The following is a 58,727-nucleotide window of genomic DNA, read 5'->3' on the forward strand; positions in this document are numbered from 1 at the left end:
AGGTTCCCGGTTGACCCCAGGCGGGGTAAACAGCTGTACAAAGGACCTGCCAACTGACGGCATTTTTGTCAGCCACTCTGCCCTCGGCCTAGCTGCAGGGGGAGACCCCACCGTGCAGCCCTGCAGCCGGTGGGAAGAACAGACGCTCAGGGTCAACAGAGGAGCGGCTCTCACACAAACACCGATTCAGAAGACGCGTTCTCAGCTAACGCGAAAGTAGGTCCCAGCCTCCCCGAGACAGAAAAACACTCTGCCTGCATATGCAATGGTCCGCAGACAAAGGGGCTGGAAGAAGCCACCAGCACTCTGCCCCTTAGAGTCACAAGCCACACTTGCTTTAAAACACATCAGGTTCACGGTGTTTTCTCACACAGTTTTATTCAGAAGTTTAAAATGTGGGCATTTTCCCCTAAAACAAACCATCCCCTGCCACTCCCCACACACCATCACCACTCCTGTTAACTTCTCTTGAGCGTGCTTACCACACATACTTGCAAAACACCTGGGGATCAAAACGTCAACTATTGGGTAATACAAAGGAACTACCAAGTTACACAAAAGAATCCCATTTACTTCCTTGTCACTAACAGACCACGAATGAAAGATTAAGGGGCAAACATTACCTTCATCCAAAGTTAATACTTCCCTATATTCCTTTTTTTTCTTCCTCTAAGACATTAAAACCCAAAGCAGTTTCATTTACTACTGTAACTCTGATATTACCCCATTTTTCTTTGCTGAATGGCTGAGCTAGGACACACTGTCAAGTTGATCCTAACCTCAAGCCTAGCAGAAAGCAGACTCCCAGTTGTAGCTTGGCCATGATGCTTTGCAACAGGCAAAATTACCACACAGGTGCAAATGATGCTTGAAGAGTCATCAAAAATTTTAAAATAATGCATTAAAATGGAGCCTCCACATTTTTCTGACGCAGCAAAATTCCTCTAAAGGTGGTGGCAGCTGTGAAAGAAAAGGCACTTTGTGCTAAAATTCAGAGGGTCTCTCGTGAGAATGCCACAGCGGAGAGGCCTGGTCAGCCAGAGCTGCAGGCTACCCTTTGGGTGGAGGCGCATCCCCCAGGAAGGCATCTGCAAAGGAAAAATTCGTAATCATGATTCCAAGGCAAAATGGTTACTTAAATCGGAGAGGAGAAATACCGAGAGAGAAGACAAAACACAGCTGCATCAAGGACTGAGGAGTGAACTTTACACGGATTCGTAGGCTGGCTCTGCACTTTCTAGGGGGCTGGTTCCTTCACTTCCAAGGAGGTTCCAGAGACCAAGCAGGAGCAGCACCTTAGCCAAGAGAGGTTCCAGGCTTCCTGCCTCTGCCCGGACTCTCCCTGCTGTGTTCCCAGGAAGGAACCGAGTTCCTGCTGGCAGCGCCTGCGGCTATCGCTGGTCCACAACAACGTCCGTCTTACGGATTTTCTGATACGGCCATGAAGAGACACTGAAGGTTTTCCCCGTGATCTGGGACTCCTTGGCAAGGCCCCGTGGCTTCTGGGCCTTCTGAAAGCAGTGAGAGATGGAGCTAGTATCCCCCATCAACACTCAGAAAAGCAGCTTGAGTATTTTAGATGGGCAGGAGGAGAGAAATCACTGGATTGCGGGTCTTTATGCTAGTACCATAAATAAAGTGCACCGTGAATGGTGGCTATCCAAGCCACTCGCCCGAGGCCGAGGTATGGGGAGAAGCCCCCCACCACCCCCTCAGAGGACGGTGGGGCATCTCCTTCAGCCAGAGTGCTGGCTGCTGAGGCTTTCGTTATTGCTTTATTTCCTTAGTACTATGGAGCTTTTAGCTGTAAAGGAAAAGAAATACTTGGTGGGCTTGGCAGAAAGCGTGTCTGTCACAAAAATCATAGAAATTGGCTGATATTCAGTAAGTACGTGTTACAATCTCAATAATGTTTGATGATGGCTGTTTTTTCTCCTTCATTCTGATGAACTTAGGAAAACGAGTTTTTTAAAACCTCTATCAAATTGGCTCACGATGCTTCTGAAGAAGCAGCACAGCTGTTTATGGCCGATGCAGTAGAAATGGTCGTCTTTGTTCTACAGGTTTTCGGATGCATTACGGAAGAGACTCCACTTACTATCGCATTTCAGGAGTTTACCATGACACACCGGTGGGTTCCGGAAACTTCTTGGAAACTCTTTCAAAAGAGCATGTGAGAGGAAAACCGCAATGTTGTACAAAGAACTCCGCTCCATTTAGGGTTCTAGTTCAAGGATACTATTTTGCTGCTTTCATGTAGGAAGGTATTGCCCCCCGAGCCGTGAGGCCCTCAAAGCGCTTGTATGTGTAATTGATGAAGACCCAGTCTTTGTTCTTGTAGTCAGTCTCAGGGTGATTACTTGTAGCCACTGGGAAAGAAATAGATGTGAGAATTGATTCACTGCCTCACCCGAATGGACTACTCAGTACTGAAGACATGACATTCTGAAGAAGATACCACAGTTTCTATTTGGGAAACATTGTTTTTCACTCTGCGAACTGCCTGCGTTTGCTTGCCTATGTTCTTTGAACCTCCTATTTTTCACGGATACTTTAAAAGTTGTATTTTCCCACTTCTGTCATTTCAGGTTATCTAACCTTTAATGTAACAAATAAAAACCAAAGAACAAACCTGTGTGATTTACCCATCCAGTTCAAACATGGGAGTTTGTATTCAGTCTCCATTCGACACGGTGTCACTGCTGCCCAGCATTAGCACTGGAAAACTACTCGCAAAGAACCGAAAGAACTGACGTTCCTCTACCTGACTTGTAAACACAACCCCAAAATGGGAGCGGAAATGATGTACCTATGAGGCAGCAGGAGGCAGTGTTGGTGATATTACCTGTTGGCTTAAGGATATCAGACTCCGGAAACTCATCGAAGTTTGAGGTATCATCGATGCTTTTGATTTCAATAGATATTGCAGCAGGTCTCTCTCTGCCAAGAACAGACATGTCAAAAATGACTGTGGTCAGTAATCACGCGCATCACTGCTGATTAAGTCTTTCTCCAAAAAAGCCCTCTGGTCGGGGCGCTGATAGCACAGAGCCTGCTTGGGATTCTCTCTCTTGCTGTCTGCCCCTCCCCGGCCTGTGCTCACTCACTCGCTCGCTCTCAAAATAAATAAACTTAAAAAGCCCCTGGGTCTGACGTGGGAGGACTATCCGTTGGCAGGCAGCATTTACTTTCTCTGAAAAGCTCGCGACACCGAGCGACCACGCCACCTGACCGCATCCAAACCAAATGAAAAAATACAAATAACAATTTTTCACAGCTGGGAAGAAAGACAAAAATAGTGAGAAAAACGAAAATCTAAACTTAATGCACTCCCCTCAAGGCCTGCCCTGTCTGTAAAAAGGGCAAGTAAACCTCTGGGTGCTCCCTCACGAAAGGCTCTGCGCCTCCTTCTACCAGAGGTTGTCAACAAAGAGAGTGGCTGAGGCGGAGGTAAAACTTACAGGAATGTAAGTCAGAACACAATCACGAGAGATGACGTCTTCGCCTTCTGTCTGGCAACCAACCAACCTGAGTAAGAAGGTCGGACGGCAGCAGGCGGTGCAGGCTGTTGCTGCCACTGGCTGCGCTCCGCAACCGCCACCGTGGCCCCGTCCACCTCCCTCCCCACCCCCATCCTTCTTCCACTTTCTTCCCTACCTCCCTGTGCGTGGGGACAGCCCTGCTGGTGGCCCCCTGGTATAGAGAAGCTGGTGTGTTCTAGGTGAAAGCAAGGGCAACGTGCTTCCTAGGTGCTCCCTTCACCACAGAACCCGAAGTTCACTTCACTCTGGAAATAACTGCTGGCTTCCCCATACCCCACGCCACACGGCTGACAGGAAGCCCCAACTCCCAATCCTCACCGCGAACAAAGACAAGAAAAGACCCTGAATCTCTGAGCAGCTCTCTTCCCTTACGTGACTTACCAATAACAGTGTTTCTAAATTACTATTAAACAAATTACAGACTTTCTAAAATAATCCCAAAAACTTTTATATGGCTATACCTGATATGTTCCCAGTCAACGCCTTCAAAAAAAGAGTTACTTTTGATTTCCTCAACTCCAGGGGCTCCAATTCTATGTTCCCACTCACAGCAGAATCTGGAAAACACAGAGGCCTTTCAGCATACCTCAAGTAATCTCTTTGGAAAAAGAAAAAGAACGCCCCCCTCCCCCCCTTTTTTAAACAGAGGGATGGGAGAGAGCAGGGGGCAGACCCAGGTAATAATTTAAGTTTAAAAATATGAATTCATTCATGTCAAAAAGCCTGGGTGGGAGGTGTTCTCTAATACCTCAAAATTAGATCCTTGGCTTTCTCAGAAATAGGAACTTCTGGAGGAAAAGTCAGAGTTTCTTTCCAGTTCATCACCTTCTTATATGTCTCTTGAGGGGTCTCAGAACAGAAAGGTGGGTAGCCTGTAATAAAAAAAGCACTTCAGAGCTTTTACATCCCAGAACTTTGAATCCGCCTGAAGTATTCTCCTTAAGATGATTCTATATATCTTCAACCCTCCATGACACGCACAAGATTTCCACTCATTCCAGAAAACATCTGAACTAATTTTTCATTCTCCCCCAAACTCCTAAACTCAAAGTGAGTTTGTGCTTCTGGTACCACAAAAGGAGCCGGCTCAGAGCTGAAGTTGGGAAAAGAAGGGAGGACACACAGAGGCTGCACACATGGAAACCACTGCGCCCAAAGAAGAAGGAAAGGGTGGAACATCATTAAGAAATGACTCCGTTCTAGGAATATCCTTACGCGGGTAAAGTGCCAAACAAGTTGGTAAGAAAAAAAACAGGGAGGCGCCTGGATGGCTCAATCCATTAAGCGTCCGACTTCGGCTCAGGTCGTGATCTCGCAGTTGGTGGGTTCGAGCCCCACGTCGGGCTCTGAGCTGACAGCTCAGAGCCTGGAGCCTGCTTTGGATTCTGTATTTCCCTCTCTCTCTCCCCTCCCCCGCTTGTGCTCTGTCTCTGTCTCAGAAATAAACAAACATAAAAAGAAAAAAAAAAAAAAAAACCACAGGCTTTAAAAGTGACCACCATGCCTCTTACTGAGAACTACAGGCAAGAGGATAAATACTCTCATACCATATTACTCCGCGTGCTCTCCACACAGATTACATCTGCCTCCACCGGCATCCATCCAGCGTCTCCAGAGACAATGCCGCCAGAGGCCACACTAGTCACCCACAGAATCACTCAGTGCAGCCACGATACACTTACTCTTCTAGTGCTCTCGGGCATATGACCACTCCACCCCCCGCCGACCAGAGTGTCCCCCAAATACCCAGACACACCATCCAAATAAGAGGGAGAGAGATCAGAGGATTCCATGCTTTGAAGGCTTAGAGAAAGGAAGGGGACAGCAAATAAGTGAAGAGTATGTGAGGCAATGCCCAGTTAAAGTTCCCTGCATACAACGAATGTTTAACAAATGTCAGTGACTGAAAGAGCTGCCAGATGGAGAGGATGAAAATGCAGAATGGATAAATGATCAGCAAAGCAACCGCAGGATGCCAGCAGGCCAGAGAATATACTTGGCTATTTGACGGCCAAGCTTTCTGCCTAGGAAACTTCACGTTGAAAGACAAGAGGGGAGAAGTGCTTAGACCACCCCTAATCGAAACAGTCTATTATCAGTATGCGACTCAACCCTGGCTGCACAGAGAAAGCCCCCTGAAAGCATGCAACTTACCGATAAGCATCTCGTACATGATCACGCCGAGCGACCACCAATCACAGAGCTTGTTGTACCCGGTCTGCATGAACACCTCAGGAGCAATGTAGTCAGGAGTGCCTACTGTGGAGAAAGCCTGAAACAGGTAGCACGCATCAGGGGGGCTCAGCAGGCAGGAGGGTGCCCAGAGTTCTGCTCCAGAGACCAAAGGTTTCAAGCACCATCTACGGCTACCCCCAAACTAACTGCACAGGATGGCCCAGGAGCTTCATGGCAAGTCTGATTTGCCAGAGCACTTCCAAAATGAACAGTGAGGCGAGAGACCATTCCCAAATACAGCCAAAGCCCACAGTCCACCAGGACACAGGATCCATGTTCACTAGTACCGTAAGTGACTGAATACCCAGAGAATGCCAGGCTCTGTACTTAAATGCTTATGAGCCTATTTAGTCCTGACACAACTCGGTAAAGAGGACTTTAGTAGTCCAACTTTGCAGATACAAAAAATCTAACTCCCAAAGCAGCTTTGTTCACAGGCTCAGAACTAGTTAAGTGGCAGAGCTCAGTGTGCAAATTTAGTACCTTGTCTAAATCCTCCCTCTTTCTACCACCAACATTCCTCGATTTGACAAAATCATAAAGGGAAGCTTTATTATCTATCACAAGCTAGTCATATCCTATAGGTTAGAGATTTACATCAATTTACCAAACTTATTTATGTAAATAGTTCTTAGGGGAAATTTTTCTAAATTCAAGTAATCTACTGTCATATACAAGGACTACAATACTAGGGGGAAGTACACTCAGAGCCTTCCACTGTGCTCAGAATTTGAGAGTTTACAACACAGAAGACTCAGATTTATCTAAGTGCTTCTGATATTATAGTACTTTTTTTTTTAACATTTATTTATTTTTGAGAGAGAGAGAGAGCACACGAGTGGAAGAGGGGCAGAGAGAGGAGGACACACAGAATCCGAAGAAGACTCCAGGCTCTGAGCTGTCAGCACAGGGCCCGACGCGGGGCCTGAACTCACAAACTGCGAGATCATGACCTGAGCTGAGGTCGGATGCCCGACCAACTGAGCCACCTAGGCGCCCTTGTAGAACTTCTAAAATAAAAAAAAGTATACCTGTGTTGTCTTTGGAAAATATTTACTAAGGAATACTGCAAACATACAGAAAAAAAAAAACAGGACAATACAACACACGTGTACCAACTGCCCATACTAACAAGATGAATAATCCGCCATATTTGTCTCAGATCAACTTTTTTAAACACAAAACTACACAATTAAAACCAGATCCTCCCTCCTCTCCTACTGAAGTCAAAACCACCCTAAAGTTGCAGTGCTATGCTTGTATGAATATTTGCATAACTGGCATGATATTACTTCCCGAACATTTCAACTTTTAATAAAAGGTTTCATCTGGTGCTTAATTATTCTACATAATGCTACAACTTGCTTATTTAACTTAACATTATGATTTTGAGATTTATTCACAGAGCTCTGGCTCACCCATTTCACTGCTGTACACCTGTCCATTATACAAATGTCATAATGTTTTTTTTATCCATTCTTCTGTTGCTTCTAATGTTTCACTATGACAACACCTGAGTAAACATTCCCGTGACACCTCCTAGGCACTACAGTGAGAATTTCTCTCGAGGATATACCAGAAACAGTATCACTGGGTCTTGCATTATGAACATCTCCAACTTAACCAGATGTCTTCCAACTAGCCTCCAAAGTGGTTATACCCATTTAAACACCCCCAGCGGGGATGAGCTCCTGGTATTCCATATCTCACCAACACTTGGTTTTGTCAGACTTTCTAATTTTTGCCAATCTGATGAACATGAAATGGGATCTTATGTTTTAATTTGCATTCCCTTTATTTCTAGTAAGCTTGAACATGTATTTATATATTAATTAGCCACTCAGGTCTTTTTTCTGTGAATTCCCATTCAGATCCTTTGCCCGTTTGTTTTTTTAGTTGCATTATCTTTTTTTTTTTTAATTGATTCATTGGAATTCTCTATGAATCACGGCATTAATCCTGGGATTCAGGAAATTAATCCTTTTTAGTTTTAGAAATTGAAAATATCTTCTCCCAGTGTGAGGATTATCATTTTTATTATCATTTTTAAGTGATGTGATAATTTATTATATACCCAAAAATGTGTGATTATCAAATTATGAGGCATGATAATAAAAATGAATAACTATAAGTTCAACTAAAGAACTGAATTATTCCCAATGTCATTAGACCTAAATTTGCACTCCTCTCCCTTCTGTCAGCCCACCTCTCCTAACCTCCTAATCTGACCTTACAGGTCAATTTTGTTTATCATTCCTAAAGAAATTTAATTTTGCCCACGTCTCTCTCTAAATGAGATCTTAGTTTTATTTTGGGGCTTTGTAAAAATGATGTCATTCTACATGCAGTCTTCTGCTATTTTTCTTCTCAATGTCTTGTTCCTAAAATTGGTCCATGATGTCACATGCAGCTGTAGTTCAACTATTTTCATGGTTGTAAAATATTCTATCCCACAGTGTAACCATTTTCCTGTCTATGGACACTGGGTTAGTTCCAGTTTTTTGCTATTGCAAAAATGCAGTGAACATTCTTATCCATGGCTCCTGGTTCCCAAGCACAAGATGCCCCAGACCATATGACTAGGGGCAGAAGTGCTGCTTGTAGGGCATGCACATGAATTATAAGATAATCCCAAAGCAGTGGGAGCATGTGGCTTATTTTTCATTTGTTTATGTCTTTCAATATACAGAAGGGTTTTTTTTCCTTTAAAGTAGTAAAATCAAGTTTTATGACCGGTACTTATCTTCATATTTAAAAAAAAAAAAAAAATCCTTCCTTACTCCAAGATCATGAATACACTGCCCTGTTCTTTCTTCTAAAATTTTTCAAGTTTTATTTTCCATCTACAATTTATTTTTGTGTATACTGTAAGGCAGGAATCCATTTTTTCCATATAGAATTGTACATTGTTTTTTCTTTTTTACATGGTTTTCTCTTAAATACAAATATTAAATAACAGAAATGCCAGTTGTTTCAAAGTCTGAGACATGGGGGCGCCTGGGTGACTCAGTTGTTTAGGCATCTGACTCTTGATTTCAGCTCAGGTCACGATCTCACAGTTCATGGGATAGATGGAGCCCGCTTGGGATTCTCTCTCTCCTTCTCCCTTCTCTCTGCCCCACCCCCTGCTCCAATGTGCACGCATGCTTGCTCTCTCTCAAAAAAAATAAATAACTTTAAATAAAGAAGTAAGTAAAAATAAAGTCTGAGACACGGACTGGACCCTCCCCAAGAAGTATTTTCATTCTAATTATAAAGGCGAAGAAACTACAGCAACCCTTCAATTCAGAAAGTAGATTTATTACAGCAAAGCCAAGCGCTAAGTAAATCTTATTTGTTAAAAGATTTGTATTATAAAACCAGGGATTGGGGTGCCTGGTGGCTCAGTTGGTAGAGCATGTAACTTCACCTCAAGGTTGTAAATTCGAGTCCCACGTTGGGCAGAGATTACTTAAAAAAACAAATATAAATATTTTAGCCCAGTGGCCAAAAGTTAAACCCTGGCTTGCTTTAAAAAAAAATAATAAAAAATCACAGAAGAGCCTTATCTTATGTTAGCTTCCAAAACACAGGTAAATATCAGTTTCCCAATAATGCAGGAGCTACTATTTAAGAAACGGTCTCTTTAGTGGAGGCCCTCAACCTTCACTATACAGTAAAATCACCCAGAGTCCTTTCAAAAAATCAAATACACAGATTATATGCCCCAAACCAACCGAATCAATCTCTGGGAGTGGGACCCAGACATCAATAGGTTCTGAAGTCCACAGGTGATTCTGATGTGCAGCCAAGGTTAAGATCTACTGCTCTATGGAGAGACACAATAGAAGCATCTGATCAAATTTGTTCCTGGCATTTCCTAACCCTCAACACGCTATGTAAACAGTTTTTCAACCACATATAGAATTCAAACACTTCAAGAGTATCAGAGTTCCTAAGGAAAGGAGACTATGATGTGACTGACTATACCAACCTTAAGTATCCCCAAGTTAACGTTAGAAAAAAGATAACAAAGATGAATTTCAGTTACCACATCTCCAGAAGTGTTTGGTTTAAGACCATGCCTCCTCCACGGCCCAGGTTTAACAAAAATATTCATTATGCTCATAGCATGGTCTGAGGCCTACCAGTGGGCCTCAAATCAAAAAATGCAAGCCTTTCTTTTGATGCTTTCTTAACCTTACAGGCATCCTTTTTCACCATGACAGCCAGCTACTACCAGCGACCTACTCAATGAGTTACTAAAGATACTACAGAGAACTCTGATTCAGCGTTTCACTAAGAATAAGAAGTCTGACCGAACACACTATTTGACAAACCTGCCAAGTCACTACCGTATACACCGACTAGCAGAGGTGCCGCCATTTCTAGATGATACATGTGCGTGGCCATCATTCCGAGTTAGTCATCATTTTCCCCAGCCGCTACTCTTGCTTCCTAAGACCAGTTGTTAGTTTAACTTTACCATCATTTACCTCATTTGCTATGGGCTTCTAACAAAGCCTAAGAATGTCGTGATACACATTTCTATGATGTCCGGTCAATAATTTTCCAAGAACTAGACACTGGACTGCACTTCAAATATAAATGAATGATTCGGAATAAAAGTTTGCCTAGACTGCAATATTTCACTGGTTAATCTATACTTATTTAAATAACTTCCAACATACTATCAATAGGTAAATGCAATAATGTTACTTATTTTTAAGCTTGTAGGACATAATTTCATGTGTATATACTTAAATACTTATAAAGTAAATTATAAGCACTTCCCTTAAACTGCTCTCCAATTTTTATCACTAAGTCCTCTTTTCCACCACAAGGTAGGAAAGGGTGGGGCAGGTGAATTGAAGAGTCTTGACTTGCCTAAGTGAATCAAAATTGTAAAAGTTTGAGACCCACTGCCTTAAAGTTCTGGGTAGGTATTTGTAACTTAGTTTCATCTTGAGAGACCTCCAGCTTAAAGATAACCCCTTTACCACCATAAAAACAGGCAACAAGGGGAGTAGGAAGGAAAGGGCTTGTCACGAACGTAAGAACTCAAAATGAAGTCCTCCACTGAAAATGTCACAACCTGAACAATACTATCTTCCCTCCTTCAAAAGATTACCTTTCGCTCCACGGACACAATGACAGCGTTCTATTAAGATAATCTTAAAAGCAAGGAACAGATGTGCTGTAAACATTTACTGAATGCAAATTTATGTACCTATTTTTAAAATTTGTTCATACTTGGTTTGTAGCATTTAAGAAGCCACAGATATTACTTACTAGCTGACGTCTATTTCTTTTCCAGGTTTCTGCTTTCCTTTTGGAATTCATGTTCTGGAAAGCTAAAAGTAGAGACGACAAGTTCTAATCAAAGTTCAAACAGGTATGTTTACTACTTTTTTGGGCTGGTTCAAGCCACATGAAGCCTTAAAGTTTTGCTTTTCTGCCCATACATTAGTAACTCTGAATAACACTTCCCAGCAAGTCTGTAAATCCAAATCAAAGGCACTGAAGCATTAGCTCAAAGAATCATACAGTCACGTGGATCATGTGGCCAGGCCTTCATCAGAATTACGGGGAATACAGTTTCATCAGAAGCAAAGGTCCCAAAGTGGACCTAGACATTGATAATTTCTCAAAGCTACCATCAAGTTTCCAAGAATAGTACTTGGTACATAATCAGAGACTTCTGAATTTATAGTACATTTTTGGCTTAAGTTCTCCAGGATAAACTGTAACTGTACCACACAGTTTCAATGGTTTGACAGGACTGGAGTGAAAGTAACACTCATAAAGATCAATGTCTTCCTGCCACAACAGAAAGAAGCACCTGGGATAAATCTAATCTGGAGCTGGTCCCAGGACATTTTCCTCTACTACTTTTGCTTGCCTGCCCCACATTCATCCCCAGTAACCTTCTCAGTAGAGCTCCAAAGAAGGCTCTTTGCAACATCAGCCTTAGTACATCTGGTAGCACTCATCTTGCCTCACATACAATAAAAACCACAGGCACACCTGAGAAGATATTTTTATTCTCTAGATTCATGCCAGGAGAATCTCCTAATCTGTCCTGCATATTTTGGTTACCAGGGTAACAGCTCTTCTATGCCCAGGTAAGGGATAAAAAGGCTAACATCATTGTTTACACTTACTGAAATCACTGGGGAGGCTGTGGTTCAGATTCCTATAAAATTCAGTCCTATGTGCTTTTTTCAGTCCTGTGCAAAGGCCAAAGTCAGAAAGCTTCACGTGGCCCTATGGGGAAGAAGAAACAAGGTAATGGATGAACATTCATGGATGTAGAACAAACATTCTGTTCTCTAGCTCCTTATAGTATCCAATACACCTCCACAAAGTATACTGTCTTTTTTTCTTTGATTATAGGGAAAAATAAATTAAAAATAAATTTTTAAAAGATCACCCCAAATCCTATTATTCGAATAAAAGTATTTCAATTCTTACATATTATCTTTTTGTCCAAACATAAAATTCCCAACATAGTTGAACTCTCCATGGCATCTAAAAATACTTTTACTACTTCTTGGGGCTCCTGGGTGGCTCAGTCGGTTAAGCGTCTGGCTCCTGGTTTCAGCTCAGGTTGTGATCTCGCAGTCTGTAAGTTTAAGCCCCAAGTCAGGCTCCGCGCTGATATGCAGAGCCTGCTTGGGATTCTCGCCCTCTCCCTCTCTCTCCGCCCCTCGCTCTCTCAAAATAAACTTAAAAAAATAAAGATATTCTTACTACTTCTTAACCTAATGCACTCAAATATTCCTGTGTTTCTATATGGTCTTCAAAATCACCATTTTTAATGTGTACATAATATTCAAATGACTTAGTACATCATTGTTTACCTAACCATCCTCCTCATACTGGGTGTTTATTCCATTTCTAATTCCTCACTCCATGTAATGTGGATTATAAGCACCCTGTGATAGAGAGGGTCTGTGCCCCCAAATCTAACCATGCACGGTACAGAGGATGGTCTTAATAAATGATTGTTAATGAGTAAATAAATCTTTGTTCATATAACTTCTTCTCTGCTTGAACTATTTCATTAGGATACATTCCAAGGAATAAATTATTCCAAAGACAGAGAATAAACTTTATTACATAGTTCTTGACAAATGTTGCTATACTGTATTTCAGTCATAAGTGTCTGACTTTATCATACTCTTCAAGGAACACTCACACCTCCTCTGAGCCAGGCCCCACGCTTTAAATGTGTAATCTCATTTATAACTCTTAAGTCACATTTCACTGACTCAGACTCATTAAATGGCTTGCTGGTGAAATGGCAGAACCAAAACCAAAAATCAATCCATGTTCCTTCTCCCAGACCAAGATTCCCTTACCCTCTCCAATCCCCTGATCCCACCTGGAAAATGGAGATAATGATATCTTCTTGGTAGGAATGATGACAATTAATGCATGTAAAGATCTTAACCTAGTGCCTGGCACATAACTAGCTCTAAGTAAGAGACAGGTGTTCTTGGGGTAGTGAAATTTCAAGTAGATAAGGAGGTAAAACCAAAAATAGGGGAGGGAATCCTGATGCTCAGGGATCTACATTGCTCAAGGTCACACACTTAGAAGTGGTGTGGCCAGGGGCACCGGGGTGGTTCAGTCAGTTGAGTCCAGCTCCTGGCTTCAGCTCGGGTCATGATCTCACGGTCTGTGAGTTCAAGCCCCGCACCAGGCTCCGTGCTGATAGTGTGGAGCCTGCCTGGGATTCTCTCTCTCCCTCTCTGTTCCACACCCCCACCCCCTGCTGCTGCTTTCTCTCTCAAAATAAATAAATAAACTTAAAAAAAAAAAAGTGGTGTGGCCAAAGACTTCAACATCTGTGATCTATCCATACCACCTTCCTCCAGGACATCCTTGGGCCTTAATATACAAACTTCTCAGGATACATGAGGCTACAGAAGCCCTGCTCAGATGGGTCAGTTTTATTTTGTTTTGTTTTGAAGAAATCCCATTAGGTTTGGCCGTGTGTGTGTGTGTACCCATGCGTGTATATATGCCCAACAAAGTAAACTGCCAAACAAAGACAGATTTGAACCTGCTAACCTGGTATCATTTTTTTCAGATCTTTAAACAACTTGTTGTATAAGTCAAGGAACAGAGTTTAATTTAGAGTTCTCAAAATTACATTTCACCTGGACACCTCTAAGAAAAGAGAGTGTCTTAAAAAGCAGTATCTGGAACAAATGCTATTCAAGCCTAAATTTTCAGGGAATTCTGTAGGTATCCTAAGTATGTGGCAGGAACTCAAAACATCTACACTTTCACTTCTAGAATCTGTATGGTTGAACACCGAAATGAGCTCGCTTGTGAAAACATCTTTCTACAAGTCTGGGCTAGCATCTTGTAGAGAGTAAACCTGCACCTAAAAGGGTTCCCCACTCCTCCTCATTATATTGAGGCCCCAAGTTCTTGGCTTTCAATATGTCTGCTAGACCTGAACAGAGACTACAGGGTGCAACTAAACCTGCACTAAGGCACCTGGGGCACAGGATCAGGGCATCTGAACCTGACTACACAAAGTAGGGCCAGTGCTTTATTAAAATATATCTGAGGGGCGCCTGGGTGGCTCAGTCGGTTAAGGGTCCAACTTTTGGCTCAGGTCATGATCTCATGGTTCATGGGTTTGAGCCCCACGTCGGGCTCTGTGCTGGCAGCTCAGAGCCTGGAGCCTGCTTTGGATTCTGTGTCTCCCTCTCTCTCTGCCCCTCCCCTGCTTGTGCTCTGGCTCTGTCTCTCAAAAATAAACATTAAAAAAATTTATATACATAGAATGACAGAAAAATACGTTTATATACATTAACATTTTTTTTAGGTTCAGAGAACCTTCAGAGAAGATTCTAAATCTTTCTTTCTTTTTTTTAAGTTTATTTATTTACTTTTTTTTTTTTAATTTTTTTTTTAACGTTTATTTATTTTTGAGACAGAGAGAGACAGAGCATGAACGGGGGAGGGGCAGAGAGAGAGAGACACAGAATCGGAAGCAGGCTCCAGGCTCTGAGCCATCAGCCCAGAGCCTGACGCGGGGCTCGAACTCACAGACCGCGAGATCGTGACCTGAGCTGAAGTCGGACGCTTAACCGACTGCGCCACCCAGGCGCCCCTTATTTATTTACTTTTGAGGGAGAAAGCAAGCAAGGGAGAGGCAGAGAGAGGGACAGAATCCTAAGGAGGCTCCATGCCCAGTGCAAAGCCTGATGCAGGGCTCCAACTCACAAACTGTGAGATCATGACCTGAGCCAAGATCAAGTTAGACACTTAATCGACTGAGCTGCCCAGGTGCCCCAATATATACATTAACATTTTAAAAGCAGAATACCAAGCTACAAGCTACTTTTAGGATGTTAACTGTATATCAATTATAGACACAAACAGAGAAGGTATTGAAGCTATTGTACCAAAATAGTGGTTATCTTTGAATGATGAGATTATAGGTATGTTTCTTCTTTATAACTCTTTGTACTGTTCAAATTTTCTTCTGTGCATACACATTATTCTTATGATCACGAAAAAGAAATTATTTGATAAATCTCCAGCCTTCTTGAAATAGAAAGATAGTTTTTTTAAAGAACCTACACCAAAAGTTCAGGTTTTTCTTTTTTTTTCCTTTTTTTTTTTTTTTTTAATTTTTTAATATTTATTTTCGACACAGAGAGAGAGACAGAGCATGAGTGGGAGAGGGGCAGAGAGAGGGGGAGACACAGAATCCAAAGCAGGCTCCAGGATCTGAGCTGTCAGCACAGAGCCTGACACGGGGCTTGAACTCACAGGCTGTGAGATCATGACCTGAGCCGAAGTTATACACTCAACCGACTGTGCCACCCAGGCGCCCCAAGTTCAGGTTTTTCAAAGACAGCAAGAAAACTATTAAAAGACAAGAAGAGGGACGCCTGGCTGGCTCAGTCGGTGGAGCATGTGACTCTTGATGTTGGAGTTGTGAGTTTGAGCCACATGTTGGTGTAGATTACTTAAATACATAAAAAAAAGAAAAGAAAAGAAAAGAACAGAAAAATACTCAAAGAATTCAATTCACTTTTCTCTTTAAAAGTCCAGACAACAATTCTGTGTAACAGAACAGAACATTCTAAAAAATTTTTTAATGTTTATTTTTATTTTTTCAGAGAGAGAGAGAGCACAAGCAGGGAAGGGTCAGAGAGAGAGGGAGACAGAGGATCCAAGGTAGGCTCCACACTGACAGCAGAGAGCCTGATGCAGGGCTCAAACCCAAGAACTATGAGACTGCAACCTGAGCCATAAGCCAGACGTTTGACCAACTGAGCCACCCAGCACCCCTAAAATGTTAAAGCTGGAAGGGACTGTGGAGCTTCTCTGGATCGATATCCTCACTTTATAGATAAATGAGGACTGGACAGTGGGGAGGCCTGCCAAGGAGCAGCCAGAAACCTAGCAACACAGGGGTTCTCTTCTGATCTGCTGTGAGTTTAAAAACCAAGCAACTGAGGGGCACCTGGGTGGCTCAGTCGGTTGAGCGTCCGACTTCGACTCAGGTCACGATCTCGCGGTCCGTGAGTTCGAGCCCCGCGTCGGGCTCTGTGCTGACTGCTCAGAGCCTGGAGCCTGTTTCAGATTCTGTGTCTCCCTCTCTCTCTGACCCTCCCCCGTTCATGCTCTGTCTCTCTCTGTCTCAAAAATAAATAAACGTTAAAAAAATTTTTTTTTTTTTAAATTAAAAAAAAAAAAAAAAAAACAAGCAACTGAACTCGTTTGCACGGCTAAAGAATACATAGGCCAGTCCAGAGGTTGAGCAAGACTCTTCTTTAAGCAAAGGACAAAAGATCTGGAACCTGAACTCTGGCACAGACTGCTGTTTTTGTTTGCCTTACTTCCCAGTTCTTGACTGGGTTCAAGAATAAGGTTGCCCAACAAAGGGATTCCCAATAGGTGATGCATCAGTAGAGTTAATTATATGCTAAAATTATAGTTAATTATGGGCTAGGAAAAGACGGTACCTTTGGCTTTATTATAAAATAAGCTTCTAAATCAGTTTTCAGGGCGTCCAACTCTTGATTTCAGCTCAGGTCATGATACTACAGTTCGTGAGATCGAGCCCCACATCAGGCTCTGCACTGACAGTGCAGTATCTGCTTGGGATTCTCTCTCTCCCCCTCTCTCTGCCCTTCCCTCGCTCTGTCTCTCAAAATAAATAAACTTTAAATCAATTTTCCTCTTAATCATTTTCAAAGATGTCCTTTATTTTTAAGAAGAGTGTTCAAATTATAGAATCATACACCTTTCAGAGAGGGGAAGTAGCAGCAAACTTACCTATAAAAAAAGAGAAAGCTATACAAAGACTATACAAAGCAATCCGTGGCTCCCTGTGATTACCACAAGCATTGCAGGTGTTAAAGCAGACATTGCTCAGATGAGGAAATACACACTGGCTATTCCCCCACCACAGTACCTTGCTGTCCAGGAGAAGGTTGTCTGGCTTGATGTCTCTGTGGATGAATCCAAGTTGGTGAATGGAGTCTATTGCTAATACTGTTTCTGCTATATAAAACTGAGTCTCCTCTTCTGTCAGGGTATCTTTTTTCATTAACAGGGTCATCATGTCCCCTGGAAACAAGATACAAAGCCAACACACACACATACATACACACACACACACACACACACACAAACACACACACAACAATGCATGAGTAAGTGCCAGTTTTCAGATAGGTCTTCCCTATCTGCCTACATAAGGCAGTGCTAAACAGGACTCTTTTGTGTTCCAGAAACTGACCCACACTGCCGACATGGGTGGAAATGGTAAGTAGTTTCTAATACTTAAAGGTAAAACATTCACAGCCACAGAGAACAAAATGCTTTTAACCTAACCTGATGCTGACCACTAAGCAGTGATTCCCATTTTATTCTGGAGAGAAAAAGGAAAATTCTCTCACACTTTAAAAAAAAAAAAAATTCCTTAGGGTAAGTTTTTGGACTAGGGGAAAAAGTTACTTTACTTTTTAATTTGTCTGCAAACTACCATTTCCACATAGGTTATACCGCCATTGTTATAAATATAGGCTGAAATGCCAAACAAAAACTAAATACATGAGGAGACTGAAAACAAGCTCTCCAATTTGTTTACAAAACACCTGAACATAAATAAAAAGGTGAGATTTAGGTAGCACAGTGTAAGTCAACAAAAGCTAAAAAGGAACTGAAAATGCTACATACTGGGGTATGCAATGGCTGCCTCTCAGAAGTGCAAGGTGAACACGCCCCAAGATCAGCAGAGTGTTTTCTCCACTGTTACTATAGGTAAATATACACCAATATGCTTTATGCGACTTTTACAACACAGGATCAGTATTCTAGCAGTTAAAAGGTAAACTCCCTAGTTTTCTGCAAAGTCAAAATTTAATTATTTCTGCTTACTATCAGCAACATAAAATGGTGGGGAAAAAAAGATTCTGATCCTAACTCAATGGCTAGACAAAAGCAAAGCAAAGAAAATATTTAGAAGTAGTTTAAAGCTAAGAGAAACAGCAAAGATTCATCTTAGATTCCATATAAAGCCAGTTATGGTCGGAAAACAGGGAAAAGAGAAAGAAACCTCTGATTTTAATAGAGCATCATACTGCTTTTTGAATTTCACTTATAACTTTGGGGGAATTTTTTGTATTCTTAGAGAAAACTGGATATTTTACACTCAGGCAAAAATTAAACCATTTATGCTCTCTTTTTTGACCCAAGACTTGAAAAACAGGATTCCCTAATCATTCCTGACAGCTACATATTCCATCTGGAGGCACACCAGAGATGTGGAGGTGGGGCACTCAGGCCAGCTCTAAGGTAGCTGTGTGGCCTCAGTGCTATGGCTCAGGAGAGCAGAGTTTGCCCAGATCAGAGAGCTCAAGCCAGATGGTCTATGGCTCTGAGGCCAGCTCCACCGAGGGCAAAGGGCGGGGTCCAGGAGACATGAGAAGCTATGGAAGACGGGGCGTGTAAGGCTTGAGGAGACCCGTGTCAAGGGGCTGGTGACTGAGCTGCTTCTTATTCCTATTTAAGAACTAGCATCTAAATGTTAAAAAGTTTCTCCCCATTCTATCAGACTCTTCCCTAACTTTCATCAATTGTTCATAAAAAACTGGTGACCCTAGATCTAAATAAAAGTTGTCACAAGATCAAAATATTATGCCACAGTTACATTTGCTTTGCTATAGAACCAAAAAGAGAAAAAGTTTTCTTTTTTTCCCCCACCAGAGTGTGCTCACAGCTCATCTGTTCACTGGCAAACAGACTGTTCCCCAGGACAGATGGTATATTCTGTTATGGGTTTACTTTGGAGCTGTCTTAGGAGACACACATGCTGAGTTATGTAAAACTTGAAATCTCAGAAATGAGAGACTGAGTCTGGCTACTAATATAGGTAATGAGAAATTCACTCCTTATTAATGTAAGTTATACCAAAAGATAAAAAGTTGAAGCAAATCACATAATAGCTTCAATCTGGTCATTTGGGTAACTGATTATACGTGATTCCCATTGACAGGAGAGCAGGCAGAGTCCCTAGTTTATTCCTATACATTTAAAAAGAAAAATAAAAGAAAGAAATGTCCATCTGAAATCATGAGAATGAGTGAGAAGGTTACTTTTATGGCACTAAGAATTGTAGAAAGGCACCCCAGCACAAGACAGGTTACTGACCTCCTTTACAGACCTAAAAAAGATTTAGAAAGCAACTTTGTGAACACGATTAAAAGCAGAAAGGAGGGTTAATTGATGTGAGAGAGAAACCACAGAACAAAAAGGAAAAATGACCTTTCATCGTCAAGTAATTACCTCCAGGCAGGAACTCCATGATTAGGTAGAGGTTTAGCTTATCCTGAAAACTATAGAACATTTTCACAACCCACAAACTGTCTGCCTCCACTAGAATGTCACGCTCCGCACGAATGTGGCCAACCTGGAGGTATACGCATTTGATTAATGACAAGCCTTGCTCTGCTTCATTAGACTGTATATTTGTTTAAACAAGTTAAGTACCGTTTGAGTATTCAATTGTGATGATGCAAAAGATCTAATTTATGCTTAGGCAAACCTATGAACTCAAAATTGACAACACTGGACTTGACGGTATTCAGTCATGAACACTTGAGTGATGAAAGGCTTACAAAAGGACAAAATGAATGGCTGTCATGCAAACGGCAACTTTAACAGTGCTGTCAATTGAACCTGTGATTAATTAAAAGTACCATTCTTTTGCACATCTTTTTGTCCTAATAACCTTTTATGACAAAAATTAGTCCCCAAGATGAAACTCTCTAAACAAGTCCTGCCTCAGGTCTGCAATGGTGTCCGCAATGACAGTGCCCTGGCTGACAATTCTAGAATACTATACCACAGTATTCAGTTCGCTGCTGTGCACAGAGTATGTGCTCAATTCTTACGGAATGGAAATACAAGAATACCTAAGAAGAGTTACTGATTCGAATTTATGGTATTTCCAGCTTTCTGCTCTTACTAAAATATCTAGCCAAGGGAGACCAAATTGCCAAAAGGTGGGAGAACTGGCAGAACTACTGACAGAACTACATTATTTCATAATAATGTTTTATTATCAAATTTACCTTATCGACTTGAAATATGTAAGAGTAATCAAACCACAACTGCGTATTATCAAATCCTGTCCCCTCTCCTCTTACACTAAGTGTCACAAGATGCAAAGGTGGGTTCAACCAGGTCTACATTTATTAAGACCCAGTGCGATCCTTGAATAGAAGTTTTGTTCTTAACATATGCAGCAGGGCTTCAGTCCTACCCTATGTTCACAGGTAAAGATGTACCAAAGTTCATAAACTAGCACTTCCGGTTGGCAAACTCAGCGCATGATTGTTGTTTTGTTCAATACGATGTTCGATACGATGCTTTGTTTTATTGCAATGTCTTTAGCAAAGCCAGGCACTCTCTCTTCCAATTGGACACAGGTCCCACCCTTCTCTCCTGTCTTACCCCTAACCTGCCTCATTCTTCCCTTCAGGCCCAAGGGAAGTATTGAGTTTACATATCTCAGTTTCCAGTCTCTACTAAAATTCTTTGGGAAATTTTTAAATAGCTTCAATGTTGCAGAAAACTTGCATTTTTACATTTCTCTCTCCTTAGGGCATGAGGGTGGGAAAATGGTAGATAAGGGTGGTAAGGAACAGTGTTATGAAATCACAAAGAAGCTGAGTAAAGGCTAATGCTTTTACTCAGCTTTAATACAGAAGCAAAGCTTTTGGGAAACACTAATGCACTTGCTCAACCGCAGCTGTGGCTGTGCCCCAGTCATCACCGGACATAAAGACTGCGCAAGCCAGCCTCCAGCTGCCTCTGCTCTCCTGGCTCCCAACAAGGCCTCTACCTGCTGCAGGGAGCCAAAAAAAAAAAAAAAGGGGTGGGGAGGCAGAACTATTACCACTCGTCACTCACCTCGGAGGACAGAATGGTGATGGCAACACTCTCTGTTTGTTAAGAGGAAAGCTACAGGCCACCTACGCACACCTTGCCCTTCTCTCCTGGGGCTGAAACAGCAACTAGGAACCTCAAGATCTAAGAGTGGAGTGAGGTTAACATAGGGTAAGGGAAGGAAGAACCAAAGGTGCAACTCACATCAGAGGTTCCCTTTCTCTGTTCCATAAATATTTAATGGGGTGGAGTCACATGCTAGTTGCTACCCTGAGCACTAGGAAAGCAGAGATAAAAGTCCATCTTTTGTCCCCTCCTAATACTGTACTAGCATCACAATTGGAGGTTTTCCTTTAGCAATGTAAGAGAAACATGAAAAAACTAGCTAAATGCTGGTCTCTTGTCCTTTAAAATTTATTTTCCAGACGGCAAAATTCCCACCCTATGGATCAGAATAACGACCTAAACTCTCAGTGGGTAGCTCTAACTCCTGTTCAGTTTAGTAAAAGCAAAGAAAAAACTTTTCCTAGGGGAAAGGAACCTGTACCTACAAAAAGTTAGGCTCTGAGTCTAAACTTGGTCAGCCCTACCCAAGTGATGGGTCTGCACTGGTCTACTTCCTCTCACGCCCTAGCACCAACCACACTTCTTCAAGATGGCCAACTCAGGTAGAGTCTGTGACCAGAAACTTTAACTGGATCACACTGAGATCAAATCTAGGGAGCACAGTCCAACAGCAAGGTGAGCTAACAAGTAAGCTAATACATTGTTTAAAATCCTAATTCTCATGGAAAGCTCCTCTACTTTCATGTAGGAACACTTTAGAAAATGATTTTGAAGAAGGCACAGTATTTGAAAAAATGTTTTTACACTGTATATTTGAATTGTCCTCTGTTACCATGCTGGGCAACTGGCACATGTTATGAAGGATTAATAAGTGAAAATCATGATGCATACTTTTTACATTTTATTCTGAACACTAATTATTTGATAAAGAAAGGTTTTGAGACTTGGTGAAAACTATAGGAAGGGCACCTGGGTAGCTCAGTCGGTTAAGTGTCCAACTTCAGCTCAGGTCATGACCTCGGGGTTCGCGAGTTCGAGCCCCACATTGGGCTCTGTGCTGACAGCTCAGAGCCTGGAGCCTGCTCTAGATTCTGTGTCTCTGTCTCTCTCTACCCCTCCCCCACTTGCACTCTGTCTCGCTCTCTTTCTCTCAAAAATAAACATTAAAAAAATTATTTTAAGTAATTTAAAAAAATAAATAAAGTTATATGAAATAGGTCTTATAAAAATAAAACTTACTTGTGAAATACAAAATATACTGACTCATCACTACAGTTTTCCATTTTCCTTTTCAAGACTAGCTAAAACTCTTTCAGGGCCTATACCCATACCACACACTAATTTTTAAACACATAAATAGGGCTGTTGAGCATTCTGAGTAAGGTTGGTATCAGCATAAACTATAGTGTCTGAATGTTTACTGCCAGGGTATTTGATACTGTCAACCGAAATTCCTGGGAGTCTAAGCTTATAGGTAACACATGAGAATTAAAGAGAAAATAAAAACTTCAAAATTTCGCTGGCACTTAAAAGGACTGAGAAGCTTCAGTGATTACACCTCCCTTCTAGAGGCAAAAAAGACTGGGTGTGGGGCCAGTCTCCAACCCTGCTCTTTCACTCTGTGTCCAGGGCTCTCCTTGGCACAGGCTCTCTGTCTTCCTGGAGCACCTGATCCTTTACAGGACATATGCAGGCATCACCCACTAAAATCTGTTCTTAAGCAAACAGCTAAATTAAATTAGATTTACAGAAAAGTTGCATTCTTGTTTTTAATATATTATCCAAAATTTAAAATTTTATTTTGCATAAAGTTACTTTTGCATCTTATACATCTACTTGCAAAGTAGGTTTAGGTTTTAGAAAGTGTTCTCGCTCCTTAAAGGAGAAATTGTACTGCTCTACCGTTTGCATTAGATTTTTTCAAATTCATTCAGAAAGAAGACTGGTCTGTCTTGGGTAGCAATGAGCTACTGAGAAGACCCAACTTTGGTTTGGGTATACAGAATGAAGCATATTAAGACACATTTTAGACTGCAAATTCCAAATTCTAATTCCTAAGGCTCAGTCCCAAAGTGTGTGTGTGTGTGTGTGTGTGTGTGTGTGTGTGTGTGTGTGTGTGTGTATCAGCATTCAATAGGAACGTGTCATCACAGCAAGTGTGACCCCAAAAATAGGCTCCTCATGACAAGCACAGCATGTGATCAATTGGGAGACACAAACAGCAGATGCTTCTAATAGGTTTTCAACTTTTAAAAGACTGCACATAACATAAGGCATTATTTGTACTTTTAAAATACATGTAACTGCTTCTTTGTTGGGGAAAGAAAAGTAATACATGTATATTTGTACATGACAGTGCTAAAGAAAACTGTAATAAGAAAATACATTTCAAATAAACAAAAGGAACAGTTTTACGTAACAAAAAGCTGATAAGCAGCCTAAGATCACCGTTACAATTGTGGTTTACCTGCTCTTTTTCAAGCATATCTGCTTTACGGAGTATTTTCATCGCATACACATGCCCTGTATCTTTCTTCTGAACAAGCCGCACCTAAGAGTTATAAAAGAAATGCCAAGTCAAAAGTTCACAATGCCAACGTAATTAATGCTTTCATGTGTTATAGGAAGTAATTTAAACTGGAAAAGTGTTACAATTTTAATATAAACAACCAGCAATAAAAAAAAAACAAAAACAAAAAACAAAACAGAAAAAAAGTGCTTTTTAACATTCCAAAATGAGTAGATTTATTATACACGGTGAAGTCAGTTCTGAAAACTTTCTCAGGTATCTCTAGATCTGAACAGTTTGGCTCCCTCGTTGAACAAGTCAATCCTATTTGAAAACCCTCCCTTTTGAACTTAAGGACTCATTATAACCATGGCACCTGTCACCCACAAGCTCAGACAACCTAAGGAAGTGATTGCAACAGTGTTTAAAACAAAAGCAAAAGCTCATGTGCAAGAAAAATGTCTAGAAGGAAAAAACCTAAAATGTGTCATTAGGGAAACAGGGTTTTGTGCAGTTTTCCTCTTTCTTATCCTCCAATGTTTTTAGAGCACATAATTTTATGATGAAAAGAAAATCAATAGTCCACAAACCCAAAGAAAAACTTTTTGGCAAGTCCCTGCACATCCTCCCCTGCAACCCCCCACCCCCACCAAGATACTTAGGCTATCTCCTCCCTGCACCTTTCTTCATGTTTTTCCTGACTGAGTCCCACGTCCCTTCCTCACTAAACAGAAAGTTCTTTTAGAGGTAGTACCATACTCTTCCCCTGTCTCCAGGAGCCAACAGGGATTTTGAACACTGAGGGATCAATTTAATCTTTCACCTGTGCCTTTGAGTATGTACTCACATTTCCCCTAGGTACGGGTTTTTAATAATATGCTGCTCAATTTATACAAAGTTAATGAAACTATGGCATCATCCACTTTGGGTGAGTCGTCCACTTTGGGTGTTTTCCACTAATGAGGATGACCTTGCAGGGGCTCATTTAAACCCTCCCCATAGACCCCTCTTATGACCGAGCAAGATGCATCTACAAGACCTGGTGGGACAAATGCTTTCAACTCTCTACCACTACCTGTATAACCCGTTTCTATAATCTCTGTCTCCTGGGGCCACCTTTTTAGAGCAATACAAATCTAGCGGGAAGAAATAAAGGGTGGATATATGCTGTTAGTTTGCTCCTGAAGAGGCAGTGTGAGACTGGGAAAAGCAAGAGCTTTAAGATCAGGAACTCCTTTAAGAAACAAAACAAACAAGCAAAGGGAAAAAAAGAGAGACAGACAGAGAAACCAAGAAATAGACTCTTAACTATAGAGAACAAACTCATGGCTACCAGAGGGGACATGGGGGAATGGGGGAAACGGGGTGAGGAATGAGGAGTACACTTGTCATCATGAGCACTAGGTGATTAAAATGAAAACTTTAAAAAAAAAAAAAAAGATTAGGAACTTCTGGGCCCAACTTCTGGTACTGCTGCTCAATGGCTATGTGACTATGGAGCATTACATATCCTCTCTCGGAGTCTTAATTTCATCGTCTATAAAATGAGTCATTGTCATGATTATAGGAGAGAAACACTCAGTAAATAGTAAATATTGATTTCCTTCTACCTTTCAACTCTCCCTCTAAATCAATACTTAAAGCGTCAACATCATCTCTGGCAAAACAGAAGAACAATCAGAGATCTGGGTCAGTGGAGGGGGAGGAAAGGACAGACGGCAGTTACAATGTGGGCCTGGCATGTCTGACCCACCTACCCCATATTTCAGTTCTATCAACAATCATGAGCTTATGATACGTTGGCAGCTTCAAAGTTCTGTGGTATTTTTATATCTTATCTGGTAAGTAGCTGTGGTTTTTACCTCACCGAATGCTCCTCTGCCTATTACTTTTAAGGATTCAAAATCTTCCAATCCAAGTCTTGTTCTCTTCAAACGAAGAAACTCTGTTTCCTTCCGAGCATGTGCTGATCTCCTCAGTCGTTTCTAACGTTTAAATAAAGGGGGAGAGAGGAGGGAAGGGGGGGAGCTGAATTTCTGCAACTCCATAGCAGTCTTACTCATGACTGGAAAGCAGGGCCATGCCGATTAATCATGACCTTCTCACAGGTGAGAGCCTCACAGAAGAACCCTGAAGAGGCCACTCCTCTCCTCCCCTCCCCAGCTTCCGGATACAAAACCAAACCATTCTGATCACTGGGGTGCCTCCGGTGGACTTTGACTAACCTACTTCAGCAGTCAATTATTCTAATGAAGGCAGAATAAACAATCAATATTTTCCTTTAAACTTTTTTATATAAAATCAAAGTGTGGGTTTTTTGGTTTTTTTTTAACACATTCGAGTTCATTTTATGCTCTATAATTCCAACAAGACTTTGGTATTTTTCACCATTTTCCTGGATTCTGTGATTCATTCCTATTTTTGAAAGCATTTCCGCGGTCATTTCAGTTCCTTGCACAGTTTCTTAACTGTATTTTCTCCTACCAAGTCTGTAGACACTGGGGGAAGGGCTGATTTGAGAAATATTTTGCCTTGATAATGATTTCAGGCATTTGCACCACTTCTGTGGAGATATTTCCATGACTTCTGTAAATATGCTATGGTTTCCTTTTAAAATTTTAATTTGATCTCATCTCTTTCTTTTCTTGGAATTCTAAATCTAATTAATTTATTACAACTGGGCCTAAATAAGACTTCCTCTCCTGGGTACTCAGTAATTAATTTCTCCATCTTCATGAATATCTAAATCCAGAAGTGCACCAGCCCTCCTAAGTCCCTCTGCTACTAAGCCAAAACCCTTTCTCTATGCACCAAGGCTAACAACTTGCTGCACAAGACTCGCCACGTTGGGTTTCAAGGAAAAACTTCCCAATATTAATTACCTCTTCGTCCTTTAGGCCTTCCTCTTCCATCACTTTTTCTAACTTCTTTTGTCTAAAAATAAATAAAAATATTTGAAATAACATTTGATAACTTTCTGAAAAAGCCTATACAAACACAGGGTTTTTTGTAATGATAAAAACAGGTAAATCTCAAAGTGCCTCATTAAAACAAATTACAGTTACTAAAGACAAGTGAAAAGATTCCCACCCTCTGTTAGTTCTACCTTTTGAAAAAGATTGTATAAGATGTTAATGCAACAAAGAATCTTATTTCAAAATGAAAAGTTCTCTTTCCTTTATTTTTAAGTTATTTCCTGCTTAACAAACCACAAAACAGCTGGTGTTTGATAACCTCTTCTATCAGGGTGTTTCTCTCTCTCTCCCAGACTGGTATCTACTTCCTTTATTTTTACATCTTCCTCCTCCTCCCTGCCACAAACAAAGAGCAATAAACACTAGTAAAGGCAGAATTTGGAGATTTGGGGTGGAGGGGAGAAAGGGGAATGGTCAAAATACGTGATTGGCACCACTATTAAAACTTAAGACTCTAAATCCTTGGGTTATTAAACTTTAAAAACTGCATCCAAGAGTATTTTTGAGCTACAATCTCACAGTGAAACAAGTAAAACTTCCTTATAACCAATTCCACACAACCTTTATTTATTCAGCATAATAAATGAAAGCACATGGGCTGGGATCTCTATCACTTATCAGCATTCCTGATAGCAGGCAATGTGAGCAGGACAGGGAAGAATGAAAGTACAGAGTACACAAGTACACGCAGCAACAGCATGTAGTCAATGCGGGGGAGGCACACAGCACTTCAAATGCCACACTTCAAATGTCAGTCTGTAGACGACTAAAAGCTACAGAGGCCTGTGTATAAAGGAGTGAGGTGATGAGGTTCTATTTTAAAATGACAGCCACAGTAATAAGCTGACGGGCTGGCAGGGAAAGCAACTGACAACGACTGAGGCAGACTGAAAGCTTTAGTAACGATTCAGACGAGCAGTAAAGATCTGGAACTAAGGCTAGAAACCTAGAATGAAGTGAACAGAGCTATTGCAAAGATGACCAACTGGCAGCAGGAGTCAAAGGAAAAATCTTACAATTTCTTGTGTGGGAGGATAATGACACCAGTAACCAAGAGAGGAAACACAGAGAAAGGACCAAGGGAAAGATAATGGGTTTTATTTTGGTCAATAAATAATTATTGCAATAATAGTAATTAGTTTAAATCAGTGTCATGTTAGAAATCATATTACACATCCACAGGATCAGATGACATCAAGAATTCATATCCAAGCTCTCAGGAAGTAAAAAGATCTACTCTGACCCTGATTCGGGGGGGGGGGGGGGGTGGGGAGTCGGGGAAGCACGGGCATGGCTCCCAGTCTGCCCACTTCTCTTCTCTGAGTTCCCAGAATATTTTGGGGTATGTATCTATGTGTGCACATTACTGGAAGGAGAAGGCTGTATTACTGGTACTTTCAGGAGTGTAAATTAATTCCATTTCAGTGGTTAAATAGTTGAAGTAGAGAAGAATAAAAAGAATCAAAGATAACATCACAGCAAGAACTATAATATCTCAACCATGGTTAGCTCTTTTTGTGCCTTGAGTATCAAACACCATAATTTCCGACTATGTTTTTTTGAATGACCACACCAGACTAGGCTAGAAGTCCAATGTGCTATCATATAATGTGTGTCCCAGAGATGGTTGCTTCTGACTGTGTATTTTTTTTTTTTTCCGAAAGAGAGAGAGGGGGAGAGAAAGGCAGAAGGAGAGAGAGAATCTTAAGCAGGCTCCGTGCTGGGCATGAAATCATGACCCAAGCCAAAATCAAGAGTCAGACCGTAACAGTCTGAGCCACCCAGGCACACCTGCTTCTGACTATATTTTAAATCTCAGTTCCAACTAAGAAGCTTTCCATAGCTTGACTGCAAGCATAATTAAATTGGTTTCTGTAGAATATCTACCTGAGAGCAAAGTTATCAGAATCAACTCCTTGAACACAATCAGATTCATTCATCAGAAAAGTATCCAGAAAAAAGCCTATCCATGGTAATGATACTGGGGCCAAGCCAATGAAGATCTTAAAGACACCAAAAATGGCAAGCATAGCCTGAAATGAGGCTTACAAATGATATCTTCTGTGAGATGATCCCAAGAAATTACCATCAACTTTGTTAGATTCATGATGACATTGTAATTACACAAGTAAACGGCCATATTTTACAAGATGTACCCTACAGTACGTAGGAAATGACAGATGTTTAAATTTTGTTTTGAAACACAACTGCAAGAAAAAATAAAATGGAATAGATGAAACAAATTTAACAAAATCTTGATGATTACTGAATCTGAGGAATGAGTATATGGGGGTTTATTGTAAGATACATAGATACCAACATAGAAAGACATATAGTCTTTCTATATGTATGTTTAAAAGTGTTCATAATGAAAAAGAAAAGCAGGCCCCTCCACTGTGTGTCCCTGGTGGAAGAGCCAGTTTAGCTAACACTCCAGCCATTGGTGAAGCTACTCTTGCACTCAACTCCAAAGGTCCAGAGCAGAACCCCAGGAGAAAGACTGCCCACTTACACTTGGAGGCCACCCCCAACCTCACCCCATCAAGGGCTTTCTGTGAGCTCTACTTATCTGCATGAGAGCCCACTTCTCATAGGAGATGGTAAGGGCAAGTAGCTGAATCCTCCTTCTCCACTAAGAATAGCGTCTTGTACACAGCCAACTTCATAAAATGTGTGTTGCCAAATGGGGAGGAAAAGATCCAAGTGTGTATCAATGTGCAAACATATTTATGACTGCATGTAATTAGCCCCTTTTGCCAACCTTAAGTTCACCTCCCAGTACAGCTTGATTCAGAGGTTGCAGAAATTGGAGAAAAGAGCTAATCCACTCTACAAGACAGCTGACTAGACAATATTTCTAATTTCTGTTGATGAGACATTTTAAAACCAGGAAAAATAGTAAAGAAATAAACACTACTTGTTATTTCCATGATCAAAATTGAGAAAACTCTCAAGAAATATCCTAAAAATGAATATTACAGATTTTTTAAAAATCTCGACAAATTACTTTGGTTTGACTGATATATCTAATCAGTGAATTAACAATCAAAGGTCAAGATTTACCCATTCCTGGGACTTAAATAAAACTGACACTTGCTGACTAATAGTAATCACAATATTACAACTCAGTATCAGATCAGACCAAATGCAGACAGGGGGAAATCTGGGTAAGACTATCTAACAGGAGTAGTAGAACTTGCTAATTCTCAAAGGGTAGAATGTAGGAAAATTCTTATTTGATTTGGGGTAAGAGGGGAGGAAACACACCATTACTTCCTATTAAATTAGGCTTTTGTGGCTTTAATTAATCCACCAAAATAGTATTTATGAAGAACAGAAACAACGCAATATTTAATAAGAAAACAATGCTGGGTGCCTGGGTGACTCAATCAGTTGAGCATCCAACTTCAGCTCAGGTCATGATCTCATAGCTCGTGGATTTGAGCCCTGCATCAGGCTCTGTACTGATGTACAGCTTAGAGCCTGCTTCAGATCCTCTGTCTCCCTCTCTCTCTATCCCTCCCCCACTCACACTCTGTCTCTCTCTCTCTCTCTCAAAAATAAACAAACATTAAAAAAAATTTTTTTTTAAGAAAAAAATGCCAGTTTCCTTGGTTTTGGTTTCAGGCTGCTATAAATTATTTTGTATGAATATCTAGGCAAGGGGCGCCTGGGTGGCTCAGTCGGTTGGGCCTCTGACTTCGGCTCAGGTCACGATCTCACAGTCCGTGAGTCTGGGCTGATGGCTCAGAGCCTGGAGCCTGCTTCCGATTCTGTGTCTCCCTCTCTCTCTGCCCCTCCCCCGTTCATGCTCTGTCTCTCTCTGTCTCAAAAATAAATAAACGTTAAAAAAAAAAATTGAATATCTAGGCAATAATCAATATCTACCACATAATTAGGATCACATAAGAGAAAGAATAGAAGTGGTGTTCCTAGAGAACCTTACCATCAGAGGCAAAACAAGGATTAAATAAAGAAGATGAGGGATGCCTGGGTGGCTCAGTCAGTTAAGCGTCTGACTTCAGCCCAGGTCATGATCCTGTGCTTAATGGGTTCAAGCCCCGCATCGGGCTCTGTGCTGACAGCTCAGAGCCTGGAGCCTGCTTCGGATTCTGTGTCTCTGTCTCTCTCTGCCCCTCCACTGCGCGCGCGCGCGCTCTCTCTCTCTCTCTCTCAAAAATAAGTTAACATTAAAAAAAATCATTAAAAAATTTTACCAAAAACACACATCCTAATCCTCTTAAGTGTCTACCATTCCCTTTGCGCAATCTCTTTTGGTTAATTTGATCTTTAAGAAAAGCAAAACCACCACCGCTTTTGGAAGGTATTTCCATCTTAAGAATCCAAAACAGGGGCGCCTGGGTGGCTCAGTCGGTTAAGCGTCCAACTTCGGCTCAGGTCATGATCTCACGGTCCGTGAGTTCGAGCCCCGCGTCGGGCTTTGTGCCGACAGCTCAGAGCCTGGAGCCTGCTTCGGATTCTGTGTCTCCCTCTCTCTCTGCCCCTCCCCTGTTCATGCTCTGTCTCTCTCTGTCTCAAAAATAAATAAAACATTAAAAAAAAAAAAAAAAAAAAGAATCCAAAACAAAAAAAGCACTGATTTCAACCCATTTTGGGGTGTAATTTAGTGTAAATCACAACGTAACACTTATTAATAACATAACACCATTATCGTATAATTACTAGAGAACAGGATACATATCAATAATGAACTTTAAGGCAGAGCCAGTAGGATTAAAAACCAAGTATTACAGGGTTGCCTGGGTGGCTTAGCTGCTGAATGTCAGACTCTCGATTTCAGCTCAGGTCATAGGATCGAGCCCAGTGTTGGGCTCTGCGCTAAGAGTGGAGTCCGCTTCAGATTCATTCTCTCTCTCTCTCTCTCTCTCTCTTGCTCTCGCTCTCCCTCCCTCCCTCTCTCTGACTCTCTCCCCCACTCTTCCACTCTCTCTCTGAAGTAAAAAAAAAAACAAAAACAAAAAAACCTATTATCAAATAAAACAAGTATCTTAATCAGAACTCGTAAGTATTTGTTTTCTTTCTATAATACCAGAAACTACAATTTCAAGAGAGTGGTTGTATTTGAAAATAACTATCTCCAACAGCATGCCTGGAGATATACTGCGCAAATTTATCCTTGAATTCCCCATGATCCCAACATAGGGCACTCTGCAGGCACTTCTCTGTTTCAGTGAACAGCAGCTAGCCACCACCAGCTATAAAATATTTTGCTATTTCACTTTCAGATCTGCATATTTAAAGTTCAATCATGATTTATACCTCATGGAGAGTGTGGCTGCAAAAGCTCTTATGAAAATATTAGTATATCAAATCCAGCAACATACAAAAAGAATACATTATATTATAATCAAGAGGGCTTTACCCCAGGAAGGCAAGGTTAATTTAACCTGCAAAAAATCAGCCCATGTAATTCATCATATTAAAAGAATAAACAGCAATGCAAAGATGCAGAAAAAGGATTTGACAAAATTCAACACACACTCATGTTAAAAACTCAGCCAAACAGGAACATAAGAAAATTTTCCCCAATCTACAAAGGACATCTCTGAAAAACCTACAGGTAACATCACAACTAATAGTGAAATAGTGAGTGCTTTTACCTTCAAATCAGGAACAAAACAAAAATGTCTACTCTCACCACATATAGTCAACGTTGTACCTGATATCCCAGCCAATCCAATAAGGCAAGAAAAAGAAGGTGATAGATTGGAAAAGAAGCAAAACTCTCTATTTGAATATGCATAATTGTTTACACAGAAAATCCTAAGGAACCTACCAAAAAAGCTACTAGAATAAGTAAATTAGCAAGTTGCAGGGCATAAGGTCAATATACAAAATTCAGGTATATTTCTATATGCCAGCAGCAACAACTGGAAAAAAAATTAAATATCCACTTACAACAACATCAAAACAACCCCAAAGTACTGGCAATAGATGAACAAAATAACATATAACAACCCCATATTAAACACTACAAAACACTTCTGAGAAAAATTAAAGACCTAAGAGAATGGGAAGATATACCACATTCATGTATCAGAAGATTCAATACTGTTAAGATGTCAATGCTCCCCCAAAGTGATCTTCAGATTCAGTACAATTATATTCATAATTCCATTAAGCTTTCCTCTAGAAATTGACAACCTGATTCTGAAACTTATATGAAAATAAAATTGCCACTTGCCATGCTGGCTGCATGCTTGCCTGCACCCTTCGTAGCCATGTCTTACAAAATTGAAGAAATCAAGGATTTTCTGCTCACAGCCAGGTGAAAGGATGCCAAGTCCATCAAGATCAAGAACAATAAGGATAATGTGAAGTTTAAAGTCTGATGCAGCAGATACCTTTACACTTTGGTCATCACAGACAGAGAGAAGGCAGGGAAACTGAAGCAGTCCCTGCCCTCAGATTTGGCAGTAAAGGAGCTGAAATGAACCCAGCAAACTAATTTGAACTGTATTAAAAATTTTAAAATTCTTGAAAGAAAGAAAGAGGGAAAGAAAGAAAGAAAGAAAGAAAGAAGGAAAGAAAGAAAGGCAAAGAAACTAGACTATCCAAAACAATCTTAGGGGGAAAAAAACCAACAACGAAGTTGAAGACTTAACCTGCATGACTTCAAAACTTAGCACAAAGCTAACAGTAACCACGTCAGTGTGATACTGACATAGAGACAAACAGATCAATGAAAGAGAATAAAAAATCCACAAATGGGGGCACCTGGCTGGCTCAATCAGTAAAGCATGCAACTCAATCTCAGGGTTGTAAGTGTGAACTCCATGTTGGGTGTGGAGATTACTTAAAAATAAAATCTTTAAAAAAATAAAATCTTGGGTGTCTGGGTGGCTCAGTTGGTTAGAGCACCCAACTTCAGCTCAGGTCATGATCTCATGGTTTGTGGGTTGAAGTGCCACATCGGACTCTCTGCTGTCAGTGTAGAGTGTACTTCAGATCCTCTGTCTCCCTCTCTTTCTGGCTCTCCCTCACTGATGAATGAATGAATGAATGAATGAAAGAAAGAAAGAAAGAATAAAAGACAGAAAAGAAAAAAACCTTCTAAAAAGAAAAAAAAAAAAACAGATACACGCTACATGGTATTTGGTTTTTGATAAAAATGCCGAAGAATCTAATGGGGAAAAGGAAATCTTTGCAACAAATGGTGCTAAAACAACTGAATATCCATAACAAAAAAATAAATCTCAATCCCCACCTCATACACTTATTAATTCAGGATGGATCATAGAACTAAATGTAAATACTAAATTATAAAACTTCCAGAAGAAAATGTAAACGAATATCTTTATGCCTTGGGAGGAGTGAAGATTTCTTAGAGATCACAGAATGCAATAGCTATAAAAGAGAAAAATGCCAAATTAGATTTCATCAAAACTATTTTTTTTATTAGCATTACTTTTATTTTAGAAAGAGAGAGCATGAGCAATAGAGAGGGGCAGAAGGAGAGGGAGGAAGGGAGAGGGAGAGGGAGAGGGAGAGGGAGAGGGAGAGGGAGAGGGAGAGGGAGAGGGGGAGAGGGGGAGAGGGGGAGAGGGAGAGAGGGAGAGGGAGAGGGAGAGGGAGAGGGAGAGGGAGAGGGAGAGGGAGGGAGAGAGAGAGAGAGAGAGAGAGAGAGACAGAGAATCCCAAACAGGCTCCACACTCAGCACAGAGCCCAATGTGGGGCTTGATCCCACAACCCTGGAATCATGACCTGAGCCAAAATCAAGAGTTGGATGCTCAATCGACTGAGCCACCCAGGCACTCCAGATTTCATCAAAATTTAAAACTTCTGGGGCACTTGGGTGGCTCAGTCGGTTGAGCATCCAACTTTAGCTCAGATCATGATCTCATGGTTTGTGGCTTCAAGCCCAGCGTCGGGCTCTCTGCTGTCAGCACAGACCCTGCTTCAGATCTTCTGTATCCCTTTTTCCCTGCCCCTTTCCTACTCACACTCTTTCTCAAAAATAAACATTAAAAAAAAATTTAGGGTGCCTAGGTGGCTCAGTCAGTTAAGCTTCCAACTCTTGGCTTCGGCTCAGGTCATGATCTCACGGTTCATGAGTTCAAGCCCTGCACCAGGCTCTGCGTTGACAGTGTGGAGCCTGCTTGGGATTCTCACTCTCTTTTTCTGCCCCTCTGCCACTGGTGCGGACTCTGTCTCGCTCAAAAAAAAAAAAAAAAAAAAAAAAAAAAAGGTTAAAAATTTTTTTAACTTTTGCTTATCTAAAGACACTGTTAAGAAAATGAACAGGAAAGCCAGAGACTGAAAGAAACTATTTGCAGAACATTTATGTGACAAAAGACTGGTAACTAGGACTTATAAAGAACTCCTACAACTCAATGGTCAAAAAATTTGAAGAAACACTTCACACACACACACACACACACACAAAATATAAATGACCAAAAGGCACATAAAAAAATGTTCACCATCATTAATCATCATGGCAATGCAAATTAAAGAGTAAGATACCACTAACCATCTATAAGAATAACTGAAGTTAAAAGACTAACAGACGTTTTGTTCGCAAAAATGTAAAGCAACTCGAACTCTCATACGTTATTGATAATATTTTAGAAAAAGGTCTAGCAGTTTCTTATAAAATGAAACATACTTATGTATATTTATGAACCAGCAATCCCACTCCTAAATATTTACCCAAGAATTGAAAGCAAATGTTCACAAAAAGATCTGTACACAAACGTTCATAGAAACATATCCAAAACAGTCAAAAAGTGGAAAAAAGCCCAGATGTTTATCAACATAAGAATGTAAAAACAGAGGTATAGGTATAGTCAGAAAATAGAATGGTACTCAGCAATATAAAGGAACAAACTATTGACACAACAGCAACATGGATGAACCTTGAAACATTAGGCTAAGTGAAAAAAGCCTTACTGAAATGAGTGCTTACTATATATAAATCCATTTACAACCTCCATTTGTATAGAATAAGCAAGAGTAATCTAAAATTACAATAGTGGTTACCTGGGGTTGAAGGAACATCTCCAAGAATCAAAGAACTTTCTAGGATGATGATAATGTTCTATGTCTTGGTAGGAGTTTCAGTTCTACAGGTACATACACTTGTGGGGCGCCTGGGTAGCTCAGTTAGGCGTCCGACTCTTGATTTCAGCTCAGGTCATGATCTCACAGTTCGTGGGATCAAGCCCCACATCAGGTTCTGCTCTGACAGTAAGGAGCCTGCTTGGGATTCTCTCCCTCTCTCTCTCTGCCCCTCCCCTGTTCACACATGTTCTCTCGCTCTCAAAATGAATATTTAAACTGTTTAAATTAAAATATTTAAAAATATGTGTATGTATATATATACACACATTGAACTCATTTGCTATACAAGAAGTAAAATATACTGACATCTGCAACATACTTTGAAGTACAGCAAAAAATTAAGATGGTTTAATGAATGGATAGAGATGGATAGATGGATATGTGATAAAACAATGAATGGTAATTGAAGAATCTAGATGTATATACGGGTATTCACTGTATAATTCCTTCAACTTTTCTGTACTTCTGAATATTTTCATAATAAAATGTTGGGAACAAAATTTTAATTACGAGTTACTATATAAATAATATATACCAGGTGCTAAGTGACTGAGTGATTGCTATGTGAGAAGCACTATGGTGGATACTCACATATGTTATATCTAATCCCCACAACAATCCTGCGAGGCAAGTATTATCCCCATTTTCCAGATTGGGAACTGATACATAAAAAGTCTAAGAAACTGGTCCTGGCCTCAGACAGCTACTAAATGGTAAAGGCAGGATTCTAAACCCAGGTCTGATTCCATAAGGGCTGCTCTTTCTACTACATCGCACTACTTTAACAATAAATCTAAGAATTTGGCCAATGTTTTCATACTACTATGGAATTCTGTGTTATTTTTTTTCTAAGAATTTATTTTTAAGTAATCGCTATACCCAACATGGGGCCCAAACTCACAACCCTAAGGTCAAGAGTGGCATGTTCCACTGATTGAGCCAGCCAGGCACCCCTGTGTTATTGGCTAGTAGTAGAAATAAGTGGGTTAATAGCAAGGACTTTGGAAATCAATGGCACTGTCCTTCCATTCTAATGGGATAGGATATAATATGGATGCTGCTATTCTTATCTCCTTTCAACAGTATTATGAATGTGTTTTGTGACACTAGACAGGAATGCCAAAACCATGACACAATTTTCTCAAACAAAATTCTTTACCTCATTTCTCGTTCTTCATGTTGAGCGATAAGGTTGCTATAAAAATTCTCCAGTGTCACTTTGGTCATTGTCACCCTTTCCTTTGTGTGATTACTCATGGATGAGCAAGGTGTTGAGCCTGTCATTGCCATGGCTGCTAGAAACAAAAAAAGAAGAGGTATTAGTTTTGGAGTTAGAATCCATCAACTATCACTCTCCTACCTCCCTGGTAGGAAAGTAAACTGGCACAAGTTTTCTGGAAGACAAACATGTAAATATATAACAAAAGCCACATAAACAGAATACTTGGTGAAAATAAGTATGTATTAATGTCCTATGACCCAGAAATACCATCTCTAGGTATAAGGCCTAAAGAAATTGTCACACATGTTCTTAAGGAGATATGCACAATGATGTGCATTAGAGGGGATGTTTATTATGCCATCATTTGTGACATAGGAAGTTGAAGCCAATTCAGTAAGGAAATAAATAAAATGCTGTGGGTGCACATAAAGAAATAACATGCAGTAGTCAGAAGCAAATCTATCTGTACCTAAAAGTGACATGAATATCTTTAAAACATCTTGTTAATTTTTAAAAAAGGAAGAGAACAAGATCGTAACACCATAAGCGTAAATTAAGAAGATATAATATAGACACAGTATAATTCTTTGCCATCCAAGAATCTACCTAAAAGAAATCAAAGACCCATAGGGATTCATACACAAGGAGACTCAATGTAGCAGTGTAATGGCAAAGGAAAACTTGAAATAACTTGAATATCCAACAACAGAACTGATTAAATTATCGATTTATGTGTTTACCAGATGTGCACAGAATTATTTGAAATAAATATCAAAATGTTACCACCGGCTTAACTTTAGGCAGTAAGAACGCAATACATCATTTTATTCGTTTGTGCTTTTCCATAATTTCCATATTTTCTTCAATGAATATGTACTATTACTATTAAACTACAAATAACTTTTTTTTAATTTACATTTATTTATTTTTGACAGAGAGAGACAGAGCACAAGTGGAGGAGGGGCAGAGAGAGAAGGAGACACAGAATCCGAAGCAGGCTCCAGGCTCCAAGCCGTCAGCACAGAGCCCGACACGGGGCTGGAATTCACAAACTGCGAGATCATGACCTGAGCCAAAGTCGGACGCTCAACCAACTGAGCCACCCAGGCGCCCCTAACTACAAATAACTTTTAAATCTGCCATTCCTATAGTTAAAAAAAACCTATGACTAAAATGTCCATTTATAGGTATTCATGTACTGACATATCTTATGATATTCGATAAATGCTTGCTGTCTATTTGGATTTACAAATTAAAACAAATAACTGTGATAAAAAACATCGTTACAAAGAAATAACCTGAATCATAATTTTAGTGATGGAAGAGATCTGAAAAACAAGGGACCCTAACCTCCTAGTTTTACATATGAGAAAACTGATACCAACAAGGTTTAAGTAGTTTATAGAACATTTTTTCCTAAATTTAAATTTCATCCTCCACCCCCACCCCAGATATTTTTGCCAGCCCATATTGTCACACTTGGCCACACCATTCACCAATCTGGACCTGCTCCAGCATTGGCAATAATGTTCAGTATTTTATCCTTATCATGCCTTCCTCCAACATGACTGCCTGCCTTTAAGTCTGTCCTTTCATCCCAATATAAAGCGGAGTAAAAGGAGGAGGGGCCAAGGGCCATTTTCAAAGATAGTACATTCTATGAAAAGTTTCCTTCAGGTTCCCTTTAATACTTAGCAGCTTTTTATTTTTTATTTTATTCTTTTTTTAATGTTTATTTTATTTTTGAAGGAGAGACAGAGTGTGACTGGGGGAGGGGCAGAGAGAGAGAGAGAGAGAGAGAGAGAGAGAGAGAGAATCTGAAGCAGGCTCCAGGCTCTGAGCTGTCAGCACAGAGCCCGACGCGGGGCTGGAACTCACAAACAGCAAGATCATGACCTGAGCTAAGTCGGACACTCAATGGACTCAGCCACCCAGACGCCCCATACTTAGCAGCTTTTTAAACTGTCTCGTAGATTAAAGCTATTAAGGAATGTGCAAATACTTATTATTACTAAGACAAAAGGCTTAACATTAAGCAACTTTATTAAAAAAATATTCAGGGAAAATCATATAAAAGAATAATTCTTTCAGAGCAAAGAAATTCAAAATCAAGGCTCTACTTCAAATGTTTTTATTGATGATGTGCCAAAATGATCAGTGACCACAAATTCAAGTGAACTCAGCTCTACCTTATGTTATTTGTTATTATGTTATATTTTTTATGGGGAAGTTTCTGCTAACACCAAACAAAGAAAACGCAAATGTTTTTAGGATATCAGTAGATTTTTCAAAAACCTCTGGTTTATGAAGCTTGGGTGTGGTTCCTTATTTGTCAGCCTATACCCCCTCCACCCACAATGAAAACCACATGCACTCTAAGTCTGGTGAAGAAATTTTGAAACCAGATTTAAAAACAAGTCTGAAGTAAGGGAGTGCTTTGTACTCCTCCCTGGTCTGAACATTTCTGGAGACATTTTTATAAATACACAGATGTGGTTACATTTTAACAACTGAAATTATTTTAACATAGAAATGCAACTAGAAGAGTGTTTAAACCTAAGACAAACAGCACCTTCCATGTAATAAGTGGTTAATAAACATAAGTTGAGCAAGTTAATGATTTTTCAGTTGTCAACAAAATTAAAGAACAAAATTACATTTACATTGATAGGTATATAAATACTGGGGTGGAGAAAGTTTTGACTCATTTAAGTCACTGGCATGGCTTCCTAAGCTTTTAAAAAGATCAACAGGATATTAAGCGTACTCAAAGATGATCATATAATAGGCTAACAAATTTTCTAGCAGAATGATTTTCAACCTTCACATACAGTCTCTAATGTAATAGCAAAGATTGCACTATCCTTCCCTTTGACCTTTCTTCAAAACCTCCTCCTCCCCTTCCTTCACTCATAAAAGGATGAGCCTATTCTAATAACCTTTCATCAAAAGATACAATTACTATTGCCCTATAGCAATTTATAGGCTTACTGGGTCAACCAAGTACCTTTTATAAGACAGAGCTTTCCCTTATGCTTTTGACAATTCAAGCCTTCATGCCCTGACCTACAGACTACTGGAGGTCCCTTCCCTGTTTGTTTCATTCTTCAACTCTGCAGAATTAGGGAATAGGTAGGTGAGAAATTCTTAAAAGTTTTATTTATTTATTTATTTATTTATTTTTATTTTTTTTTATTTTTTATTTTTTTTTTTTTTTTTGAGAGACAGAGAGAAACAAAACGTGCTTGGGAAGGGGCAGAGAGAGAAGGAGACACAGAATCCAAAGCAGGCTCCAGGCTCTGAGCTGTCAGCACAGAGCCTGATGCAGGGCTTGAACCCACGAACCTTGAGATCAGGACCTGAGCCGAAGTCTGACGCTTAACAAACTGAGCCACCCAGGAGCCCCTTAAAAGTTTTAAAAATTTAATAAGAGAACTGGATCTTTGTAAGGCAGGGGTAGGTACTGCAAACATAAAAGCAGATCACATGAAAACCACTGTTTTATTCAACCCAGATGGCTATGCCTGGCTGACTGACTTTACAATGGTACTGTTACCTCTACGAACACCCCTTCTCTCACTAATTCTTTCTTTGTGACTGACAATCCAGAACCTTCCATCTGGGCAAATGAACACGGAGGCTAAGACTACTCCTTAACAGTCACCCATCTTTGGGGCATCTGGGTGGCTCAGTCAGTCAAGCCTCCGACTCTCCATCTCAGCTCCAGTCTTGATCTCACAGTTTGCAGGGGATCGAGCCCCGCGTCGGGCTCTGTGCTGACAAGCCTGCTTGGGATTCTCTCTCTCCCTCTCTCCCTCTCAAAAGTAAACAAAAAATAACTTGAAGAAGAAGAAGAAGAAGAAGAAGAAGAAGAAGAAGAAGAAGAAGAAGAATCACGCATCCTAATTTCTCCTCCTGAACTGTAAGCCAATGGGAAGTACTTTTAATACCCTTCTCCAGTCTCATGCACAATGCTATGCACTTAGTAAGCACCTTATAAAGATTTACGAAGAAGGCACTCATCTTTTATGACCATTACTAGGAGCTGGGGCTACGTATGTTTGGTAGGGATGGAGTTGGCATGTGAAGTGGTTTTCTCTACAAAGGTGGAGGATAGTGCTCTGGTCCCCTTGTGAGCAAGCCGCTCTCGAATGTCTGGGGTAGACAGTGGAGCCCATTACGGTGGTCATGTTTTACGTTTAGGGAAACCTCATCTACTGCCTGGCTAATCCTAATTCAGAGCCAAGGTGAGCTGAAAGGGGGAGGAAGCACAAGGTCTACCTCGGCCAACCTTCCTCTGTACATTTCAAAAACAACAAGTGTCTCTTTGTGTCTTTCGGTCAATTCAAAGTGCAGCCGGGAGATCTGGTCTCTCTACGAGCTGTTCCATACACTTTCCGACACAGACTTTCCTCCCAGTCCTTATCGACTTTTCTTTTCTCCTCTTAAAAAAAAAAAAAAAAAAAATCTCCGCTCAATTTTCCTGTGATTTTAAGATGATCTGAAGCCCAGTACCCTAACACTAGCCACCGGGAAGGGAGCAGACTCAAAGGAACCACACCCCAAGGTGGGCTTTCCATACCCCTGCCTCACACAACAGCTCTTAGGTTCTCAGACCCCAGAAAAAAAGCAAAAGAAGGGAAAACTGGCAATGACTGAGGTCCCAGAGGAGACTGAGCTGTTGCAACGAGTAGACAAAGCTGGCAACATAGAAAAGAGAAACAGCCTGGCTCCCCGCCCCAGCTGCACAAAAAGAAAGAAAGAATGGGGTGGGGAGCCTGGGACTGGGAAAACGTGGAGAGGAGTGACAGGGGACCCTCGGGAAACCCAGAGAAGGGGGACTGTCAGGAGGCTGAGGAGGGCGGCGGAGGGGCCGACAGGACAGGGCTGGAAAGAGGGCGTCGGCGGGAAGGAAGAAGCCCAAAAAGAGTCGGGAGGAGACGAGGGGAAAAACCTGGGATGGCCTGAAGACAGTGGCACCGAGACACTCACCAGAGCCCCGGGGGAAGAAGGGCTGGGGGCGGCGACCAGCCGCGGACGCCGGCGCGGCCAGCGATGTCTCTCGACGGGCGGACAGGCGAAGCCCCAGCGGTAGCACCCGGCCGACCAGAAGAGACGAGGGGACGCCTGAGGGACTCTGGAGTCCGGGCCGAGGGGCGGTTGCGGGTGAGGACAACAGGAAGCGCTCCAACTGCCGGAAAAGACGGCAGCGCGAAGGGGCCAAGGCGGCCGAGTACCCCGCCGCGTAGTGGGGCAGGCGCGGCGGGCAAGGGCCAAGACTGCGCAAGCGTGACTTCCTAGAGACGCGGCGGGGGATTTCAGGACTGCGCGTGCGCGGCCCTGCAGCTCCCGCTCTCCCCGCCTTACCTGAGCAGGAGAGGGGGTACGGAGGGCGAAGTGTGAGGTGTGGGGCGCTGTTGGGGTGGGCGAGGCTGGGCTCGAGAGGGAGGCTCTATTTGTTTCTGGTTTCTTTGCTTTATTTTGAAATAATTTTAGACTTACAAAAAGCTGTAAAATTAATACAAGGAAGTCTCGATATACCCATCACCCACCCAGCTTCCCTCACCAGCTTACGTAACTATGCTACATTGTCAAAACCAGGAAATTGACATTGGCACAATACAACTGGCCACGCCAATACAATTGACTAGATTGCAGACCTTACTCAGATTTAACCAGTTTCCCGTGCACTCATTTGTGCGTCTGTGTGTGCTTGCGTGTTCACACTCATCTGTAGTTCTATTAAATGTTAACACGTGTAGTCGTCATCCCCCCACCTTCCCTTGATTTTCAGTCATGGTAGCAATAAGACGGCTAGAGCCCTTGGCCCCATCTTACTCTTCCTTAAGAGTGCCGTCCTTACCTAGGATCTGGTGAGCTCTCTTAACACCAGGCTATCAGGAGAGCATCCCAGTGTGCACAGAAGAACCTGCTTTTCAAAGCTACCCAACCACTTAATCTGTACCACCCCTTGGGGTAGAGGTCCCAAGCCTTTGGACGGACACTCATTCATTCCTTGAGAACTGAGCGCAGTGCACTTGGCCACAAATTGTCAGGCTGCTGGAAACAAAGATAAGTAAGACATAGTGCCTGCCTGCCTTCAAAAAGACCATCTAGGAAGCAAAATGTGAGAGTAAGGTGTCTCACTCTTGAGTACTTGTGAGACCACAGAGCTTGGTTTTACCCTTCAAGCCTGGGGTCCTGGGCTTTGTTTCCTTAATGGTCTTTAAACACAGGCATTCCTTGACTGCTTTCATCTTCCTAGACTTCAAAGCCCAGTTTCCTTTTGTCTAGCCTCGAACAAAAACCACTTCACCTTTCATTCTCTCTGCCCAAAGGCCCTTCTCCCTCAATGCCTTTTGTCAAAATCCTGTCCCTCCTTATGGACTTAATAACAGTCCAAGATGTTTGCATAGTGCTTTTCAGTTTAGAAACCCCATTCACTCATTTAATCTCAGTTCATCCTCACAAATCTTTGGCACGTCACATAGGATGAGTTTTTACACATAAAGTGTAAACACATAAAGAGTTACAATCAGAGAAGCAAAGTGACTTGCCTGAATTGTCACAGCTAGTAAAGCAAGCAGCAAAGAAAGGAACCCCATTTTCTGATTGCAAATCCAATATTCTTTCTGCTTTCCCTTTTCCCCAGCTGAAACCTTATCTTTTCCTTGGAGCCTCCCCAGTTTCACAAGAGGTATTTTGTCCTCTATTCTCTATAGTTCTATAGTGATTTATCTCTACCCTAACTCTAATAAATACTAAGGTTTTCCTCAGAATAGCTTAGCCAGAATATGCTGCTCTTCTAGACTCACTTGTGGCCAGGAAGCAGGCACAAAACCTAAGTGCCACCAGTCGCTTAATACCCACCCTAGACTGAGTGTGGTCTGACCCTACAACCCATAGAATTTGGCCTTACTTGCCTCGCTCTAATACTGGTGTTGTTGGATCCTGTCTTTATTTTAAATGCTGATATTTTATTCATCATGCATTTTTCACATTAATTGTTATTTTTTAAATATTGCATTAAAGTATTATCTTGGGGCACTTGGGTGGCTTAGTCAAACGTCTGACTTCAGCTCAGGTCATGATCTCACGCTTTGTGGGTTCGAGCCCCACGTTGGGCTTCACGCTTGCAGCTCAGAGCCTGGAGCCTGCTTTAGAGTCTGTGTTTGTGTGTCTCTCTCTCTGCCCACCCCAGCTTGTGTACTCTCTCTTTCCCTGCCTCTCCCAAAAATAATAAACCTTAAAAAAAAAGAAATGCAAAATCTCAGTTTTGCCCAGACTTTCTAAATCAGAATATGTATTTTAATTGAATCCTACAGGATTTGTATACATGTTAAAGTTGGAGCAGCTCTGGGCTAGCAGGAGCTGAGGACGGTTCCTATCTTCTCATGGAAGGAATATTCAGAGGCAACTGATGTCATTGCTTCCAGTGGGTGAGACACACACTGCCAGGGGTAAGATGCCTGTTGAGAGGTAGAGAGAGACATAGTGTGAGCAGGAGAGGGGTAGAGAGAGGGAGACACAGAACTCGAAGCAGGTTCCAGGCTCTGAGCTGTCAGCACAGAGCCTGATGCGGGGCTCGAACCCACAAACAGTGAGATCATGACCTGAGCCGAAGTCAGACGCTTAACCAGCTGAGCCACCCAGGTGCCCCATGTGGTCTTTGACAAAAGGATGAGCTTCAGCCAGTGAAGCTATGGCAGGTCAGCCTGATGGATTAGAAACAGGTGATTTCCCTGGGACAAAGAACAATTTGGGGCAGTGTTTAGAGAAGGAAAAGGCTAGTGGGTCTGGAACTGGGGAAAAGAGTAAGACATAAAGTGTTAATATTTGAGGCATCTGGCTACCTCAGTTGGCAGAGTGTGCAACTCTTGATCTCTTGTAATCTCCAGCCCCCGCTTTGGGCTTTGGCCGTAGAGCTTACTTACAAAAAAGTGCTAATCATACCATGTAACTCAAGTCCCATGGGGTTGAAGAATAATTTAGTATACTAACAGGTTATTGGCTTTCCAAGAGTTTTTAAATAAACCTGTTATAAAACTGGGAATCTTGGGGCCTCTTGGCTGGCTCAGTTCATGGAGCATGCAACTCTTGACCTTGGGGTTGTAAGTTCAAACCTCCCCTTTGGGTGTAGGGATTTCTTAAAAATAAAATCTTAAAAAGAAAACTAAGGTGGTTTGCTTAGGCAGAAATCCTGAAAAATTCAAAGTAAAAAAGGAACTAAGTGCAAAAGTAGCTTTTCGTATTGTTTCTTGGTTTCAGACTTACAGGTACGCCAATGCATAGTACGTTTTTGCCTGCTTTGAGATTTGTATTTTCTTTAAACTGCTTAATGATGGGGCCAAAATAATTGAGAAGTCTTCAGAAATACAGGTTTTATGCTCAACATCACTCAGCATCAGGGAAATACAAATCAAAACCACAATAAGGTACCACCTCACACCTGTCAGAGTAGCTAGCATTAACAACTCAGGCAACAACAGATGTTGGTGAGGATGCAGAGAAAGAGGATCCCTTTTGCATTGTTGGTGGGAATGCAAATTCGTGCAGTCACTCTGGAAAACAGTATGGATGTTCCTCAAAAAATTAGAAATAGAACTATCCTACGACCCAGCAATTGCACTACTAGGTATTTATCCAAGGGATATAGGTGTGCTGTTTCGAAGGGACACATGTACCCCCATGTTTGTAGCAGCACTATCAACAATAGGCAAAGTATGGAGAGAGCCCAAATGTCCATCGATAGATGAATGGATAAAGAAGATGTAGTATATATATGTATGCATGTGTGTGTGTATGTGTGTGTGTATATATATATAATATGTATTATATGTATGGTATGTATATGTATGTATGTGTATGTATACACACACACACACACACACACAATGGAGTATTACTCAGCCATCAAAAAGAATGAAATCTTACCATTTGCAACTACGTGGATGGAACTAGAAGGTATTATGCTAAGTGAAATTAGAGAAAGACAAATGTCATATGACTTCACTCATATGAGGACTTTAAGATACAAAACAGGGGGCGCCTGGGTGGCTCAGTCGGTTAAGTGTCCAACTTCGGCTCAGGTCATGATCTTGCGGTTCGTGAGTTCAAGGCCCACATCAGGCTCTGTGCTGACAGCTTGGAGCCTGGAGCCTGCTTCAGATTCTGTGTCTCCCTTTCTCTCTGCTCCTCCCCTGCTCACGCTCTGTCTCTCTCTCAAAAATAAATAATAAAAACATTAAAAAAAAAGACACAAAACAGATGAACATAAGGGAAGGGAAGCAAAAATAATATAAAAACAGGAAGGGGGACAAAAACATAAGAGACTCTTAAATATGGAGAACAAACAGAGGGTTACTGGAGGGGTTGTGGGAGGGGGAATGGGCTAAATGGGTAAGGGGCACTAAGGAATCTACTCCTGAAATCATTGTTGTACTATATGCTAACTAACTTGGATATAAATTAAAAAATAAATAAACTATTTTAAAAAAAGAAATACAGATTAAATTAATTTTTTCCAAATGACTATGCACATGCATGTGTGTGTGTGTGTGTGTCCTGATGAGTCAGTGTTTCTTTGGGAATTGAGGCTGAAAACTCTCAAAAACAAATGAAGGATGTGAAGCACCGGCAGGTTCAGTACCCAAATGATGCATGAACCTTTCCCACCTACCCGTTTGGTAGTGAAAATATTAGGAGGGAGGAAATTATACAAACCTTATGGAGCTAGGAAAGAAAGAGAACAGTAATTGTTGAACAAAAAGAGTGATGAAAACAAGTTCCCCAAAGCAAAAATAAATCAAAACCAGCAGTGAAAGAGATGTCACCGACCTCCTTGCTTAGATGGGAACTTTCCTGCAAAACAAAGGAGGTCCTGAGGCTCCCACTGTTGAAAGATTTTCTTTTAACTGGTGGGGTGGAGAGCTGTGAGAATCACAAGACTCCCAAGCTCCCTGAGGAATGTACTAAATCTTCCCATATTTGCAGAGGTCCCAGAACTGTCCTAACTGCCAACTGATAGCTGATCTCATAAATTCCCTAAAAATGTAGGCGTGTGAATCCCATTTGTTCCAAACAGAGGATAGGATATGCCAAAGTGTTCTATTTCCGTATGTTTGAAACATGCTGGGTTAAGTAAAATTATGTGAATTTCCTTATGGCAGGCCTTCTCGGGACGTTTAATAGCATTGTGACTCTCCATCAGGAACGTTTATTATACAAGATGCCATAAATGTATTTGATGTCTCATAGAACATTAGTTGGCATTTCCCTAAACAGACGCTCTGAGGAACACAGATCTAGATACTTGCCATCAGGGTGTGGGTGTGTGGTTATAGGAGAGAGAGGCCAAGATCACTCACTAGTTCTTCTGTAGCTTCTGATCAAAGGAGCAAAAGAGCCAACAGACTGTTACTACTTCCTGGCTTTGAAATATGATCTCATAAATTCCCCTTTAGTTCTAAATTGTGAATAAAGCTTTCAAAACCCAATATCCAAGCTAAAAAGAAACCTAGAGATCACTTCAACTAATCCTTCCATTTTACAAATATGATATAGGCCTATGGATTGGAATTAAGTTGCCCATAGTCACAGGTACATTAAATTGCAAAGTTCCATTAGAAGCAGGTTTCTTGACTTGCTGTCCACTGATCTTTCTCCTCCCCTCTGGTGCCTTTCCATACGACTGAATCCACAAACTAGCAATGGGCTATTATTACATGATTTTGACAAATCTGCCTAATATCAAAAATGAGATCTAAGCCAGCTGATGGCCCATACTATCTCAAACAAATCTCAATGTGATAAAATAATTCAGACAGTCACAGTCATTGGCATTTGAAGCGGCAGGATTTGACCTGTGGTTTCAACATCACATTCTTTATCTCTGAGGCCATAGCTTCATGATATCTTCCTTGAAAACTGAAAACATTTTAACTTATTTATTTTTAATTTTTATTCATTTATTTATTTTTTTGAGAAAGAGAAATAGAGAAAGCATGCATGAGTGGAGGAAGAGCAGAGAGAGGGGGAGAGAGAGAATCCCAAGCAAGCTCTGCATTGCCAGCACAGAGCCCAACACGGGGCTCAAACCCACCAACAGTGAGATCACGACCCAAGCTGAAATCAACAGGCGCTTAATTGATGGTGCCCCTGAAAACTGAATTTTTAAGTCATGTAGATGTCATGGCCCATCTCTCCTTATAAAGTGGTTTGTTTTTTTTTTTTAACATTTATTTATTTGAGAGAGAGAGAGAGGGGCAGAGAGGCAGAAAGAGAGGGAGAGAATCCCAAACAGATCATGCTGTCAGCAAAGGGCCTTACACAGTTCATCAAACTGATGAACCTGATCATGACCTGAGCCAAAATCAAGAGTCGGCCGCTTAACTGACTAAGCCACCCAGGTGCCTCTCTCCTTATAAAGTTTTAAAACAGGGTTCTATTCAAAAAATAGATCAAGGATTCTTTCAAGTTCAAAATGAAAATCTCATTCTTACCTCTGTCTCCCTCCCTCCCACTTCTCACCTTCCATTTCCACATAATTAGCCATTGGTATTAGTGTTTTGTGTTTCCTTCCAGAGTTCTTTTTAAAAATTTTATTTATTTATTTATTTATTTATTTATTTATTTATTTATTTATTTTTGGTAATCTCTATACCCAACATGAGGCTCAAGCTCACCACCCTGAGATTAAGAGCAGATGCCCCTCCAGCTGAGCCAACCAGGTGCCCCTCCTTCCAGAGTTCTTTACACACATATGCATATAGAGTCATTTTTCTCCCTTATTGACACAAATGGCATGATATCTTTATTAGGCATGTCTCTTCCCCTTCAGGCTTTAGTGTCCCCCATTTAAATGTTTATTTAGTTATTTTTAAGAGAGAGAGAGAGTGCACAGGCAGAGGAAGGGCAGAGATGGGGGTGGGGGGGGTGGAGACACAGAATCAGAAGCAGGCTCCAGGCTCTGAGCTGTCTGCACAGAGCCTGATGTGGGGCTCGAACTTTCAAACTGCAAGATCACGACCTGAGCCGAAGTCGGACGTTTAACCGACTGAGCCACCCAGGTGCCTCTAGGTTCCCCCATTTATAAAGAAAGGATATTGTCCTACTTCCACCCACTCCTCTGAACTTGTCAGATGCTGGGCATGCATTAAGCCCCCTGCTACTCACTCTGCTTCTCTTGACGATGTTTGGCCTTTTGGAAAGTCACACTTGCATGGCTGGTTTTGTTAGTGACCTCAAATTTAGAACGCTCAGGGTGTGGTCTGTAGACTCTGGTATTTCATGCTTTAAGAAAATCCAGGACAGAAATGTCAACATTTCCAAAGCAAATGAGGGAGTGGTTGTTTGCACTACAAATGAACCTTGCAAAATGATTCACCAAAGGCAACTTTCATGTATTTACATATATTTTGTTTATTAAATAAATAATACTTATACTTGGTACAAAATGCAAAAGAGTATACAATGCAAATGTCCCACTTTCATCCCTGGTGACCAAGCTCTCCTCCCTGTGGGCCGGTTTTCTCCTTAGTTTCTTGTTTCCATAGTTTTTGCATACGCAAACATATCCATATATATCCTTTTTTGAAAACAGCATTCTATTTTGTGTGTGTGTGTGTGTGTGTGTGTGTGTGTGAGCTCTACATTCAAAGTGGGGTTTGAACTCACGACCCTAAGATCAAGAGTCACATGCTCTACCGACTGAGGCAGCCAGGTGCCCTAAAAATAGCATTCTACAGACAGTTTGGCACCTTGTACTTCTCACTAAAGAAAACCATCTTGGTGCGGCATCTGGGTGGCTCAGTCAGTTAAGTGTCCGGCTTCAGCTCAGGTCATGATCTCACAGTTTGTGGGTGGGTTTGAGCCCCATGTCCAGCTCTGTGCTGACAGCTCAGAGTCTGGAGTTTCCTCCAGATTGTGTTTCGCTCCTTCTGCCCCTGCCCCCACCCCCGCCCCCCACACGCTCTGTCTTTCTCTCAAAAATAAATAAACAGGGCACCTGGGTGGCTCAGTCGGTTAAGCATTTGACTTCGGCTCAGGTCATAATCTCACAGTTCATGGGTTTGAGCCCTGCATCAGGCTCTGTGCCGACAGCTCAGAGCCTGGAGACCGCTTTAGATTCTGTGTCTCCTTCTCTCTCAGCCCCTCCCCTGCTCACACTCTGTCTCTCTCTCAAAAATAAACATAAAAAATTCTAAAAAAATAAATAAACATTAAAAATTAAATAAAAGAAAATCATCTCGAGAATCCTTTTTTTTCCTTTTTTAAAATGTTTTTCTTTCTTTTTTTTTTTTCTAAAGGCCTAGACCAGCTGTGCTAAGGAGTTTATTTTTAATTTTTTTTTAACGTTTATTTATTTTTGAGACAGAGAGAGACAGAGCATGAACGGGGGAGGGGCAGAGAGAGAGGGAGACACAGAATCCGAAGCAGGCTCCAGGCTCCGAGCCATCAGCACAGAGCCCGACGCGGGGCTCGAACTCACGGAGCGCAAGATCGTGACCTGAGCTGAAGTCGGACACTTAACCGACTAAGCCACCCGGGCGCCCCTAAAATGTTCTTTAAGAGATAGAGCACGCACACGTGCACATAAGCGGGGGGAGGGCAGAGGGAGAGGGAGAGAGAGAATCCCAAGCAAGTTCTGCACTGACAGTGCAGAGCCTGACACAGGGCTCAAACCCATGACCCTGGGATCACGAGCTGAGCTGAAATCAACAGTCGGATGCTTAACCTACTGGGCACCCAGGTGCCCCAGAAATCCTTTCATGTCAAGGCAAATAAAACTGCCTCATTTGTTTAGGGTTATATAATGGTTCAGTGACAGATATACCAAAACGAATTCATCTAAAAGGGGTTCTTTTCAATAGTGAACTCCATTATTCAACTGACAGTCTCATTTCATCCCTGAAGTCCTATTTTCAGCTGCACTCTATTGTAGGAGCAAGATTCTCTCTCAAGGTGCTTCCCATTATGCACAACGCACAATCAGAGAAGGTATCAGCACCTACAGGCCAACTTGTGCCAGACAGAAACTCACAAGTATTTTCACCTCCTAACTCTTAAGGTTGAACCTCAGATTGCTTCAAGACCCTCAAAGCTTAGTCTTCCTAATTTTTATTTTTATTTTTTTTAGAAGGGGGAGGAGGGAGGGACAGAGGAAGAGAGAGAGAGAACCTTAAGCAGGAGCAACCCCGAGATCATCACCTGAACCGAATTCAAGAGTCGGACACTCAACCTACTGAGCCACCCAGGTGCCCTCTTCCAAATTTTTAGAATAAGTTTTTGCCTCTGTCTAATTTTTAGAATAAGTTTTTCTCCCTGTCTCTCCCACTCTTTCTCTCTCCCTACTCCTTTCTCATTACCGAAAGCTGAACAATCTAATGTAGCTTTTTTTTTTTTTTTTTTAAGCACCTAACTTTTGAAACCTCCCTCATTCTCCGAAGCTCTGACTACCCCCCTAATGACCACGGGCAGCTCTTCCTCTGGGTGGTTCCCAGCTCTGCCCTCACGACAATAAAGCTCCTCTACCATCATACTTATTAAAAGAATAGGAAAAACCTTGACCAGAGGCAGGGGATACCTCATCTCCCAGCCCTCAGTGTAGCCAAAGGGGCCCAGGCAGCCTCGGGAGCCTCATCCACCATTCACCACAGGAGATGTAGAAATATTGTCATGTTTTATTGTGTGATCATTGGAATGATTGAGGGGCCCTGATGAGCCCCTTGGGAGGAAACACTGTCCATAGCAGAGTTTGGCACATGGTGCGTTCTCGTGAACGTGACTGATCGATTAGCTGGTTGAATAATATAATCAGGCACTGGGAACTTAATAAAAAGTAGTCATTATGATTACTATTATGTCTTCTCACTGTTTTGTTGTCGTTGTTCCCCCAACCCAAAGAAAGAAGATCTGACTCCCACAGATATTTTATAATCCTAATCTTAGTCGACCTCTTATTTCACTTGCTTAAAATATTCACTTGCCTTAGTTCTGTGATATGACATTCTCGGGCTTTTCTTCCTGTCTCTGCATCTCCTCGGCTGCTTCTTCCTCTTCTGGACCTTTAGATGTTGGAGCTTTTCCAAGCTTAGCTCTGTGTCCTCCTCTCTCCCCCTGAGCCACATCGGTGACTCCTGGGCAAACTGTGTTCTGATGCCCCCCAGACTGGTGTTTTCAGCCCACAGCCCTCCTCTGAGCCCCACACCCATGAATCAGACTGCCTCTCCATCGGCTCTTCTGGAACCGACCCAGATGAAGCGTCTGCCACCTAGAGGAGTGAGGACTCGAAATCGGAATAAAAGCACTGAAATAGAAGGGGGTTTTGTGTGCGTCTGGAATTTGTACCCGCGCTACTAGCTATTTCAAATCTTTTTCACCTTCTTCAATTCTTTGATTTTACCAACCTCCCCACCCACCAACACACCCCAATTAGCAGATTCTATCACTTCCCGCTTCCCAGAGACCATCAGACAGTTCCCTCGCCTTCTGCCACCAAATCTACAGACATCTGCACTCTCAGGCTTTTCTCCTCCTGGTTAGGCCGAGTTCCTACATGGGCTTCGGTTTGTGTCACTTCTAGTCCCTCAGGGGTCCTTTGCAACTGGGTGTCCACCCTCCCTCTCCGCTCTCCTTTACCCACTCTTGCTGCTTCCTAGAAATGTTGATGCATGTTCAAAGAACCTCCGACTTAAAAGCCTCTTTGGGGCGCCTGGGTGACTCAGTCGGCTCAGTTAAGCCGCTGACTTGGTTTAGGCTCAAGTCATAGGGTCGTGGTTCCTGAGTCCGAGCCGCACGTCAGGCTCTGCGCTGGTATTCTCTCTCCTTCTCTTTCTGCCCCTCCCCCTCTCGTGTTCTCTCTCAAAATAAACTAAAAAAAATTTAAAAATTAAAAAAAAAAAAAAAAGCTTTAAAAGCCTCTTCCTTTGACCGCATATCGGACTCCTACCTACTACACTTTACCATTCCCTTCCCAGCCACGTTTCATGAGGTGTCTCTGTTTACCATCTTCATTTCTATACCTCCCACATATCTCAGGCTCCTGCAATTTTGCTTCCATCCCACAGTCTGCTGAGACCAGCCTTGACAAAGGCAACACCAGTGTCTTCTGCATTCTTTAAATCCAATGGTCTTCACGTTGCTTGACCTCTCTGCAGCATTCACCAGTATTGGCCTGTCCCTTCTCCTTGTTCCATTGTTCTTTTCCTTATGACAACATTTCATAAATGGTTCGGGGTGGCTCACCTGGTAAATGCCAGCCCAGGGACCATGTTTGCTTTCTACCTTCACGAACACCTAGTTTTCTCTAACTCACCCTTCAGGTCTCCGCACAAGGCAACCTTCCCCGTTCCCCCAGACCTGTCTGTACAGTTCCCTGTTTTGCCTGAGTAGCAATTATCACAGATTGCAATTAGATGTCTTAGGCTCATTCTGCACCCCCCAGATGTTCCCTCTGAGTTGTATCTAATTTCCAGGGACTGCGGTGGTGGCAAGGCACAGGGGAGGGTGGCTCTTTGCTCTTGTATATCACCTAATGTGCTGCCCGGGTGAAAAGTACCAACAGCTCACAGTCCTCATGAATGTTAGTTTGAAAGGATCTGAATACTTTCCTTCATTGTCCTCACACATTTAATTTTTTCCCTATGTTTTTCCAGACCTTGTCCAAAGCAACCATTGGAAATGATTGAAGCATCAGTCCCCAAGTGGCCTGATGGTGGCCACACGACCTCCTTGTATGAAATTTCGCCTAATGACAACCACTGAAGCCACCAAAACAATTATAGAAGCTCCCTCCCCTCATCCTTGTTCCTAACCCCTACCCCAGAAGGCCTGGCCCAGTTGTAGGGAACACAAAACAGGGCCTGGAGTACACAAGCTTCTGAATTCTCCACTCACCATCTCCTCAGTCAGGGGATCCTGATCTCATGTAGAGGTCAAGTAGATTCTTCCAAACCTTGGGTGTTGTCTTTTCACCTGAGTCTTTTCTGTTTCCTGCAGGGTCCTGGCTGCAAAGTCACGAAAAGACTCCTCTTTTAGCTGGGCCCACCCTTGCCTGAATTGAGACCACAAAGATTTAGTTCACCCAATGGGGGAAAAGGTCATGCACGGGACAAAATCCTGGGGACAAAAGCCATCAGTTGATATTCCAAAGTAGCCTCCTGACACAATAGTAGGGATATTGAGAATCTGGGGAAATATGGATTTGGAGATAATAGATGAATCCAGAACTTCCTGATGTCTTTAGTAGATAAACAGATATGGCAGAAGGGGAAAAAAAATTATTTTTCCAGAGAGTTAGAAAAAGAAGGGTTGTTTTTTTTTTTTTTACTTTTTTAACGTTTATTTATTTTTGAGACAGAGAGAGACAGAGCATGAACAGGGGAGGGGCAGAGAGAGAGGGAGACACAGAATCTGAAACAGGCTCCAGGCTCTGAGCTGTCAGCACAGAGCCTGACGCGGGGCTCGAACCCACGGACCGTGAGATCATGACCTGAGCCGAAGTCAGACGCTTAACCGACCGAGCCACCCAGGCGCCCCAAAGAAGGGTTGTTTGATCTTCAGCTTTACACAGAGAAATTTCTGGAGCAAAATGTGAAGATTTTGTGGTTGTTGAATTGCAGAGGGTATGAGTCATTTATAAATATTAGGGAAAATGAAACATGTGCTTGTGCCCAAATGTAGCTAGCAAGAAAGTTAATGATCACCCACATATCTCCCCTTAATTACCTAATTAATCTAAATACCTCCTACCATCTTCTGACCTTGGTCTTCCCACATGTCCCCATTTATTGTGTATGACCTAAATGAAACAGCATGATCACCCCAAACAAAAAAACCCACAGATAACCAGGAGAAGCCACATGTTTGAGAAAGACTCCCATTATATTTTCAAGTAACTCTGTATTAACACACACTTTTTTTTTTTTTTTTTAGAATCTCAAACCCTGGGAGGAGGATTTAAGATGCAAGTCAAAGGCAAAATGACCTCATGCTTTTTCTTCAAATACTGCTGGTTCTCAAGAGGCAGGAAGCCAACTCCAGAGGCCTCTTGCTTTGTGATAATCCTTCAGGACACAACAGAACAACAAAGCACCAAATGTTTGCCTGTAGGTGGCTATACTTGACACAGACCAGGATGAGGTCTGTCCAGCTGCCTCTCTCTCAACACCAAAATGCACCTTGAGATCTGGCTCTCTTTGGCTGATTAATATCTTTTCTTCTTGTTGACATCCGTGCAATGGAAATCTGGCCTTTGGGGGCCCCTGCAGATGACTTTCTCCCATGATACTCTCTCTATCTGCCTTTGTTTTTGGAAGCTGTTTTTATGCTCACTTAGACTTCTCTTTGGAGAGACAGCATTGGAGAAAACTGAAATAATTGGACTCTGGGGAGAGCTGAGTTGCAGAGCTGAGGCTTAAATGAACTGACAACATAATTTTCTCCATATCATGTTTTTAATTTCAAAAGCCTGCTCAAAAACTGGCTCCTAATTGAAGAATTCTATTTTTTTTCATCATCATCATCATTATTATTGTATATTACTATTAGCAATCAGTTATTGCATACCTACTCAATAAACATTGTGCTGGGCCCTCGAGCTCATTTTCTGGCATCCGTAAGAAACAAGAATTGTGGGTTTTGTTTTGTTTTGTTTTTTACCGCTTATTTATTTATTTTGAGAGAGAGAGAGAGAGAGAGAGAGCGAGCATGAGTGGGGCAGGGGCAGAGAGAGAGGGAGAGAGAATCCCAAGCAGGCTCAGTATGGAGCCTGACTTGAGGCTCGATCCCACAAACTTTGAGATCATGACCTGAGCCAAAATCAAGAGTCAGACGCCCAACCAACTGAGCCACCCAGGTGCCCCAGAAACAAGTATTGTTAATCCTATCTCAGAGATTTGAAAACTGAGTGTCAGAAATAAAAGGCTAATAAAGGGCAGACAGAGGCAAATTAAATGGGAAGCTAATGAAACTAAGGAAATTCAAGGTACCCTGTCTTACATGGAACTCTTTCAAGGGCCTGCACCTAATATTGCATGCATAAGCTTTAGTCTTCTCCTTAAGAGGAGCTTTCAATATTGTATAGAATTCAGTCCTCACCAAATCTGGATCTGTTCCTGATGTGGAGCCCAGAATTATCTGACTTTGAAGCCTATGCTCTTCACACAGAACTATTGTTCATCATGAAATGCAAAAGTCAGAAATTATGCTCCCTAAATCTGCATAATGTCAAATATGCCAATACCCTGTTCAAATACTATGTGAGTCACTTGTTTGTGGAATCAGAAACACATATCAGCCGAGACTCATCTGTCACCATGTGGCTGGTGGGATGAGAGTCATATGAGAGAGTGGTTCAAAGGACAGGCTTTGGTGCTGACTCCCTGAGTTAGAATTCTCGTTCTCCCACTTCATCTTTAGCTGTGTGTGTTTAGGGAAGTTACTTAACCTCTCTGTGCCAGAGTTTCCTCTTCTGAAAAATAGGTACAATAATGGTTCCTACTGCATAGGAATTTATGCATGTCTGTGTGTATTAAACGAGTTAAAACGTTTTTTCAAACTGTAGGTCAAGAACCATTAGTGAATCATGAAATCAATTTAATGAGTTAACCAGCATTTAAAAAAAATTTTTTTGTTTGTTTATTTTTGAGAGAGAGAGGCAAAGCTTGAGCAGGGGAGGGGCAGAGAGAGGGAGACATAGAATCGAAGTAGCCTCCAGGCTCCGAGCTGTCAGCACAGAGCCCGATGAGGGTCTTGAACTCACGGACAGTGAGATCATGACCTGAGCTGAAGTCGGACGCTCAACCGACTGAGTCACCCAGTAGCCCCCAGCATTTTTGTTTTTTTAAATAGAAGATATCAGATTGCATTGCACATAAGGTAAGTAATTGGTCTTTTTTTTTTCATGTTTATTTATTTTTGAAAGAGAGCGCAAGCACGAGCAGGGGAGGGGCAGAGAGAGAAAGGGAGGCGGAGGCTCTGAAGCGGGCTGCAGGCTATCAGTGCAAAGCCCAATTCATGGGTTTGAACCCATGAATCGGGAGATCATGACCTGAGCCAAAGTCGTATGCTCAATTGACTGAGCCACCCAGCACCACCCCCATAATTGTTTTCTGAAAGTTTCGTTTCTGTTGTATATAGTATGAAAGTATGTATATATGTATGACTGTGCTGTATTACTCTGTAAAATGTTGCTGTGAGTCACCATCCAAAAGTTTTGAAAACCTGTGAATGAATACAACCAAAGCCATTAGAAGCATACTGGGCATCTTGTGAGCACACGGTAAATGTTAGTTATTACCATGGTGGTAGACCTACAAAAGTAATCATAGGTGTGCTTAATGTAGTCCAGATGTTTTGTTTGTATTATTTGTGTCCTTTAAAACAAGTTGCTCTGGAGACCACAAAATCAATTTTGTGGGTTGGGACAGAACCAATGTTTACTGTTAGGTAGACAAAACAGTATTAATGGAATGTTTTACACCTGCCCACTGGTTGTTTCGATATTGTTTGCTTCCAATGTATATTTCGGATGGAATCATTTAAAAAGCTCATCTTTCTAAGCTCCTGCTCCCTACAAAGGGAAATGGTACAAGAATGTATAAAAAATAAAAATCTGTGGGGCCCCTGGGTGGCTCAGTCGGTTAAGGGTCTGACTTCGGCTCAGGCCATGATCTCACAGTTCATGAGTTCGAGCCCCACGTTTGGTTCTGTGCTGACAGCTCAGAGCCTGAAGCCTGCTTCAGATCCTGTGCCTCCTTCTCTCTCTATTCCTCTCTTACTCCCACTCTGTCTTTCTCTCTCAAAAACAAATAAATAAAGATTTTTTTTAATTTAAATAAAAATCTAAGAAAAAAATTATATGTCTCATGTAATCCTAATGTTCCTTTAAAAATAATGTTTTATTATTATAAAATCATGCATGTCCAGGGTAAGGGTAGAAAGCTAGAAAATCCAACTAAGCAAAAACATAATAGCATCATCCCATTACCAGAGATTACCACTGTTAAGATCTTAGTTAACATCAATTTGTATCTTTTTTTTATATACCTAGTTTTTAATTCAATAAAATTATATCCTACATATTATTTTGTGAACCTTTTTTTCAGTCAACAATCTCTTTCTCTTCACTCCTGTAGACTTTCGTTTTATTTGATATCCAAACTATATTCAAATTTCCCCCCAAATATCCTTCTTAGCAAGTTTGCTGAAAGCAGTATTGGTATATTCCTTGATCTGGTTATGACCCTTAGTGTCTTCTGATCCTTTTGTCATGACATTGACTTTCAGAGAGCCCAGGCCAAGTGTCCTGCAGAATGTTTCAGTTTTTGATTTCTCTGTTTACTTCTTTGCACCAGTGTTTACCTTGCACTTTGCATTTACTGTAAATTAAAAGTTGTATCTAGGGGCGCCTGGGTGGCTCAGTCGGTTAAGCGGCCGACTTCGGCTCAGGTCATGATCTCGCAGGCTGTGAGTTCGAGCCCCGTGTCGGGCTCTGTGCTGACAGCTCAGAGCCTGGAGCCTGTTTCGGATTCTGTGTCTCCCTCTCTCTGCCCCTCCCCCGTTCATGCTCTGTCTCTCTCTGTCTCAAAAATAAATAAACATTAAAATAAATAGATAAATAAATAAATAAATAAATAAAAAATAAAAGTTGTATCTAAAGGTGTGACATAAATAAATA

General features: G+C 41.5%; 1 protein-coding gene and 1 pseudogene across 2 annotated transcripts; one reads left to right on the plus strand and one right to left on the minus strand.

Annotated features, from left to right (window-relative positions):
* Nucleotides 1-361: 361 nt before the first annotated feature.
* On the minus strand, nt 362-42,323 carry STK38 (serine/threonine kinase 38). Of its 2 annotated transcripts, none has more exons than XM_042938580.1 (14): nt 42,041-42,323; nt 36,986-37,121; nt 26,649-26,700; nt 25,629-25,751; nt 23,725-23,808; nt 19,587-19,710; nt 17,212-17,366; nt 11,921-12,023; nt 11,049-11,110; nt 5,697-5,814; nt 4,291-4,414; nt 4,004-4,099; nt 2,846-2,940; nt 362-2,369 (listed from the first exon to the last, which is right to left on the minus strand). In XM_042938580.1, exons 2-14 carry the CDS (start codon nt 37,114-37,116, stop codon nt 2,239-2,241), a joined length of 1,398 nt encoding a protein of 465 aa, XP_042794514.1. In that variant the 5' UTR covers nt 37,117-37,121; nt 42,041-42,323; the 3' UTR covers nt 362-2,238. The 2 variants fall into 2 exon arrangements, with proteins under 2 accessions (XP_042794514.1, XP_042794513.1); XM_042938579.1 differs by having other exon boundaries at nt 36,986-37,118; nt 42,041-42,322.
* Nucleotides 32,984-33,496, plus strand: LOC122219834 (annotated as a pseudogene).
* Nucleotides 42,324-58,727: the final 16,404 nt, after the last annotated feature.

Source organism: Panthera leo, chromosome B2 (assembly GCF_018350215.1).
Source record: "Panthera leo isolate Ple1 chromosome B2, P.leo_Ple1_pat1.1, whole genome shotgun sequence".
Lineage (NCBI taxonomy): Eukaryota > Metazoa > Chordata > Mammalia > Carnivora > Felidae > Panthera > Panthera leo.

What these genes read in the sequence shown, in the direction of transcription:
- STK38 (XM_042938580.1), bottom strand. Translation starts at nt 37,116, where the DNA reads ATGGCAATGACAGGCTCAACACCTTGCTCATCCATGAGTAATCACACA. An exon ending in CATGAAGAACGAGAAATGAG is followed by an intron (nt 26,701 to 36,985) that starts GTAAAGAATTTT and finishes ATTTATTTTTAG; the next exon opens with ACAAAAGAAGTTAGAAAAAG. An exon ending in AAGGCCTAAAGGACGAAGAG is followed by an intron (nt 25,752 to 26,648) that starts GTAATTAATATT and finishes TTTAAACGTTAG; the next exon opens with AAACGACTGAGGAGATCAGC.